We start from the raw sequence: 72,089 nt of genomic DNA, 5'->3' as shown, positions 1-72,089 counted from the left end.
ATAAGGAATAATAATATTGTTATTTGATTAATATAAGTCATAAATTAATTAGGAATTAATTTGGTGACTTCAAGAGGTTAATTGAATAAAGGGGCATAAACTGTCAAATGTGTGATAGTTATATTTTGGGCTATGAATCTTTATAGATATGAGGGTGGACGATTTTAGGGTTTGGAGAAACCTAGAAATCGTCCAAGGCCTAGTCTATAGGGATTACTGGATTGCTTAGGGCCTAAGTTATTCAATTAGGGTTTAAGATGTAACCCTAGTAGCCAATAATATATATAGACCCTTTGGGTGGAGGAAATCGGCACTTTTGCTTTTCAAGAAACCCTAGAGTCGGTTTTCTCACCCTCTTCTCTCTCTATTATCATCCTCTTGCTAGTTGGTGTTTGTAAGCCATTAGAGGAGTGACAATTGTGACTCTAAGCTCCAAAGACAAGAAGATTTAAGCAAGCAATTCAAGGTATTCCTTTAGATCTGATTTCATATGTTATGATTTGAATGTTTACACTAGATCTATCAATAAAAGTCTTGGATACATTGGATGTTCAATTATAGAAACCTAGATCCAAGCATTAGGGTTTGCATGTGCACATAGGAAAATTCTTATGGCTCAAACCCATCAGTGGTATCAGAGTCTTGATTGGTTTCTATTGAATTGATGCATTGGTTGAATGCTTGTTGATTGCAAAATTCGATTTTTTCCATCTGCATGATGAACTCGGCGAGTTCCATAGTGGACTCGGCGAGTAGGCCTCAACTCGGCGAGTCCATTGTGGTACTCGGCGAGTTCGAGCGTCAGATGGAGCTAGTTTCGGGATTTCTTGCTGTTTTTCTTATGGAAACTTGCCTTAATCGTTATGGGTCAATAAAATTTGAATTTTAACATATATGGGAGTATATTCTTGACCTAACAAAAGATATTTACCAATTAGTTGAATAATAATTTCCTTATATGATATTAATTGATTATTTTAATTAAATTGGTGAATTGTTTTGCAAGAAACATTTAAATAAATCAAATATGGATAATTATGAGATTAAATGGTTAATTTAAATTATTTGTTATTTGATCCCTTATGTTTTGAAAAGTTTAAAACTTGTCTTCAAGTTTTTAAATTTAAGTTTTGTGATTAAAAGTTTAATTTGGACAATTTAAATTTCAAACCCTAGAATTTTACAAGTTTAAAATTCAACCCTATACTACTATATGATTACAAGCTTAATATATATATATATATATATATATATATATATATATATATATATATATATATATATATGTATAATTAAAATGCTAGTCTTACCGTTAGTAGGCCTCATTCACGAAGCCGGTCTATAAGGTGGGTATAAGGTTGATGCCTATAAAATGACGCTTAATGGGTGTACACTCACACCCACCGCTTGCTTGATCGGTGGAGGGTCGTTAGCCGAACGGGTAGGATAGGGCAACCCTATCTCCTCATTAAAAGTATAATATTAAAATAACAAAGTAACTACATGGTTTTCAAATTCCCAATCCTAGTTACTTTAGGAAAAGTGAATTGATGCAAACCCATGAAATTACATTTTGCACCCTTGCTAAGAAGTTAGTGGAGCGTGTGTGGTTTACCGGCACACTAATTGGTTCTAAGCAAAGGTGGCAAAGGGTGATTCATTGTTTATCATAGTTCGGTGGAGTGTGTGTGGTTTACCGGCACATCGAATAGGTGATTGTAACAATGAAGGCACCATGTAGATTTGCATGGTTATTCACACCCACTTTGTGATCCTCGGCATCCCAGTCACAAACGAGAGGGGCATGTCGAGATTTAAACATGCCATTGAAAAGTTCAATGAATCTCACCGAAATCTAGGAATTCTAAATGCATTTAAAACTTAAGGTTATGTTTTCATGGTGGAGAATTAGTGAATCGTCATTCACTTACCTTCAAATTGTTTGCATATTGGATTACGACATCCCTTTTCTAATATGTAAATAATGTTGTTGGATCCTAGCCCTAATTTTTCATATTGGGTGATAATTAGGGATTCAATTCTAATCAAACTTTGTCTTTTCTTCTTGTAAATGTCGAACGCAAACAACGCTGCTGCTAGCTCATTCACGTTAATGAGCCTTTGCCAAAAGGTGACTTTCGATGGAATGAAATTTAGCGAATGGATAAGATACATTTGCACGATTGCTCGCTACGAGGACAAGGAGTATGTCCTTGACGAGAAGCTCGAAAAGATCAATCCAGAAATCACTACTCCAGCTGAAATCACTGCTTTTGAGACTCATGAGCGTGATGCAACGAGGGTTCATTGCATCATGATAGCCACAATGAACGCCGAATTCCAAAAGTCCTATGAGGACATGTATCCGTATGAGATGCATCAAGACTTATTGGAAAGATACCATCAAAACGCAAGGCAAGAACGTTACGAGATCTTCACTAACATGATCACTACTAAAATGGGTAATGGAGAATCTCTAACCGTTCACTTGCAAAAGATGCAAAGGTATGTCGATCGTCTTCGCAAGTTGAATGTCGACTTTAGGGAAGACTTGACTATCGACATGGTCCTTCACTCCTTGCCTCCGTGTTACAACCAATTTAGGATGACCTACCACATGAACAAGGAAGAGGTCACCCTAAGCAAGCTCCAAGGGCTCCTAAGGGTTGCTGAGAGCAACCTTAAGGACAAGTCTGTTGCACAAACTCCCAATCCATCCGATGCTCCTGTTTTGGCTATAGGGCAGGGAAGGGGCAAAAAGAGGAAGGCTCCATCAAAAAGCCACCGCAAGGGAAAGTCCCGAGATGGTTCCTCTTCTAGCGGGACCAAGGTTGATCCTGCTAAACCCAATCCTAACCCGAAGGAGGCATAGTGCTACCATTGCCACAAAATAAGGCATTGGAAGAGAAGCTGTCCAGAATATCTGCAAGCCATCAAGGATGGAAAGATCAAGCTGTCTTTCGTAGGTATTTACACGATTAAATCTAATGATTCATCTCATGCTATTTCTTGGGTTCTTGATACCGAGTGTGGTTACCACATTTGTTCTGAATTGCAGGGACTAAGAAGAAATAGGGATGTGGAGCATGGAAGAATAAACCTAATCATGGGAAACAGAAGATCGTCGCCTGTCACCAAGATTGGAGTGTATTCTTTAGTGTTTAGTAATGGATTAAGTTTAGATTTGAATAATTGTTTCTACTCGCCAGATATGGCAAGAAACATCATTTCATTTCATGGTTTGTTTAGACAAGGATTTAGATATTCGTTTAATAATGAGAATGGTTCGATTTATGCTTATCTAAATGGTGTTTTATATTTTAAAGCAATGCCTTGTAATGGAATTTATGAGACTGCTATGATTGTAGATAACTTAGGAAATGATGTTTTATGCATGGATTCTTCCAATGGTATGGATAAAGCATGTTTGTGGCATTGTCGTCTTGGACATGTCAACAAGAAGCGCATAGCCCAACTCCAAAAGGATGGAGTGTTGGAGTCATTCGACCTTAGGGAAGATGACAAGTGTGAATCTTGTTTGCTTGGAAAGATGACCAAGTCACCCTTCACTGGTACTTGTGAGAGGGGTGAGGGTTTATTGGATCTCATACATACCGATGTATGTGGACCCTTTAGATCCACCACAAAGGATGCGAACGCTTCTATGTGACTTTCACCGATGATTATAGTAGATATGGGTATATTTACTTAATCAAGCACAAGTCAGAAACATTTGAAAAGTGCAAAGAATTCAAACATGAAGTGGAGAATCAATTGGGCAGGAAAATCAAGATGCTTCAATCCGATCGAGGAGGAGAGTACCTAAGTCTTGAATTCCACGACTATCTCAAAGAATACGGAATAGTTTCGCAATTGACGCCGCCTAGGACACCGCAGTTGAATGGTGTGGCAGAAAGGCGTAATCAAACCTTGTTAGACATGGTTCGTTCTATGATGAGTCGTGCTTCACTACCTATCTCATTCTGGGGGTATGCCTTAGAGACTGCCACCCACATTCTTAACCGAGTCCCTACTAAGAAGGTTGCCAAAACACCTCACAAGATGTGGACAGGGAAAGCTCCCTCGTTGGCACATATCAAGGTTTGGGGTTGCGAGGCTTTCGTAAGACGAGATACTCATGAAAAGCTCGAACCTCGTAGTGAGCGATGTATTTTCATCGGCTACCCGCAGAAATCCTTTGGATATCTCTTCTATAGACCGAATGACAATGTTTTCTTCGTTGCGAGGATAGGGGTTTTCCGAGAGCGAGAACTCATAAGCCAAGGAGACAGTGGGAGGCAGATCGAACTTGAAGAGATTCAAGAATTGAGTGATGAAGGAGCCTCTACCGCTGGCACTCAACCCGAGGAGGAAACTCCAGTTAAACCAATTGACGAGTCCTTACCTCTTAGACGTTCCGAAAGAGTTAGAGTTCAACCCCAGTTTTATTGTTTTCATATTACTATCGAAGGGGACACGTATATTAGTGATGGTACACTAATAAATCTAGATGAACCTAATAGCTATAAGGAAGCCATGGCAGGCCCAAAGCCTGCAAAATGGAAAGAGGCAATGGACAGCGAGATTCAATCCATGTATGATAACCAAGTTTGGAATTTGGTTGATAATGTGCTCATATGTAAGACCGTTGGGTGCAAATGGATCTTCAAGAAGTAGACCGACCTGGATGGGAATGTACACACATATAAGGTGCGATTGGTTGCGAAGGGCTTTACTCAAACTCCCGGAGTTAACTATGATGAGACCTTCTCACCAGTTGCGAAAATAAAGTCTATTAGGGTGATGCTAGCCATAGCTGCATTTCATGATTATGAGATATGGCAGATGGATGTCAAGACCGCTTTACTTAATGGGAAGTTGGCTGAGGATGTTTACATGGCTCAGCTAAAGGGTTTTGTCGATACGAAGCATCCAAATAGAGTGTGCAAGCTTGAGAAGTCCATTTACGGGCTTAAGCAAGCGTCTCGCAGATGGAATCTTTGCTTCGATGAGAAAGTCAAAGAGTTTGGATTTGTACGAAGCGAAGATGAATCATGTGTATATGTCAAAGCCAGTGGGAGTATAGTCAGCTTCCTCGTTTTGTATGTCGATGACATACTACTCATAGGAAAAGACGTCCCGACACTGCAGGAGGTTTAAGTCCTAGCTCAGAAAGTGCTTCGCTATGAAGGACCTCGAAGAGGCTTTCTATATCTTGGGAATAAGGATAGTGAGAGAACGAAGTAAGAGACTAATAGGACTTAGTCAGAACACTTACTTAGATAAAGTACTAAAACGTTTTAGTATGGAAAATTCAAAGAAGGGAGAATTACCGATACAAAGTAATGTCAAGTTGAGTAAGACTCAAAGTCCGAGTACCGAAGCCGTGATAGCAGAGATGAGACGTGTACCTTATGCTTCCGCAGTTGGCTCAATCATGTATGCTATGACTTGTACTCGCCCTGATGTAGCTTTTGCTTTGCGCATGGTCAGTAGATATCAAGGGAACCCTGGCAGAGCCCATTGGATTGCGGTCAAGAATATCCTTAAGTACCTTCGGAGGACCAAGGAATGGTTTTTAGTCCTCGGAGGGAGTGATGACTTAAAGGTGCGAGGGTATAGTGACGCCAACTTTCAGACCGACAGGGACAACTACCGTTCGCAGTCGGGCTGGGTCTTTACCCTTAATGGAGGAGCAGTAACTTGGAAAAGTTCCAAGCAGGAAACCGTAGCTAATTCAACGTGTGAATCAGAGTACATTGCAGCAAGCGAAGCATCGAAGGAGGCAATATGGTTGAAGAACTTCATTGGTGATCTTGGATTTGTACCTGCCATAAAAGAGCCTATGGAAAATTTCTGTGATAATGAAGGAGCGGTTGCCTTGACCAAGGAACCAAGGGATCATGGTAGATCTCGTCATATCGACAGAAAATATCACTTTATTAGACATCGAGTAGAAGAAGGACATCTCGTGGTTAAGAGGATATCATCAGAAGATAACCCAACAGATCCGCTTACGAAGGGATTGAGTAGGGTTAAGCACATGCAGCATGCTAGGAGTATTGGGCTGAAGGATGATATTAGTTTTGATTAGATAGTTTTAGAAACTTATAATAGATAAATATAATTGACATTTGATGATTAAATAAAGGATTATTATTTATAAGTAAAGTTACTGTCTTATGTTAATTATTTAACTATTGTTTCACTTTGCATGTTTTGACTTCCTGAATAATTGAGTTATTAAGAATAATCGAATTATTCGAATGGTCCACAATCGTTCATATGTTGGAAGTAGATATGAAAGAAGATTGTCATGAATTGGTATGTAGATTTTCTAAATGGCATTAGACATAGCAAAGGTTTGCTACAACGTTCATGAGTGCTTATGAATTAGTTTTGAGCATTGGAACAAACCCGCGTTTTGCTGGAATCACTTTAAGGTATATATATATATATATATATATATATATATATATATATATATATATATATATATATATATATATATTATAAGTGATCGCAATATGATAATATCATATGGTCTTAAAACCTAGATATATGGCTTGTTATTTGTTAATTGGTTGTACATTGATGATGCGAAACCGCATCAGTAAATTGATGTTATAAAACGCATTGTTGTGTATGATTGATTGGCGAATAAGTAAATGCATATAAGTCGAATTTTATCTGTTACTTTTATCCTAAGAGGGTAAAAGCGATATCTTGGCCGCTCGATGATTTGATCTGACTTAAGTGTCGGGCCCGGTCAGAATTGAATTGATGTGTTCGATTAAGTTCTATGTCGAATAAATATGAGATCGAGAAACTAAACGCTGGACTATGATTGTGTCCGCATGATTTCTGAACAGAGGACTGTACGATCCCTTATCTAAAGGACAGAACTGATAAGATCAGAGTTTGACAGCGTCTTTGAGAGCTACGATTGCTAATCGGATTGTGCTTGTGTATATAGTTACCGGACTTATCCAAGTGGGAGACTGTAGGAATAGTGTCTAAGGCTGTAACTATATTTGGCAAGTATTTGACCCGGTTGAGCATGGTCCTTTTGGGTTGCCTTCACCATAGCAACTTGGCAGGATGATTTATAATGATAGAAGAAATATTATTAATATATTATGAGAATAATATAAGGAATAATAATATTGTTATTTGATTAATATAAGTCATAAATTAATTAGGAATTAATTTGGTGACTTTAAGAGGTTAATTGAATAAAGGGGCATAAACTGTCAAATGTGTGATAGTTATATTTTGGGCTATGAATCTTTATAGATATGAGGGTGGACGATTTTAGGGTTTAGAGAAACCTAGAAATCGTCCAAGGCCTAGTCTATAGGGATTATTGGATTGCTTAGGGCCTAAGTTATTCAATTAGGGTTTAAGATGTAACCCTAGTAGCCAATAACATATATAGACCCTTTGGGTGGAGGAAATCGGCACTCTTGCTTTTCAAGAAAACCTAGAGCCACTTTTCTCATCCTCCTCTCTCTTTATTATCATCCTCTTGCTAGTTGGTGTTTGTAAGCCATTAGAGGAGTGACAATTGTGACTCTAAGCTCCAAAGACAAGAAGATTCAAGCAAGCAATTCAAAGTATTCCTTTAGACCTGATTTCATATGTTATGATTTGAATGTTTACACTAGATCTATCAATAAAAGTCTTGGATACATTGCATGTTCAATTAGAGAAACCTAGATCCAAGCATTAGGGTTTGCATGTGCACATAGGAAAGTTCTTATGGCTCAAACCCATCAAAAGGAACCCTAGGGAAGAGAATGAGACGTTTAAATATGGTACCAAGTCTCGAATTTAGGGTTTCCCAATCCAGACCGGACTCGCCGAGTCCACTCTCCGACTCGTCGAGTCAGTCACTTACTCTCCGACCCGGATCCCGCTTCGACTCGTTGAGTTCACCTATAGACTCGACGAGTTGACCCCTCCTAGACTTAGGGTTTCCTTTCCTTTCTTAGTCTTTTTTATTCTGGGTGTTACATTGAGGATTTTGGGATGTTGTTTGAGGCTTGATCCATGTTTGTTGTATAGGTGATTCATACAACCGATATTTGGATATGTGATCAGTTCAGCTATCTTCTAGACTTCGAAGTGAATTTTCTCACTATACTCGTGGGCCGAAGGCACCAACAACGGCCTACTAGATTGTGTTATGTACCCTTATGTATAGGATGTTGTTGTGATGTAGTGATTTGTTAGATTGGTAGATCTGTATGATTACATGTACTTGCTGGTTATTAATTATTGTTTACATATGTCGACATAGTGCCGTTGGGTGAGGCGGTACTGCGTTGTGCGGTACTCCAACAAACCCGGGAGCGGTCTAGCTGTATATTATAGGCTCGGTAGCGGTCCGACTTTATGTTACACGCTCAGGGGTGGTCCAATATTGTGTTGTAGGCCTGGGGGCGGTCCAATCTTATGTTGTATGTAATAGACTAAAATTTAAGACTAGGCTATTAAATTAATAAAGTAAATAAATGAAAAATGATTTATATAGATAATTCACTAAGAAATAATTATATCATAAATTGATATGAAGTTTAGAAAGCTAGAAGTGAAAATAATAACATTTTAAAGTTCAAGGGTCAAAAGTGTCAAGTTGGCAAAGTGAGTTGACTCAGTTACTGGAAGGGACTACCAAAGTTATGAAATGGATGGATAGGGACATACTATGTCCTTTCTTAAAGAAAAGTCATACATATTGGAAGAGGGGACCATTTTTGCCAAAAATGCAAAATTAAAGGGTAGGAGTTGTAAAATCGGAAAATAAGAACACAATCTCTTCTCACTTCAGAACTTGGATCGATTAGATAGGAATAACATGGAGGAAATGGCGATTTTCATAAAGATCACCTCCTAGATTCGATTCCAAGTTTGCTAGGATTCATTTTGTAACATCCCGACAATGAGGTATTTCCAAAATTAACTCTTAAGTATGAAGGTTTATGATTTTAGCCCTTGTGTATGAGAAGCTTACAAAAGGCCCATAGTGGCATTTTCGTAAAATCAGGCTAAGGTTGCATACGCTAGGCATACGTTGTGTATATTGGGCGTACATGTGTGAGCCTTGGTACGTTGGGCGTACACCGCATACGCATGGCATACGTGAAGGATCCTCAAACCCTAAATTTTAGGGTTTGGTACATATATGATTAATCATTATTAACTCCTCATTTGTCACTCCCTCTTCAGCCTCCACTTTTCATTTCGTCCATTTAGAACTGTAATCCACCTTGAGAGTGTTCTTGAGTTTTTGTGGGCACTTTTGGTGATTAAGAAGGAAGGAGAAGAAGAGAGGGCCACCTTGGAAGAGTGAAGCACCTTAGATCCAAAATCTCATCACCATTTGGCATCATTTTAAGGTAAAAAGCTCTAAACTTGATGATGATTTGTTTAAGATCTTGTTAGCCTTCAAGTTGTGAAAATTTTGGTCCCATTAGCTTGGCATTTTGAGTATGGGTTACTCTAAGTCATTTGAGCCATCCTTTTAGACATTTCATAGTGTTGTTCTGCATAAAAATATGATCTTGAGTGTTGTATGTAACCCATACGTGTGTTAGACGGTCTTATTGGGTTAAGAACATAGGGTATTGGACACTAAGAACTTTATATCCATGCAAAGTCATAAAGTTGGAAACTTTATGACTTAGGACATCATTTTAGGATTGGATATGAGTTTTGGACGGAATGTCTTAATGGAATAAGCTCTTAATGAAATTTTGGGGCTGGGCAGCGTATGTTGGGCGTACCTGGAGATACGTTGCGTGTACGCGGTCAACGCCCTTTTTTTGGTCAACATCAGAGTACGATGGTTGGTACACAAGGCATACTCCGTTGGGAAGAAATATTGACTTTTGGACCTTGATTGTTGACTTTGAATTTGATCATGGTTGACCAAGTTTGACTTAAGGGTATTTTTGAGTATTTTCAGCTATAGTTAAGCCTTGGTCTCTATCTGTTGAATATGTGACCTGTAGAGCCGGTATTCGAAGCAGTGTATTGTTCAGCTATTCGTCAAACTGCGAGGTGAGTTTCTTCTCATTGTACCATGGGTTGAAGGCACCAATGTCGTCCCACTAGATTATTTATCCTGGTTAGGATAACATTATGCTAGTTGTGGTTGATTTGTAGATAAGGATGAGTATATGTATTTGTTGGTTCTATGTTTATATTTATCTATTACATATGTTGACATATTGTGTTGGGTTGAGGTTGTACTGCTTTGTGCGGTAGCCAACAAAACCGGGAGCATTCCAGATATGAGATGAGGGTCCAAATACTGAGGGCTCGGGAGCAATCCATATATGAGATGAGGGCCCGATTGGCATGCCTAGACTCATACTGTTGGCTTGGGGGTAATCCAGTTTTTCTAGATGTGGACCCGATATATGTTGTTATATGTGTGTGTTGGTACTGTGGGGGAACTCACTAAGCTTTGGCTTACAATTTTTAGTTTAACGTTTTAGTTACTTCATAGGATCGTGGAAAGGCAAAGATGTGATCATATACAACTTCCTGTTTTATGTCACTGGATCTTGGGAAAACTCTGATTTGAAATAATGCTTTTGAAATAATGAAGATTTTTATAAACAATGTTGATTAATAGTTGATTTTGAAAATTTCAAATTTATTGTGATTTTTTAGTGTTACACATTTGGCATCAAGTGTGAAGTAAACTATGATTCTAAGGTATAACTCTACCCCTTTATACCTTGATTTCGGGTTCCATGTTGGACGTATAGTCTAAAACCGATTTTTTATGTTGAAGTGATAGTTAGGGTTTGATTCAAGTGGAGTTTTGAATCATTCAAGCAAGAAGGGATGTAATCAAAGCCTAAGAAGCTATAAATCCTTCCCCTCTAACTCTATTTTCGAGTTTGTGGAATTGTTTTTATAGAAATAAAAAAATTTATCATGGTTTTTGGGATGTTACACACGAACACCACTTTAAGTTAGGTGTAATCGTTATGTGGAATGGGTAGCTTCACGAACATCTACAAGGGAGATAAAATAACTTTTTCTTTATCCCTCTTATTCGATCCCCATTTCTCTCTCCTCCTCCACGTGTGAACCCCATCTCCAAATGTTGTTGGAGTGATGTTGGTGACGAGGTGCCGTAAAAAATGCGTTGAACATTGTGGATAGCCTTAACGATCAAAAGTACAAAAAAACCCTTTGTATCTTAATGCTTGCATATTAGCATTATGCATAATTTAATTTAAACTAATCGGTTCCAACCGGTTCTGATTATGGTTTGTTTTTTTGGTTAAAAAATTAGTTCATGTTTAGACTCTATTTTTTTATTTTTTTATTTCTTTTTTATAGTTGTTTGAATTTATATGGCAAAAACAAATTCAAAGCTAATAACATCCTCATGCCTGTGTATATATTAAATTTGTATCAAAAATTTTATACTTGTTTATATATATATATATATATATATATATATATATATATATATATATATATAGAGAGAGAGAGAGAGAGAGAGAGAGAGGTTCATTTGAGGCTATACTGATTTTGTTAGACATGAGGACGCGATCCTAGCCACTTATAAGAGAAAAAAAAATTAAAAAAAAGTTTAAAATGCAAAACAAAAAGAAAAATCTAAAAACTCTTTTTTTATAAATATTATTTTCGTTATTTAATCTATCCAAAAAAATAATAAAATAATAATAAAATTTAAAAACATCTTCGTTTTTTTTTTTGAAATATAAGTGAAATATTCTTATAGAATATTACACTGTAAATAATCAAATCAAATTTTAAAATGTTAGAATATTCTAATATTCTACTAAAATTGGTAGATATGTTAAAATATTTTAACATTCTACTTGAATTTTTAGATTTGTTAGAATATGTTAATATTCTAATTGAATTTTTATATTTATTAGAATATTCTAATATTCTACTTGAATTTATAGATTTGTTAGAATATTCTAATATTCTATTAGAATTTTTTGAATATTTAAAGTTTAATATTGTAGTAGAATATTGTAACATTCTAAAAATTCTATTTGAATATTTACAGTATAATATTTTATTAGAATATTTCATGTTATTTTGAAAAAATCGATAATTTATTTATTTTATTTGTTTTGGATAGAAAATGACGAAAATAATATTTTAATTTTTTTTTCAAAAATTTTAATTTATTTTACATTCTAAAAGTATTTTTTTATCTCCAAAATAAATGGTTAGGATTGTGTCTGTATGTCTCACAAAATATGATGGTTTGACATGAAACTAACTTTTATATATATATATATATATATATATATATATATATATATATATATATATATATATATTAAAATTGTATAAAAATTTTATTCGATATATATTTTATTTGTATTCTCAAACTATTTGTATTTAGATTTATTTCTAAGTTAAGTCCAATTGCTTTGAACCTAATTCGATATCATTTTTGACATATATATAATATAATTCTGATATTCCAAATAAGATTATTTAATTATCCTAAAATTTCCAAAGAATATCCCCGTACCCGTTATATCATGGAATAAGGCAAAGGGTAATGATTGTAAATTTACGGAGCATAAAATATTAGTGGGAGAAAATAAAGAAAGAAAATTCGCGATGTGTTACACGCGTCGGCATACAAAAGTCGTGGGGTACGTATGTGAGGTTGAGTCAAGCCCAGTTTTCAAATCAAGAGAGAGAAACAAATTACATACATTCTCTCTCTCTCTCTCTCTCTCTCTCTCTCTCTCTCTACAATTCGCACTCCTCTCTCTCTAAAACATTTTTCTCCCTTCTAGATTTACAGCTGAATTCTCTCCGATTCATCGCCCCAATTCTAGGGTTTTTACTTTTCGCGCTCGATACTGGTAATTTTTTCTAAATCGTACTTGTACGTTTACTGTTTCCCAATATATCTTTTCGTCCGCATATGCATGTTGAATTTGTCGATTGTTTTCAGTCGTTTTGATTTGCAATTTCCGTTTTGTGATAGTTTCTTTGTATAATCTTGTTAATCATAATTGAATTGGGGGTGGGAGATTTTAATTTGTGGTTGGTGTTCCAATTTGGTACTTTTGATAAATTTGAGGTACACAGTTCGTTTTATGTATTTTACCTAATTTCTAATCCTCCTTGCCTGAAAATCATTGTCTTAATTCGTTGAATTTGAGACATTCTGTTAAAGTTTTTGAGTTGGTGATGGCCTGTAAAATAGAAAACAGAACGGTTATGTTCGTCTCACAGGTTTTGAGATTGATATCCTTCATGCATACTATTAATATATGCTGTTATTAATAAATTGAGGGCAGGATGTGCTTCTAAATTGGATTCGTTGTTCTAAATATTGATATTTGTATGGGGTTTTTTTTGCTTGTTATATGAGGTTTGACATTGGTACACCTCATGCATGAGAAAAGTAGTATATGATGCAGAGTGTCACGAATGGATTCTTTCTAGCGTGCTATGATACAATGGCTGTATACTGATTAATGTATATTGTTCTACATTGATGGTCATCTTAAATAGTGTTGCATAAGCTCCATGTCCTATACTGCCATGCGGGAAAATTCATCTGATTCATCTTCACAAGAACAATCACAAGACAAGGAATCGCAGTCTGAAGAAGTTCTAAGTGAGGAAGAAGATGATGTTAGCAAAGAAACACAAAATGCTCAATCTTTTCCTTCAGGTGCTTCCAAAATCCAACTTACTATGCTAATGTATCACAGTCCATTGAATTGAATTATAATTATAGGCACTTTACTTTATTTCAATACTGATGATGAAATCAACTTCTTGAGGTCAGATAGCTATGGACAAGAGCAGCACAATTATCATCAGGGAGTACCAAATGTCCTTCCAAGTAATCCAGAAACCTTAGGGCAAGTCCCACAACTTGAACTTGTTGGCCACTCAATTGTAAGCTTCATCCAGCTTCTTTTATATATATATATATATATATATATATATATATATATATATATATATATATATATATATATATATATATATTGTGATATTCTTTTTTTCAAATTCATGAATGTGTTCTTGGTGTTTGTGTTTTGCAGGCATGTGCCCCAAATCCATATTGTGATCCATACTATAGTGGAATGATGGCAGCTTATGGTCAGCCTATGGTAAGATATCTTATCTCAAATATCTTTGTTACCCTCATGTATGTATGTATGTATGTAAGTGGTTTGACCAAGTCAATGATGTGTGTTTTGTAGGTTCATCCACAATTTCTTGATATGCACCAAGCGAGGATGCCTTTACCCCTAGAAATGGCACAAGAGCCTGTTTATGTGAATGCCAAACAATACCATGCAATATTGAGGCGAAGACAATCACGTGCAAAAGCAGAGCTTGAAAAGAAGCTGATAAAGGACAGAAAGGTCATTTATGTGTTAATTATTGTGTCTTGCTAATCATGAAAAAAAAATATATAATACCCATGAAACATGACAGAGAAATTTGTTTTAATGGGCTTAATGAGTTAAGCAGTTAATCTGGAAAATCTATACATGACTGTTTCCTTTTGACTTAATATGGAGAGAATGACTTCAAAAAACCTGGCTTAATGTATCAAGACACTAATCCTTTACCTATTGTCCCTTGTTTTTTCCTCCCAACTTGATTAATTTTGTGAAATTTGTTTTTTGGAATGTAGAAAGTAAAATGGTCGGTCATATAGTGATTCAGATGAAATAAACCCTGTTTATACAGACAGACATGATTACCCATACAGTACTTGATAGGAAAAAAGAAGAAACAAAACCGTATGTCTTTAAAGCAAGCCTTGTATGTGTTTGGTTAAATTACTGATGTACCCCTGTCGCATGATGGGGTAAAGTAGTATATGGTTGATGAGTAACTTGTTATATTTGGAAATCTACAGCCTTATCTTCATGAATCGCGACATCAGCATGCAATGAGAAGGGTGAGGGGTAGTGGTGGTCGTTTTGCAAAAAAGACTCAGGTTGACTCTTCTTCAAAGCATGGAGGAGATGAAGATAATAATAATAACACAACAGGTTCAGGTTCAGGCATGTCATCATCCCAGTCTGTGAATGTGAATATGAATTCAACGGGTATGAAGCGTGTGCGATCTAATGAATCTGATGAAAGTTTGGAGGCCCATAATGAAAAGAGAAGGGGCGAATTGGTAAATTCACTGAATGCTCGCAGCACATATCATTTGCATTCTTCGGATAGAGGTGATGGGGGTTCTTTAGGCCAGCAGTGGATAAGCATATCATCCAACCAGGCTTCACAGAGGGCTGTTGCCATGAAGTGATGTCAGGAGATCTAAGGCTTATTTTGAAGCTGGCCGGCAAATCATTCTTGGCTTTTGTCTTATGCACAAGGAAGAGGGCAAAATGGTAAATGTACCTTTCGTTTGCCTCTTTCAGTTTTTTTTTTTTCTTTTTTTCATGATCAACGTTGTGTACAAAGTATGTTTCTGGGTTAGAAAGAATTGATGATGGATTTGTGTTTTGCTTTGTGAAAATTTGTTTTTTGGAGGGGGTTGGTTGAAGCATTAATTTTAGGAATTATTCGTAAGTTACTGTTTATGCTTTTGGGTGAAATGTTGTGCCTGTTGTTGAAATTTACAGCTGCTGCTGCATATGTGCAATGTTTGCGTATTGCTGAGCTTTTGGCAATTGTAAATCAATGCTTATCTTACGGATTATTGTCATAAAAACCCAACAAGGTTTTGTGTTTTGTTATAAAAGGTCCTTAAACTAATTTTGGTCCTTAAAAAGTCCTTAAACTCAAAAATGACATGTGTTATTAGAGGGAATATAACCTCTATTTCCCGGTTAACATATGAATTCAGCCAAAAGTTAGATGAAATGGATAATCTCTATTTCCTTTTCATCCCTCCTGCCGTGTCCTCCTCTTCTTCAGTCACCCTTCTCTGTTTCACCGCCTCTATGCTCCTCTAAATCGGCGATCTTCTTTGTGTTTTTACCACCATCACAAACTAACAGAAAATTTGAAGCTTGATGTCACAATGCACAAATCCATTCTGGTGAATGCCCTCTTCATATTCTTTTGGAGCTCTTCATTACTCATCGATTTCATCCATGGATATGTGTTTCAAGTTCGTATATCATTATTGATTTCAGACACCATTGATTTTCCTGGACTAAATAGTTGAGGAATTTGATTCTAGGTTTTTTTGGTGTTCTTCATTTTGATCTCATACTCTAGATTTTGCTCAAATTAATGATTAACAATATATACTGAAGTTGGATTATGGGTTAGGTATATTAATCAATTGTTATTGGTGATTTAACCGGTTCAAGTGGGCAGAGGTACCGGATTATATACCCATTTGGATGAAGGTCGGGGGGTGGAGCACATGTGGGGGATATCCCAGTTAATGTGTGGAGCCTCTCAAAGGGAAACCGGTTGCAAAGACTGGCTGTGGTTATTCTTCTTGGAGAGGTTTTGATATCGGGACTTCGTGACTAAGTGTCATGGTGGCACGGAAATACTCCGTTACACCACTAACAAGAAGTTTGATTATGGAAACAATTTTTTGGAAATCGGTTGTTGATGTTCTTTCACTGGTGTGTTCTTAACCATTTTGCATCTGGGTCTTGATTGTATTTTTGGGTTTTGATGCAAGCTTCGAATATTTGAGTTTCAATGGTTGATATTTTCAGCATCATATAACTTGATCTGGTTTGAACAAATGAGGGTGAAGAATGGTTCATTTGATGCTTCACTAATTTTGTAATGTAGATGGAGTGAAATGAATCGATCATTGATGTTCTTTTATTGAGGTGTTCTTGATCATTTTGCATCTGGGTCTCAATTATATTTCTGGGTTTCGATACCGGCTTCGAATATTTGAGTTTCAATGGTTGATATTTTCAACATCATGTAACTTGATCTAGTTTGAAGGAATGAGGGTGAAGAATGGTTCATTTGATTAATCGCTAATTTTGTGATGCGCGAAAATGGGTCGTCATTGGCTATTAATAAGGAATGATAATTGAATTTTCTATGGGAGCACTAAGCTTTTGATTCAATTTGAAAGAATGGTGAATTGGTTGAAACTTCTATTGCATCTTCATCGCACAATAAAAATGACGAACTTAGTTTAAGAGGCCTTGTGCAACTTGAGAATGATGAGGAGATGAATAAAAGAGAGGAAAAAACAAATGATCACCGCTCAACTGAAAACAGATTCATGTGGATATGTCCACATGGATATGGGAAACTTTAACTATCAAAAGTCATTGTACACATAAACAATTTAGCAAGTAAACCGCTAACTTTAAACAAAATGATATGTTTGACAAATTTCTAGTTTAATGGTTTAATGGGTCCAAAAAAATGTTAGATGGTCATTTAAAGGCAATCATGAAATTTATTCATATATCTTATAATTAAAGGAGTTACTATATATATGAACTATACCAATTGTTTAAAAAACATAAAACATTAGAAATTGTTTTTGTTCTATCTTTTTCTTTAGAGTATCAGTATTCATATTTATAATTATTTGTGCTGAAAACTTAAAATTGTGGCTAATAACGTAAATACATAGATCTAATTAAAGTTATATTAGAAATGTATACTTATTTTTTTTTTCATACTTATAATTGTTTGTGCTGAAAATTTGAAGTTGTTAATACATAAATACATAGATCTAATTAAAATTCTATTAGAATTTAGAAGTGACAATATTATAGTTATTTTTTCGTATTTATAATCGTTTGTGCTGAAAATTTGAAGTTGTGTAAATACAATTTACATGGATCTAATTAAAATTCTGGAAGTGACAAATTTTACATGGATCTAATTAAAATTCTGGAAGTGACAAATTTTACTTATTTTGAAATAACTTAAATCAAAATAATAAGTATAGTATAATTTATTTTTGAAGAAGAAGACCCTAGTTCCCTTTTATCTAAATCCGTTGGAAACCGATTGCCGCTAGCAAAATCTCCCGAAGAGCATCCAGTTTGATCCGCCATCCCAGTAGCTGCCATGAAAGGCGATCATCGATCGCTTCTACTTGCTACAGTCCTAATTTCATCACTACTACTTTCGGCTTTCATACACGATACAAGAGCTGAAGTCATAACCCTAACTGAAAGTACCTTCTCCGACAAGGTAATTTATGATCTCTTAGTTTATCCCCTATTGTTAGTTTCTGATGTTCGATTATGATTTTTTTGCTCTAAGATCTCGGATTATCCGGTATCTTCTGTGGTATCAATGCCTTAGTTCATACTTCATTATCGTTTTGGATAAAATTTATTTTTGAATGTGGATGTATTTTTAATATGATCACGCATAGTAGTAATCTTCAATGGCAATGTTAACTGGATTTCCAAACCTTTGTATTACGTTTTATTTATCAAATATCATTTCTAGATTCTTATAAGCTACTGATGAAATTAAGTAGTCCGATTGACCTAAATCTGTCTCTCTATCGACAGTAGAGCTAGCATTAGTTTGTAGACTTGTCATCTTAATCTCTACATGTTCTTTTGCTTTGTGTGTGATTAGTTTCTTTCCTTTTTCTTATGCTTCTTCATATAGGTAAAAGAGAAAGACACTGCTTGGTTTGTGAAATTCTGTGTTCCTTGGTGCAAGCATTGGTGAGAATCATTTCCATCCATCCTTGTGTCACATAATTCATTTTGGTAATTAGTTTGAGATTGATGTTTGAGTTGTTGTAATTTGCTGCAACATTACAGTAAGAAGTTGGGTTCTTTATGGGAGGATCTTGGAAAGACAATGGAAGGGGAGGATGAAATAGAGGTTGGTGAAGTGGACTGTGGTACTAATAAACCTCTTTGTTCAAAAGTTAAAATCGGATCGTATCCCTCATTCAAGCTTTTCTATAATGGAGAAGAAGTTGCCAGATATCGAGGTACACTTTTGCTTTAATCTTTTCTTTGACACAAAGTTTTGCCATTTTTTTAAACATGCAATTAGATATCTATTTCTTCACATCACAAAAGTTTCTGCAACCTCATTGAATGAAACTTATGGGTTCCATTGAATCAAGATTCGTTTTCTAAAGGCCTTCAATTTAATTAGCAAAATAAGACGATGAAATAATGAATCGAGTTAATTCTGTGAATAAGAACCTTCTATAAACCATGACCTTCAAAGGTTGAAATTGTAATCCAAAGGTTTGTATGCTATGTTGTCATCTATTTTAGATGGTGCAAAGGTTTAAAGATGAGTAAAGTAAGTCTATAAAAGAGAAATGAAGTGTAGAAACCTTCATAGAGGGGGATTCATTAGTGGATCATGAAGTATGTTCTACTAAGAATTGTTTTATAACCTACTTTTTCTTTAACAACTATAATATGTGAGCATATAAGCTAGCTATTTAAAAAGCCATTTGATATAGTTTGTTGATAAGCTCATGGGGCTTTTTTTACAAGCTTTCCACATACACCATTAGTATATTTCTAAAAAATAACCAAAATATATATATTTTATTTTATTAAAAGTATTTTAGATTTCTAGCAGTTTAACCAACAGTTGTATTACATTATATTTCAGTTACTTGTTGCGTTCTTCTCAAACTCAAAATAAAAAAGAAGGAATATACTTAGTGAAAATTCATTTTGTTATTTTTTTACTCTTGGCATGTGTCTTATCTGGAGATGTAGTTTTGTACAAGAGTATTGAAATTTTAAAAATTATGTATCAAATCATTGTGTTTCTAAACTTATTTACTTAAACCTGATTGTTGATTATCAGAAATTTGGTTGTGTATTTACTATGTAATGTGGTGAACACAAATGAAATGTTTAGGTGCAAAGGATGTTGAGTCGATGAAAACATTTGTTTTAGAAGAGACAGAAAAAGCAACACTGAATGCACAGCTAGAGGACGATAAAGATTTATGATCTACCTTACACTTTCAGTTTCAGGTATTATTAATTATTATTTCCAGATACCTTTTGTATTAAACTTTTTTTTATATCTTTAATTTTTCAATTTTTTATATTTGTGCCAATATATGAAACAGGAGGTCTATCTGAAAATTATCCGAGTAGACATACACTAGTTTCATGACATTATTTTATAGTTGTACAACATTATTGGCGATCACGCAGCTAATATTTAAATATTCTGATAGAAACTTTTTTGGGGATGAACTATTATGCATTTTCTTTGTTCCCCATCTTTTTTTTTTGTATTGTTGTCATTGTAGACCTTGCAAGCAGAGTTTTGTGATGAGGCATTAGTTTTCTATTATGCGAATTAGATCACCTCTTTGTTTACCAATTTTAAGTTGTGGATGATAGATCATATATGGTATGGGAGCCACGAAAATTAAATTATGATTGGTTGCTCAAGATAGAATCTGGAGAAAAAGTATATAAACCGATAGGTCTTTGTATTTTTTTTTTCTGCGAGTGTATACGTTGAACTTGACCTTAAAATCCATGAATCGGACACTTATTGACATGAAAAATACAAAACATTTCGATAATAATAAAGTTGTATATCTATTCTTCACAATTAAAACAAATATTATAATCCACAATGTGAAAACCATTCTTATTTAAGATAACAATTGTAAATCAAATATTATAATGCACAATGTGAAAACCATTCTTATGTAAGATAACAGTTGTAAAATTTTGTTTTTCCAATTCCAAACTACTGTTTTTGTTCATCTCCTTCAACGTCAACTACATATCCTTCAACACCGTGTGCATTTCAAGAATCTATTTTTAGTAGCTTTTGTAGAGTTGGTTCTTTGTCTATCGATCTGAAATATTTTTGGTCATTCCTCCTATTATGTCAAAACACCACATTAAACATGGCTAAAATTGAGATTTTGACTTCTTCGTTACACTTTGTATCTATATGTTATAAACACAAACCTTGAAGTATATATTATTGATTCATTAAACATGGAATGAACTGTTACAAAAAAAACCCGTAAGCTAACAGGTAGTGGAAAACACTTGGGAGACTGTAAAAACACACGTGTCACTGTCTCCTGTACATAAACTAGTACACTGATATAGGCGGTGCCTTAATCATCCTATTCTAAACATTAAAACTGCCTGAAATATTTTGGTATTTTGTGTCAGTGTTACGTTGTTAATTTTGTAGATGATCTCATCGAAACATGGAAAATAATGGTTATTGAAGAACGTTCTCTTTAATCTTGGTTACTACTCTCTTGTAGTTCATAGACACTAATTTGTACTCCAACCAGAGACATTAATTTTTTATAAGTAGCCTTTTTGCATTCTCGCACATCAACATGAATTAATTAAGAGCTTACTAACAGCTTCAACACAATCTGTTCTTTGATCAAAATGGGCTTCTCCAAGCTTTTCATTGTTCTTCTCACTCTACAATCTCTTTTAGCAATGGCATCGACACAACCTACTGCACCAAAATCAAACCTATTTCATGAATATATAGGAGCAGAAGATAACAATTTAATCACATTTTCAGATGTACCCATCAACCCAAACAAGGAATTCCATTACATACTTGCATTTGCAATTTTGATTATACCAATTCATCTTCTCCCTCACCAACAAATGGTTAATGGTGAATTCAAAATGTTCTGGGATACTGATAATCTCACCCATTCTCAAGTTTCTTCAATCAAGAGTCAACATGGTAATGTCAAAGTAGCTTTAAGCTAGAAGAGGACGCTGTGAGAGGACAAACCTGTAATTTTAGCGCTTCATGGGTTTGGCATGATTCCTACATAATCTTTATGGTCCATTGCCATCATACAAGTTTCTATAATTGACTTGAAGTTCATATTCAAGCTTCCTGTAAGCAGACCGATCCACCAACCTTTTCTCCTGCAATTCCCTAAGCAAATTCACAGCATCTCCACACCTCTGTTGTCTGCATAACTCATCAACCACAGTCCTATACGTAATGTAATCACCCAACCTTTCGTTTCCAATCATCTCCCACAAGTAACTCACAGATTCATCGATCTCTCCCTCAAGTGCAAACGAACTCACAAGCGAGTTATAGGATTTACTGCTTGGAACAAAACCCTTCGCCTTCATCTCATCACAGATCTTCCTAGCATTACATGTTCTTCCTTGAGAACATAAACCATGGATCAAGTAATCAAAAGTAAACGAATTCGGTACACAATCATAAACCACGCCCATCTGATGGTATAATCTAAGCGCGTCATTGACATGAAGGGAGAGAACGTACCCTTTGATCATGGAATTCAAAGCAAAGATGTCAGGATCAATCCCATCATCAACCATCTGCTTGAACAACATGCTCATGGTATCCATATACATATGATTTATGTAGGTATTGCTTCTCCTGCTCAAAAACGAAGTGAATAGAAGATTATACGTTCTGATCGAAGGTTTACAATCCAATTTCTTCAGGCTTCTCATGTGTTTATACACGTTAACAGCTCTACTCAACTTCCTTGCTTCTGTGAAGAAGTATATCATCGTGTTGTAAAGAGCTTCGGAACCAAAAGAAGGAATCGCCAACGCCTCGTTGACGATTAGATCCATTTCATCGTACATTTTTGCAGCGCCGAGCTTCTTAATCGTAACATGGAATGTGGATACATCGTGTGTAAATCTAGGTTGTTGAGACGCCCAATTGAACAACTCCAAACATACCAATGGATCTTCTTGTCGATTTATTAAGTTATGGAGATCTTCAGGTTTGAATCGAGGCAGAAGCTGTGAAACGGCTCGACGAAATTGGAATTCGTCTAGGGTTGGCTTTGACGCAGCTAAATTTCGTCTGTTGACTCTCTGCCAGTATGATGTTGATGAAAAAAGGGAAGCTAATATGTATCTGCTGATTAAATAATTAGAGTTCTGGGGAGCTTTGACATTGATGCAGATTTGCTTCAAACATCGTAGGGATTTCAATGCGATACTCATTGTATCTAGAATATAAATAGCAATGAACCAGATTACAAGGGTTGACGAGCTGAAGGCGAGCGCCGAGGGGGGTTCCTTCACGACGGTATTCGGTGGAAACGAGGGAGGGAGGCCATGGAGGAAGGGGTGGTGCCGTGGTGGTATGGGGCGGCACGGATGGGAGGAGCCGACAACAAGGATTGAATGTGTATTGTACAGTACTACAAGTTATTGCTACAGGTGCTAACGGTTTTACGTTTAGAGAGAGAAAGAAGAAAGTAAAACTCTCATCCCTTGAGTATGAACCGTCTACAACATATGTACAAGTATGGATTTGCTTCCGGTCGGAACCGACTCGAACTCAAATAATCGGAAACCCGAATTGGATGTAAAGTGGAAACCGAAACCTGAACCGATTATATTAATATGGGACCGGTTCGGTTATTAACCAAAAATTACCGAAATAACCAAAATAAACATTTACACTATGCTTTGGAATCGAATAACCAAAATAAACCGAAATAACCCGAATAATCCAAATAAGGAAATTTTATATCCAGTTCAAGAAAAAACTATTAATTTAATATTATTTTTTTGAACTAGATATAGAATTTCCTTATTTGGGTCATTTCGGTTTATTTGGGTTATTCGGTTTAAGTAATTATTCACTTTCCGGGTCAGTCTTTTTGGCACGATTAAACCTTTATTCGGGTAACCCGAACCGAATAACCCGAAATCCGAATTGGACAAAAATAGATACCCAATAACCGACCCAAATAACTTATTCGGTCTTAATTCGGGTCGGTCAGGGTATTCAGTCCAAACACACATCCCTATGTATAAGAAAACAAGTGGTTACAGCTTATATTTACCAAATTACTAAACTACCCTTCTATGAATTTATAATATCAAACTGCCTAATATTCCCCCTCAAGCTTTATCTGAAGAATATATGTTTTTGAGAGAAAGCTTGGACATGAAAGGTATCAGCTTTAAAGTTGGTAGTGGTTTAGTAAACATATTAGCAAATTGTGAATCAGAACGTACAAGCATGAGTTTGACTAAGTTGTCCTCTATTTTTTCTCGTATGAAATGACAGTCTATGTCAATGTGTTTTATACACTCGTGAAAGGTTGGACTGGAAGCAATTTTCGTTATCACAAAACATTAATGCTGGCATAGAGTGAGTAATACCAAAATCCATAAGAAGTCGTTTTAACCAAACTAATTCACAACATGCTGATGCAATTGCCATGTACTCTGCTTCTGCAGATGATCTGGACATTGTTGGTTACCTTTTAGATCTCCAAGATATGAGTGAATTATCCAAAAAAAATACAAAAACCAGTTGTAGATCGCTTGGTATCCGGACATTTAGCCTAGTTGGAATCACAAAACGTCTTCAATCTAAAGGAATATGTTTTTGGAAAAAAAAAATGTTTGGCCTGGAGTAGTTTTTAAGTATCGTAAAAGATGATTAGCGACATTAAGATGGTCGGAAATTTGAACAACGTGGTCAAAAATTTGACAATTATTCCCATAAGGACTTCAATTTCATGAAATACACTCCAATGGAGTCTTGATTTTGAATTAGATTGACTAATTCCTTACGAATCTGAAATATACGAGGTCCATTGGATTGTTCAAAACATTCTTTTAAATCATTCCAGATTGCAAAAGTTGTCTCTGCAAACATGATACCTGCAGAGATTTCCTTGGATATAGAATTTAAAATCCAAGATATCACCAGATTGTTGTTACGTATCCATGAATTATACATGAGAGAATATGATATAGAAGGTTTAGGCAGAGATCCATTAATAAAACCAGTTTTGTTCTTTACAGACAATGCAACACGAAGAGTAATTATCTCCCGTAAGTGGCAGAGATAAAAGAACGTAACCTGGATTATCTGAATGATGAAGATAATATGGATGCAATTGATCGCCAATTGGATACAAAACTGCTGCAGACGAAGTTGAATTGTTTGCACTGTTGACATGCTTGATTTTTTTTGAAGAGATTAAAAAAGAATCTTCAAATCGGAACTGATTTAGAAGATGAATGAAGCCTGAATCGAAATTCAGATGAGCAAGGCTTGAAACGGAAGCATATGCTCTAATACCATTTTACGTTTAGAGAGAGAAAGAAGAAAGTAAAACTCTCATTACTTGAATATGATAACCGTATACAACATATGTACAAGAAAACAAGTGGTTACAACTTATATTTACAAAATTACTAAACTTCTATGTATTTACAATCTCAAACTGCCTAATAAACGGGTCGACGGGTTGGGCTCGGGTTATTTCTTACATAGTTAAAAAAAACAACATAAATATTGTTTGATATATTTTTTTTCTTTCATTTTATATGTTTGATATAACTTTTATTAGAGTCTTGGGTCTAACTTATAAGATCCATACTTTTTGAATTTAAAATTATATGTTTGTCATATATTCGGTCAGATTTTAACTTTATCAGATCTGAGTCTATAATGTTTGTACCCCGGTATGTACCTTATGACCCTTATATATTGGAATTGTGCATTTTAGTCCCTAAAGTAGTACGCAGGGAGTACCACTTGGTATGCTTAGCCTACTAGTTGTAAAGCCAGTACGTGGGGAGTACCACTTGGTATGCTTAGCGTACTAAGTTGATGGTGAGTCGGGACCCAGGCCACGTACGTTGGGCGTACATATGTGTATGTTGGGCGTATGTGGATTTTAATGAGTATTGGGTCCAGAATCTCCCATCTGCGGAAATGTTTGGTTGATGATTCCGTAGTGGTTCTATTGGAGGATATTTAGGTGGATGATCACTTGAATTATATCAGGAGACTGGTGGCGATTCTTGATCGGAAGACAAAAACCTTGAGGAACAAGGTTGTTGAGTTGGTAAAGGCAAAGTGGCAGCACCACAAGGGTTCAGAATGGACGTGGGAACCGGAAGACGAGATGAGGGAGAATTACCTCGAATTATTTGATGTGGCGGGACTTCGAGGATGAAGTCTAATTCAAGTCGGGGAGAATTGTAACATCTGGAACCCTAAGGTACTAAATTCATTCATTTATTGCATTTTTGGGGGGTCCTCATGATGTGAGACTTGGGGGTAACGTCGTGAGTGACCGTTGACCCATGTTTTGGAATCTCACGACGTGAGACATAAGGTCTCACGACGTGAGCGCAGCTTAATGACCCCAAACCCTAATTTTCGGGTATTTAAGGGAATGAGAGGTTGGGGTTACCCATCCTCAGCCTCTCTCACCCTCTAAACCTCTGGAAACCCTAGATTTCGATTCCCATTGAGATATTTGGTATTTTGCTTGTGGAAAAAAAGGAAAATGAGAGACAAAGAAGAAGCATCATTGTGAAGGAAGTTGTTTGGGATTGCCATCTTCGTCGCCTATTGTCTTGTTTGGACCATTATAAGTGTCAAGACTCAATCTTTATTGCATTTCATGGCTAGATCTAGATTTTTGGCCCATTTTCTTATGTTTTGGCTTGATTGGAGTGTAGTAGATTGATATGTGCATATTTAGTCATATAATTCATGCATTGTCTTAATATTTTATGTTGCATTTGTGTCAATTATTGAACAAAAGGTACTTAATTGGTTGAAAATTTATTTTGCAGCAGCTAAGACATGCTCGGAAAGAAAAGGAAGCGGAATTGGTGAATAGAAGCTATGATCTTGGATTTTCAAGAAGAATAAGAAATTTAAGAAGAACACGACGTGTTAGCATCAAACACGGCGTGGTGTATTGAAGATTCGTGATGGATTCTTGCCTTTCCAAATACACGTTTTTTAAGAAGAACATGGCGTGTTGGTGATTAACCATGCCGGGTTTCGCCGTTTTTCAGAATCTATTTATAGATTGTTAAATTCCTCAACCCTAACTTATGCTGGAAGTTTTTTATCTACTTTTGGAGGCCAGAGACATCCCTTAGGACCTGTGGATTGCAGAATTCGATTACAAGCTTGATTTTGAAGAGATCTAAGGCAAATCATCTTTACTTTACTTAATTCCTTTGTTTTCATCATGTTTGCAAGAGTGAATTTCATTTCTATGCTTGTATCTGCTGAAGTCATGGGGTAAAAACCTTACCTTCGTTTAGAGTAGAGGATCTTACAACTATGTGTTGATTTTGTGGTTTTCGAATATGTTGATTTGATTATTTATCATGCTAGCTTGTTAAAAAAAAAAACCTTATATGTTAATGATAGTTATTTTTCTGTTATTTACTAAGTTAATTGAGATTGTATGAATATCTTTCTTGATTGCTTGAATCTTATATGTTAACGATAGTTATTTTTCTGTTAATTACTAAGTTAATTGTGATTGTATGAATATCTTTCTTGATGGCTTGAATCTTATAGTTTGTGACCATCAAGATTGTAAGACTAGTGTTTTGAACAAAACCTAGGAATAATAAGAAAAATAAGTAAATTGATGTATGAGTTAAATATGACGAACAACCATATATGAAATTAATTTAATCAACAAATTGAATTAATCACCATTACAAGTCTTGCATGATTCGAACTTAATAGTGGTGAACTTATTAGTTCAATCAATTGATCACTATTTGAATTAACTTGTTTACTAAAGGATTTTTTACTGAACATTAATCTAATCACATTATAAATCGGTAATTGATGACATATTAATCCATTTCACATTCCACGAAATCAACCATAAGAGTACGTGAATCGTATCTAAACAGAAGTCTCTTTTATATTCTTGATTCAAATCGTCTTGTGTTCCTTAATTTGTTGTTAATTGATTCCTTGTTAAGTGTTTGATTATTTACATAAGTTTCTTGTCTTGTAAAACTAGAGAAATACCCCCCTTTTTAATCATTTTTTAAATTAGTTAACATTAGTAGTAATTTTAATTATCATTATTGTTACATGTGTTCTATACCCTACTTACCTGCACTAAACTGCTATTTGATTAGGTACACTGCTTATCGTGTGTTAGTTTTTGTCTAGATTAGTTGGATTAAAACTAGTATATATTTCACGTATCATAGATTCATAAAGTTAGCAACTTTATAGATTCAAATGGTCTTTTGAGTCTTATATCATTCAGATATGGGATTTGGTGGACTAATAGAGCTTACATGAGAACTTGAGGCCATATTTGCACTTTGACCTAAAATGGTGAAGGGACATGCATGGTGCATGCAATTCTATAAAGCAAGCATTTTTATGGACCATTAGGCTTCCTTTAAGCCTCTATAGGAGTCGAAATTGAGGGCTGAACTTATTAAGATCATTGGAACGTTAGTTTTGCTTCAAACCGTCCTCACGACATGAAACATAAGGTCTCACGATGTGAGCATGAGTCGTCATCCCCGTTGAGTCGTCTGAATCAAAAGTGGGTCCCATAATCCGAACGGACACATCTCACGACGTGACCAAGGACTGGGCACGACGTGAGACGCTATTTTGGGCTTTTGAGCCTTAATGGGCCACTAGTTTTCTGACTTTAGGCCTTATTGTGCTTGGGCCCATTTGGAGCTTTGGATGCTACTTAGGTTTTGGGCCTTCTTGGAAGTAGGCCCATGATGGGTTTTAGGCCCAATTAGGAAGTTGGGTCATATTGGGCTTTTTGTGCTAGTGGATTGGGCCTTGGATTGTGGGCCAAGGGAGGAAAGCGTAAAATGGACTTTTACCCTGAGGGTTGGACATCGGACCAGGGTTCCAGTCATGGATTGTAGACGAATCATTAACTAGATATTATTTGATGGTCTTAGCGCGGGGATTTCCTTCCGGATCAGCACTCTGAGATTTTATCTGAGAGATTCAGCTGCTTAAGGTGAGTTTTCTCACTGTGTTTGGTGGGTCGAAGGCACCAATGTCGGCCCATGGTTTATTATGATTAAAATGCTAGTTGTATGTGTTACTTTGCATGTATGTTTTCTGATATGTTTATCGAGCGAGGCCTGATGATTATATTGTATGTTATTTATTTTTGTGATTCTTGCATGTGTTTATGTGTTTCTATGTATACCAGGCGGGGTCGATGACTGGCATATCTATTCCGAGTGGGGCCCGATGACGAGTGGGACCCACTATATGTTTAATATGTATAGTATGTAGTATTTTGGGAACTCACTAAACTTTGTGTTTACGGTTTTCAGTTTATGTTTTAGGTACTTCTGGTTCGAAGGGGAAGAGTTCAAGATGACTGCATTGCACACACCACATTGTTCTGCATTTTACATGACTCTGATGTTTTTGGATGTTATTTGATATACTATGGTTTTTGGATGTTATTTGATATAATATAAAAATCAAAATTTTTGGTGACAAGATTGGGGATAGGACAGTGGGAGTGGGTTTTTGGTGGCGATGATATGGCTAGTTACGGAGAGTTCGGTCGGTGTCTCTAGTGGCCGGTAACAGTATGCGGAAGGGAGGTGCTAAGAGGGGGATACGACGCCTGGATTGATCGATTGTAGGGTATGGAGCGTGGGCCTATAGGGGTATATTTTGTGGTGGGATAGGTTTCATTTTCAAGAATTATTGTATAATAAATATAAAAGTAAGGATAGATATGTCTTTTCACCATTGTTTAACGGCAAAATAGACGGAAAGTTAATTTAGGGACTAGGTGGGTAACAAATTTAAGTTTTGAGGATGGTCTGTGTTAAAAAAAAACTTTTTATGGACAAAACGTGAAAATAACCCTTAACCACAGGACCGTCCGTTTAATTTACTCCCTCCACCTTAAGAAGAGAGTCCTTCCCTATGTTAAGATTATGAGCTTTTTAAACCAGAAAAATCTTTTAAACCTGAAAATATGTCTATTAAACGGGACCTTAATATAATAATAATTATTATCATTATGTGAAATTAAATATCCTTCTACATTTATTTTCACATTCCTACCCAGGTGACAAGAGTATTTATAAAAAAAAAAATAGGTTCTTTATTTAAAACTTGGTGTTTCTCTCGTTAATGACATGCCAACTGCTTCATTAATATAACTAAGTTCCAACTTTTGATACATAGTGGTGGTATCCTCCTTCTTTGAGGTCGAGGGTTCAAGTCTTATCGTGGGCATAGGTGAAATAGGTGTTGTTAACTTAGCAGTAAATTAGATTTGTTGGTTCAAAAAAAAAAGTTATACTTTGATACTACCTATAATAAATGCTATAATAGATACGTAGTTGTTTATATATTGTATTATAAATTTTGGTTAACTGGTTTGATTAAAAATTTGACAAATGACAAAACAAGTATGTCATTTTCAAATATTTTGTATTAAGTAACTGCAAAGGTGCACAAGATAAGTTTGTATGTTTTGCTTCAAATTAAATTTTAATATAAATAGATCAAATGAATATAAATTTTCAATCTTGTGTAGTTAAAAAAGTTAACAAAAATATATCATTTGATTATAACAAAATTTATATCACATAATATAAATCGATTTGTCCATTTATTTTAAGTTAATTGAATCGTTAGTGTACCTGAGATTTTCATTTATCAAACAAATTGTTAAGTAAATCATGTATACCTTTCACCTTATATCATAAAAACCTTAACATAAAATATTGAAATTCTTCGACAACTGAACTTGACATATACAATAAAAAATAAAGTGCATGACCAAGTTTATCATGTTAAGTGTACGTCGTCGTTTGTACTTTGTATCAATGAGATGGTGATTAGTTACGTTAATATCTCACATTCAAAGTATCATCTTGGGGCTGCAACCCCACATGCATATTGTATACAATACAAGTGTTTAAATGTCATATTAACCAATAGAGATTAATAGCTTACGGTCTTAATTAAATTACAAGTGCAAATTTCCACAAGAGAATTCATACTTAAAAACCCCAAAAAAATATCAAAAACCACTAATCAACTCAAACAATGAGTTGATTGGAAATCTTAGCCTTTGATGATGAACTTATCTTGGGTGATACTGCCCTCTACACATCTTGGACTCCTTAAATTTTGACCTTAACTCAAGTCAAACCCACTTATGCGTGTGTACTCGAACCAATACCATTCCACATCACCCAAAATATCATCTCTCCTTTGTAATGGTGAGTAAGTCGACTTACACAGCTACACATATAGCTTTAGAAAACATGCCCGAGAACCTAATTGACTGTAAAATCTGTTTTCCAATTTGGTTTCGACCAACCTTTGCGTCCTTGGCTAAAAAATTATGGTTTAAAGGGGATATCTCCTATATATATCTTATTAAAACATCCCAATCATCAAATACTCCATTTTTTCTTATATTACAAAGACGTCACATGTGAGTTGTGGGTAACGCGACTAAGGATGTTTTCTCAACATAAGCACTTTTGCCTATGTATTGACAACTTAAAAGTTTACCAACATAAACACTTTCGCACATACATTGTAGCAACAAATTTTGAAACCAAAATAATACAAGATAAAATAGTAAAAAAAAAAAACAATCATTATTATTTTCTTAATGACATAATATTGCTGATATTTTTAATTTTATATTTATGTTTTATGTATTCATGTTTAGATATATAACAGAAAATGCTTCCCACTTTCCTTCTTCGTTGGATTTTTTAATGGATTTGCGAATATCACTTTTAACAGCTGGATGCCATCACCGTCCTTCCAGTCAACAATTCTCATCTATATAACGCCATCATATCCACTTTCGACTGATCCTCTTGGAAGGTGTTGTCTCTTGCTACAAAAAATTTGAGCTTCGTAGTTGTAGGAGAGCTGCATTGTAAATCCCTTTCCCTCCCCATATATAATCACATCTTTTTTTCGTTGATGAAATTTTTGTTAGGCAACAGATTCGAAACAGAATATCAAACCGTTTCAAATGAATAAACAAGATTAAAATTTCCAGGAGATGATAAAATGTTGAAAATAGATTTAAATGTTTTTAAAAACCAACTCATGCCATAGACCACTATAGATTTAAACCACAACAAAAGTCTTCAAACCTGGGAAAGTTTCCAACATAACGAAACTTCCCAGATCCAATACCAAAAACTCTTCAACAAAATATAAGATTGTCCAAAACTAGTAATCCAAACAGACAGAAAATAAAAAGACTCGATCACCAAAACACAACACCTATCATATCACTTGACACCCTTCTTGGCTGCGGCCTTGGTCACCTTAGCTCCAGTCGGGTCCTTCTTGTCAACACTCTTGATCACACCAACAGCAACAGTCTGACGCATGTCCCTCACAGCAAACCTTCCAAGAGGTGGGTACTCTGCGAAAGTCTCCACCACCATAGGCTTGGTCGGCATCATCTTAACCATACCTGCATCACCATTCTTCAAAAACTTGGGCTCCTTCTCAAGCTCCTTTCCTGATCGTCTGTCAATCTTGGTCAACAGCTCTTGGAACTTAACAGCAATGTGAGAAGTGTGGCAATCCAACACTGGAGCATAACCATTTCCGATCTGACCAGGGTGGTTCATGATGATAACCTGAGAAGTGAAACTGGCAGCACCCTTAGCAGGATCATCCTTGGAGTTTGAGGCAACATACCCACGCTTGATATCCTTCACAGCAACATTCTTAACATTGAACCCAACATTGTCACCAGGAAGAGCTTCGGTCAAAGCTTCATGATGCATCTCAACAGACTTGACTTCAGTGGTCAACCCTGTTGGTCCGAAGGTCACAACCATACCAGGCTTGATGATACCTGTCTCAACACGTCCCACTGGCACAGTTCCAATACCACCGATCTTGTAAACATCCTGAAGTGGTAGACGGAGTGGCTTGTCTGTGGGTCTCTTTGGCTCGTTGATCTGGTCAAGAGCTTCAAGAAGGGTTGGTCCCTTGTACCAGTCAAGGTTGGTTGACCTCTCAATCATGTTGTCACCTTCGAATCCAGAGATTGGGACGAATGGGATTTTGTCTGGGTTGTATCCGACCTTCTTCAAGTATGAAGACACTTCCTTCACGATTTCCTCGTACCTACCCTTGGAGTACTTAGGGGTGGTAGCATCCATCTACAAAAATACCATCATACCAGTAAGCATCATAGATAAAAATATATTGAATAACAAAACAACCAAGAATAATTATTAATTCAATACCTTGTTACAACAGCAGATCATTTGCTTCACACCAAGAGTGAAAGCGAGAAGAGCGTGCTCACGGGTCTGTCCATCCTTGGAAATACCAGCTTCGAAACCTCCAGTGGTGGAGTCAATGATGAGAACGGCACAATCGGCCTGGGAAGTACCAGTAATCATGTTCTTGATGAAATCACGATGTCCGGGGGCATCGATGACTGTGCAGTAGTACTTGGTGGTTTCAAACTTCCAGAGGGCAATATCGATGGTAATACCACGTTCACGCTCGGCCTTAAGTTTGTCGAGCACCCATGCGTATTTGAAAGAACGTTTGTTCATCTCAGCAGCTTCCTTCTCGAACCTCTCGATCACACGCTTGTCGATTCCTCCAAGCTTGTAGATCAAGTGACCAGTGGTTGTAGACTTGCCGGAGTCGACATGTCCGATGACGACAATGCTGATATGAATCTTTTCCTTACCCATCCTGATACAACAAATCAAACTGTTAATTGAAACTCACAACGATATTAGAAATACAAAAGAAGCAGATAGCAGAAAGAACACACAAGGAAAACAGCAAATCGATGTGACTAAACCAAAAAACGTTTCTAACTAGTAAAGTTTAATGGGTAACTTTGTATGTGTTTCATCAGACAACAAAATCGAAGAGTTGAGACAATAAACGTTTATAAAAATGAATTGGAACAATAACAGCATATAATTACTTATGTTGACGATAAATAAAACGATTTACTCAAAAAACAGAAATAAGAAGATCGAAATACGATTTCAACTTCATCGGTTAGAAAGTAGAGTAAAATTTGATGTTTAGCTGCTTTGAACTTCACAGATCTGTTACAATTCTTTTCAAATCGAGTAGCTCAAGACCATGATAAGATAAAACATGGAAAATAAAATAATTCTACGAGGATTCATCAATAGATTACAAAATCCATCGGTAATTAAAAGATCCTAAAGGATTTATTAATAAATACAAGTAGTTTTGTTGTAAAATCAAAACCAGTTGTGTTAACTCAATCGAAAACTCAAACTTAAATACAAGATCCAAGCGAATCAATCAACAAGGAGTTTGTTTCGTATACACATAATTAAGAGCAAAAACATGTAAAGAAAAAAGGCTCATCGGACAACAAACCAGGTCTAATTGATCAGAATCAAAACAGATCTAAATAAACAAAGAAGCATACAGACGATATCTATTAGATTTAAGGGAAAGAAAACGGAAGAATCGGTCTGACCTTAATGAATTATCTGCAGACTAGCTCTCTCAATAGATGGAGGAAAATGAAGAATGGAAGGAGTGTGCTGCAAAGAGAGTTTTTATAAGTGGAGTAAAGAAGGTATGAGATTAGGGTTTTTTTAGAGCCGTTGGATGAAGTGATCTGACGGTTGTGCGGGTGAGGGTTTGGGATCAGCCGTGGATTCCATATTGTGATGCCCTAGCCAGCCTCCATCTCTTTTTGGTTTACTATTATTAGATTTAGGTATAGAGGAGTTATTTAATTACGATATTATCCTTGTCAAGTCTCATTAATAACAATTCATGCCCTCAAACCTCAGTCGTATTTTTGTGTTTTGGGCCAATAAGAGGTTCCATTCTTGCCACATTGATCCATGAAAAAAGTCTCCTGTATATATAAAAATAATAATAATTGAGACTTATGACTTATAATTATTAGATATATCGACATTGACATGTTAAAGGTTCAAACTGAACCATTAGGAATTAATTTAGGAGAAAATTCATCAAATGACCATAAGGAATAGTGTTTGTAGCAAATGACCATAAAAAACATAATTTTATTAAATGACCACAACTTCTATAAAGAGAGACTCTGCAAAGTCTTTACACTTTGAGAATGGAAAATTGCTTTGAGGAATCACACATGTGAGGAAAAAGACGGAAAAAAATGTTTTTACACAATTCCGCAAAGAGGGGCTTGCAGAAATGAGTACGCCTTTGCGGAACGCATGTACACCTTTGAGGAGGAAATCATCAAGTTTGCAAGTATGTTGGTGGAACAAAATCAAAGAAGTGAAATGGATAGGGACATTGATGAATGTATGGATAAATTGGCAAAAATAGGATGGGGAGAAGAAGATGAAAGACACAAGACCGCTCTCTTGCTATTTGTTGAAAGTGTCGATGTTAGGAAAAAAGTTTGGTTACAACTTACGCCTACTATTTGTGACTCGTGGGTGAGGAGTGCAGGAATGAAGTTTGGCTACCTTCGGTGACCTTTTAAATGTTACGTTTGATGATTTTTACTAATTATTTGTTGCATGACTTTTGGATGTTAGGTTTGATGACTTTTTGTATGACTTTTGTTATGTTACGTTTGATGGCATCTATATGTATAACTTTTGTTATTGGATCATTTTTTGTGCATGACTTTTGTTATTGGATAAAAAAAAATTGTTGTTATTTATTTTACATTTGACATGTTATATGTAATTGTTTTTTATATGTCAATTATGATTGCTAATGTTGAGCTTTAGCTTTTCTTGTACTCGTGTTTGTATTGTTCGAGGTTAAATCGGACAAGGCTAAACAAAAGATTGTAGAATAAGAGATAACGATTCGAGTGGGTATGTGTATACGCAAGATTTGATACACAAATGTCCGATACAATGTTACGATATGATGCATCTTACGCAATAAACATTTGTATTATTATGCAATTACTTTACGCAAAGAAGTTGGTTGCAAGCTAGTAGGATAATAAGCATTGAAGAGAATATGACTATTTTTTACATACTATGGGACATAATAAACATTTTTCGAGCGGTTAAAGGAATATTTCATCACTCCACACAAATCATTTATCAATATTTTACGAGGTCCTAACTGCAATGACGTGTTTTGCAATAGAAATTAGAGTACCAACAACTCCTAATCCAACAAGACATGTCTCAAAACAACCTAGACGGTTTAAAGCCATATTTTTTAGAGCAATGTGTGTATTAAATAGAACTCTTGTACATGTAGTTGTGTTCGTTGATCAACAAACACGATATCAGGAATTTGATATTTTAATATGATATTCACCTTTGTATGGGTATAGCACATGATTCAAGCATTTTGAAAGAAGTTGTATTCAATCCGACTTTCAGATTTTCATTCCCTCCACCAGGTTTATGATTTTTATATAAGTTTTATTATCTATATTATTTATATAATAAATGTCATTCACATACAAATAAATATTACCTTTGTGACGCTGAATATACCAACACTCGCGGGTTAATGGCGCTCGCGGGCTCACGTACAACTTAGAAATGTTATTAAGCGTGCTTAAGGTTTATTGAAGGTGAGATTCTCAATCTTATAACAAATGGCTCCTTATCATTTTTCCGATACAAACAAACATAGTAATTGTTTGTGTCGCGGTCCATAATTTTATACGGAGATACAATATCCAAGATGAATTATTTGCAAATTTTGAAGAGAATGTTATGGTTAATCCTGATGTGCAAGGTGAAGGAATTGAGGCGAAAACACACAAAGCATAGAATGAGGTTCAGAAGTTGTCGAATACATAGCTACTTTGCGTGAGCAAATTACTAATCAACTACTTTCACTTGGTTCACTTTAGAGTTGTATTTGTGCACAATATAAAGTTTGAAAAGCGCAAATTAGTATGTTATTTTCAATTTTAGTATGCTTCTATTTGGATTTTAATTGATTTATGTTTAATTAATTTGTATGAGAATTAGTATCTGGATTTTTAAATGGTTATCGTGTAATTTTGATTTTGTATGACAATTTGAATGTTTTTATAATTATTCACCAACTTCATCCATCACAGTATAGAACAAAATGGTGATATGGTATTTTTTCAGCATTCAACACAGTCAGTCAGATATACAATCAAACAACATAATTTCTTTCTCGATCATAAAATTTTCTCAGACCGCATTTTCCCATACAACAATTATCAAACGGAACCTAACCATTAAAGATAAAAAGTTGTAGAAAACATGGTTACCAAGACAGAAGGAAAGATAATGAATGGCGATTTGAAGCTTACGAAGGAAATTGGTAGTGTATAATGCACTTTAGAATTTGCTTGTTTTTTTTAAGAGAAACACTTAGTGATTATTTCTGTTTGTGTAGTGCATGATACATGCAACATTTGATCTTTTGCAATTGTCTACTTTTAAAAGATTTTATTAAAAAAGCATAAGATGTTTTAAATAAGCAATCACAAACACTCCTAATTTGATATTTATAAGTCATACATGATCTAAAAAAATCTATCATTTGTTAGTACTTATGATATTTGATCTAATGGAACTTTTCAAATTTACTTATGGCTTCATGGAGTTCTTCAAGCTTATTTTCATGGTTTAAGTTAGTTAGTAAATCATTACAACTCAATGAATTTTGTAGATATTAATTTATTGGGTAAATATCACAAAAGACACTAAGGTCCCGTTTGATAGTTGCTGACTTAGAAAAATATGTCTAGGTATGAAATCATGACTGAGTAAAAACCATGTTGTTTGATTGCATATCTGAATGAATATGTTGATTGATGGAAAATGACCATTTTACCTTACTACTTCATGTAAAAATATTTTTAGAAATTTATAAATACCAAAATCATAAGTAGATTTAATTAGAACACTATATATATATATATATATATATATATATATATATATATATATATATATATATATATATATTATATATATATATATATATATAGGGTTAGGTTTATTTGAGACCACCTATATTTTGTGAGACCGTGAGACGCATTTTTTTTATTTTATTTATTTATTTATTAATTTTTTTTAGTTAATTCAAGTTCCGAAAATAATATTTAAAAAAAGAATTTTTAGATTTTTCCATTTATTTTGCATTTTAAAATTATTTTTAAGAATATGTACAGTGTAATATTCTATTAGAATATTTCATGTATTTTTCAAAAAAAATAGAATTTATTTTTATTTTTTATTTTATTTTTTTTAGTTAATTAAAGTTCCGAAAATAATATTTAAAAAAAGAATTTTTAGATTTTTCCATTTATTCTGCATTTTAAAATTATTTTTTAGAATATGTCAGTGTAATATTTTATTAGAATATTTCACGTATTTTTCAAAAAAATAGAATTTATTTATTATTTATTATTTATTTTAGTTAATTCAAGTTCCGAAAATAATATTTAAAAAAAGAATTTTTAGATTTTTCTATTTATTCTGCATTTTAAAATTATATTTTATAATATGTCAGTGTAATATTCTATCAGAATATTTCACGTATTTTTCAAAAAAAACGGATTTTTTTTAAATTTTTTTTATTTTTTTTAGTTAATTCAAGTTTCGAAAATAATATTTAAAAAAAGAATTTTTGGATTTTTCCATTTATTTTGCATTTTAAAATTATTTTTAGATTTGCTCTTACGGTCTTATAAAATTAGAATGGTATCAAATGAACCTGAACATATATATATATATATATATATATATATATATATATATATATATATATATATATATATATATGACGTGAAAAAAAAAAAAAGTTGTTAAAAGCATCTTTAAATCCATATTATCATATACAATCCAATGTAACCTTATATGATGATTAAATTAAGGGAAAATGACTATTGAGGGTAATTAACTTTTGCGTTTGTACTCATCTGGTCCCTTTTTTTTTGTATTCAATATACCATCGAACTTGTTGTTGGTGTTTATCATAGCCCTTTTGATCGGCTTTTGACCTGTGATAGCCGGTCAAAGGGTTATGGTGAACACAAACAACAAGTTCGATGGTATATTGAGTACAAAAAAAAAAGGACCAAATGAGAACAAACGCAACAGTTGGTTACCCTCCTGATTCATTTTCCCTTTATTCATTTACAACAAATCCCACATCATCTCCTATTGATATTAATGACTTTATGAGATTTATTCTTGCTTATCTTCAAAACATAACCTACCAAAGGACATTATTCACACATATACAACTTTATAATGCACTTGAATATTTATTAGGGAAATCTTGACTAAGCAGACGCATTTCATGACTACATTACATTTCCAATCAAATGATTTATCGTATCATGGATTCTATACAAGTCTACAAACGAGTGGATTCACAAGTGCTGTGATTTTTGAGTTTACTTAGCTTTAAGATCGAACTCATGGGATAAGATACAACATCAATATGTACAATATTATGGTGATGTGTTTACAAAAGCAGCATTATATTGTACATATTGATGATGTATCTTATCCAATGAGTTCGATCTTAAATCTAAGTAAACTCAAAAATCACAACACTTGTGATTCCACTCGTTTGTAGACTTGTCTAGAATCCATGATACGATAAATCATTTGATTGCAAATGTAAATGTAGTCATGAAATGCGTCTGCTTAGTCAAGATTCCTCTAATAAATATTCAAGTGCATTACAAAGTTGTACATGCATGAATAATGTCCTTTCGTGAGTTATGTTTTGAAGAGAAGCAATAATGAATCTCATAGTCATTAATTTTAGTAAGAGATGACGTGTGATTTGTTGTAAATGAGTAAAAAGAAAATGAATCAGGAGGGTAACCAACTGTTGCGTTTGTTCTCATTTGGTCCCTTTTTTTGTACTCAATATACCATCGAACTTGTTGTTTGTGTTCACCATAACCCTTTGACCGGCTATCACAGATCAAAAGTCGGTCAAAAGGGCTATGATAAACACCAACAACAAGTTCGATGGTATATTGAATACAAAAAAAAAAAAAAAAGACCAAATGAGTAAAAACGCAAAAATTAATTACCCTCGAGTCATTTTCCTTTAAATTAAACAACAAAATTATAAAGAAAACAACGGACATGGTATTGTTGTGAAATTGACACCTTCTCCATGGTAGAATATGTCCAACCAATTGCTCCCCTCCACCAATGTTTAGAATCCAATACTTTTATATCTAATTATTTAAACTGAGCATAGTTAGTAAACCCCTTATCAATAATAATGTAAACTAACATATTTTATAATAATGTAAACTATCATATTTTATAATATTCAAAAGATCGTATTTAAATTAATAGAAATATTTGTCAACGAGCAGTAAAATCATTGTCTCTATAATTAAACAATTCGATTTTTTACAAAAGTTAAATTAAATATCAAAATGTTGACAACGTAAACATCTTTCATAACAAAACAATTCGTTTAAATTTTAAAATATTAAAAAAAAAAAAAAAAAAAAAAAAAAAAAAAAAAAAAAAACCTAAAAGTGGGAAAGCCTACACAAAAAGCAAGAAATTGAGCTATAAAGTTGGATATACGAGTAAACAATGGGAACATATATAACTATGGGTTTGTTTTCGATTAATTTAAGGGATGGTATAATAGTATATTATTATAGGCGTTTACCTAAAATCCTAAATTACAAGAAAATATAACGATTTTTTTTTTAAACAAGTGAAAATCCAACGGTCATTCTCAGAGTCTTCATTGCCCCCGCATGTTTCAACAACAAATATATACAATTAACCTTATAAATTATAAGGCAACATTTAATTAATTGACACCCGTTTAAATGATTAACAATCATCCATTGTGAATGAAGGACCTAATGGGTATAAGTACAATAGGATTTTTGTATCAAGTGGGGCTGTGTGTAAACAAGAGCTCTAACATGTATAAAAACATACAATATGTATCTTATATTTTATATTCCCAATTAAAATGCAATATAAATACACAATGTATCTTATATTTAATATTCCTAACTACTAATATAAAATAAATATTTACCATTTTAAAATAAATAATTGGAAATAATAACTTGGATGAGATGGTTTTAGCACTTAGATTAGATTGACTATAATTGATCGACTAGGTAATTAAACGATTATAAAATATATGACTTTGTGATTGGTGGGAAAAAAAACATGGTTTTATATAAGCTAGATATAATTGTTGTTGTTGCATGCTTCGTAATAAAAAGTATATTATCAATATTTATTTCATAAATATAATACTAGTTGTATATGTATATATGTGATTCGTAAGGCATTATCTTGATATTTATGTATATATGCGATAGGCAATCAATACATGAACAAAATCATCTAGAGAGAAATTTCATAACAGCAATGGTTCTAGATCAAGAAGAGAGCATGTGGTCTTGGATCATAAGAGAATAAACATTGTAAAATTTGTCTCGATTCTTCTTGATTAATTTAAGAATTATGAAGTGGTGAGTTGAATAAGTTATTCTGAAGTCGAAGGTGGTACATTAGTTTTCAGTGCACACATATCAAATCAAATAATTTCGAGTCTAATTTTATCTATTTGTATTTATGTGGTCATGTGAGTTTATATATATATATATATATATATATATATATATATATATATATATACTAGGATTGTTATGTTGTGTGCTTTTATATGATAATGATGGAGCATTCTGATGCTATTTTACTTTCTTAGAGTTGTTATTAGTTGTAGAGGTTAACTATATATCGGGTTGAAGGTGGAATGTTTTTGTATGGTCTGAATTGTGTTATAAGAGGTCGTGTTTTGTGGAAAAGGGTTGTGCGGTGTGAAGAGAGTTGTGATTTCTAATAAGGGTCGAGCTTTGTGAAAATAGTATTTGCTTTGCGATGAGGATTGTGCTTTGCGAAAATGGTTTGTGTTTTGTGAGAATGTTTTGTGCTTCATAATGAGGGTTGTAGTTTGTGAAATGAGTTTTGCTTTGTTTTGAGGGTTTTGTACGATCCGATTAGGATAAAGAGGTAATGGGGTAGCAAAGATTACTTGGGTGGGATTGCGAGGCACATATCACACATTGTATTGTTTATGTTGCTACAAGGGTTATCAGTCAATCTTGTGTTTTATTGATATTGACGAAACCATAAATAAACTCCGTAAAAATGATTCTATATAGTTGATGTTTGTTAAGTCTTTTACATTTTGTTTTCGTTTTTTTTAAGTAATGAAATGAAAGGAGATGTCTTCTTAAGTTTCATCCAAATATACTTATTTTTCATGAAATATTTCCTTCTATGTTTGGGCAACTGGAAGAAAAAGGAAGAGAAGATACAATTTCCTTCTTTCCATTATTTCCTTCATTTCCTTCATTAAAAACCTCGATAACAAACTTTTTAAGTTTCATCCAAATATACTTATTTTTCATGAAATATTTCCTTCTATTTTTGGGCAACCGGAAGAAAAAGGAAGAGAAGATACAATTTCCTTCTTTCCATTATTTCCTTCATTTCCTTCATTAAAAACCTCAATAACAAATTTTTTCTTGAAAAAAAAAAAACTCAAGAACATGAAATTAGTTTGTTTATGTGATGTTATATTACATCAAAAATGGTATTGAAAATTTTATTTTTTATTGTAGATACTCTCGGTAGGGCATCAAGGTGATTTGCAAGTTGCAACTTCATATCTCACATGTCAAAAATAAAATACATATGGTTTATTGTATGCTAGAAAATGTGGATTTAGTAATTTACATTTTGAAATGATTATACAATAAATACATAAATCAATCGTAGTGAAAACAAGTTATAAAATATAGTATTTTGTTGTATTTATGTTGACTAAATTGTGATAAAATTAGTGTTTTAAATATTTTGTAGATTATGACTATTTAAGAAAGTAATATAGTACAAATGATTTGAAAAAGTTATTCTCTGAAAAAAAAAAGATTCTATATTTAAATAATAAAAGAGGATTTTTTTTTTGTTCCAGAAAATACAACTTAGTTTTCATTTCTCTTATTCTAAAATAAGTTTATCACATTCTCACCTTTTATTTTTCATATAAAACTTTTATTGTCTTAATATATAAAAGTTTTATTAATCATCTATATTCACTCACCTTTTATTATTAGTTTTCATTTATCTCTTATCCTGAAAGAAGTTTATCACATTCATAGGGTTTGTTTTTTCATATAAAACTTTGATATACAAACGTTTTATTAATCATTTATATTCGCTCATCTTTTATTATGATTACCATTACTTTTATAACTACATACATTCACACATGACATTACTTTACTATCCTTTCTAATAAATAAGAGTTTTTTTTTTTTTTTTTGTCACTTGTCATACTCTCATTTAATTTGTCAAATGTCATTTTGTGGTTATTTTGAATTAGATTTATTTCCATATGTACTTTTCTGTTTTATTAAATTCCACATAATATTTTAAGGGAGTTGATTCGTACACAATAATTTTTCTCCGTACACAACAATTGGTGCTTTAAAATGTTGTACTGTACAACTATATAATGCATGAATTGTTGTGTACGACAAAAAACTGTTGTGTACGAATCACTTCCCATATTTTAATATAATAACTATAATAAATATAACAATAAATGAATATTAATTTAATTAATAAACTTATCTTTTAATTTCAAAATTACTACAATTAAAGTTCATTAGTTTATTTTTTTTATTTAAATTACTTGTTTAAATTTAAAAGATAAAAAACATTTTCATTATAGCAATTCATTATTTTTCTTATTTTCTTATAAATTCAAAGTTTTCAAATATTTTGACCTTTATATTTAATTTTTTTCTTTTTTTAAATTAACATTGCATGAGTCTAGTAATCATATATATCCGAGTAGATAATTGACTTTACAAGAGCCTTGATAAGTACTAAAATGCAAAATTTAGACTCCTAGCAACATATATTCTTATATATAAAATTAGTTAGATTAATGTATACTTTACATGATTGAATTTTTAAAGATAAACTAAGGAACACGTCAAGTTTAACACAAGATATTGTCATGACATAATTAATCAATCAATTGGAGTATGTTTGACGAAGGTATTAAAAAGTTAAATTAAATAGAAGTGGATATAGATCGAGTATAATCCATGTTCCATCAACGAAAATGAATTAATAACATGTATAATATACAAACAAAATAATGTCGAAGAAGAATAGATATACCGTAAGTAGGAAGTGTGATAATGCCCTTGAAGATCTCTTCCATGGTGCTTGGGCTCCTTGATCTTGTACTCATTTCATACGTAGTAATCGAGAAATGTTGTCAGGTCTAAATCCCAAAAAAAGGATCGATAAAGAGAAATTAGAGATGGACGGGTGATTGTAATTGTTCCACCATTAATGGATTTGGAGGTCTGATGGAAAGGGATGAGAATCGTGGGATAATTTTTTAATCGATTGATGTTAGGCAAAATTGGGAAAGTGTGATCATATTTGATCGCCATCATCTGGTGATAGAAATTTGAGAAAGATGTAAGAGATGATAGTTATTTCATAAATTGGAGTTGGGGAAGATATGGCCTTGATATGGGGAGAAAGAACAGGGCAACGCTGAGGAAGATGGTATTCGGTTGGCTTGGGAAGTTGGGATACTATTTCCGTAGGAACAAAAAAAAACAATATTTTAATATGTAATTTAATAAACATAAAATAATAAAACTATTGGTTCACTTATTCATTTTAACTATTTGATATTTTACTCTTGTTTGTATAATTGTAAACAAATGAGAAAAAAATTGATAACATCGTTACGATATTATTAGTGTACTTTAATTATGATTAGAATAACAAGATTTGTCACATGTTTCTTGATCTTTATGTGAAGTTCTAATAAAATCTACACATTTTGGCAAAATAAAACATATATGTTCAACAAAACTTCAACCAGGTTAAAAAAATTTACAAACACAATTACGTATCCAAATATCAATTAAGCCTCCATGTTTGATTGTGAACCAAACTATATATATATATATATATATATATATATATATATATATATATATATATATATATATATATATATATATATATATATATATATATATAAACCTGTTAAATGATAAACACCCAAAGTTTGTTTGTACTCTGAGAATAAGTAGCATTGACATTAAAATGCAGTCATTTAAATTGTTCATTTTCAAATGATATAAATGTAATGTGTTGTAAGATGTTGCTACTAAAAAGTTTTTGATAGAATCACCGTGTACTTTCACATGTTTCATGTGATTGTTGATGAACTCAATTTGATATTGAGAGTATAATCTTTACTCATTGAACGGTGTTAGTGATTTTTGTTTCACACCATAATTTATCAATTTCTTTTATATCAATTTAATTGGTTGATCAGGGACGAGAGTGGTTTAGTAACAATCTTTTTTATACTATTTCTTAGACCAGATCGAACTAGATGGTTTTTTCAAAAACAGTTGTGATAAAACTAGTAAAAACGAAATCGTTGTAATGGTTTTCAATTTCTGATATAACACACCCATACACTCAAATCTGAAGAAGCTCTCAAGAACGCCATGAACAAACTCTGATGAACCAAACAAAGATTTGAAGAACACAACAAACAAACCCATCAGAAAAAAAAAAAACCTAGATTTCAAGTTTATTTCAAACGAACCCACCTAATGTAACATCTCAAAAATCATAATCAATTTAAACTTTTCAAAACAACTATTTACTAATAAAAGGGTTTACGAAACCATTGTTTCCAAAAATATTATTTAAAATCAGAGTCTATCAAGATCAACAACATAAAATCAAGATGTATACGGTCACACATTCACCTTGTCACGGTCATTTGAAATACCTGGAACCATAACCAAAAACTGTCAGCCAAAACTTAGTGAGTTCCCCCAAAGTACCACCACACAATACACATATCATATACAAACAAGTATGTTAGGTTCAATCGGTCATCAGACTGGAATACCCACGGGTCCACAGCCATCGGTCTGGATTACCCCTGGCCCAATTAGTCGAACCGGAATGCCAACATACAACAAGTCCACTTAGTCATCAGACTAGAATACCAATATAATCGGGCCCATTCCGTTATCGGACTGGAATACCCTCGGGTCCACTCAGTCATCAGACTGGAATACCCCCGGTCTGTTGACTCACGCACAATGTAGTAAAGTCTCAACCCACCACAATGTGTCGATATATAACATATAACAAACATATTCAACAAACAAACAATCATGCAACCATAAATCACAGATAGTCCTAAAGATCTATCGGTCTACACATACACGTAACTATCATATAACCATACTGATTTATCCCATTCTCAGCATATCATAAATCAATGTATAAAAGAATATCAATCCAATGAGCTGGACTTGGTGCCTTTGACCTGTAAGTACAGTGAGGAAAACTCACCTCATAATCTACCAAATAGTTGATCAATACTATGCTCCAAAGTACCGGCTCAACCTAAATCCTAAATGTCAAAACATTATCCATTAATAATATTTTCCCCAATGTAACGTCCCCAAAATTTAGACTAAAATTTTTGATTTATAAATTAATAAAACCATTGTCCAAAACAATATCATAAAAACCATAGTGAATTAGAGTGTATAATAAACATCCAAGTGCATCAGAGTCATGTAATATACAGAACAATGTGGTGTGTGTAATGCAGTCATCCCGAACTCTTCCCGTTCAAAACAGAAGTACCTGAAAACATAAACTGAAAATTGTAAGCACAAAGCTTAATGAGCTTCCCCAATATACCACATACTAAACATGCATACTGCCAAGCATATTTGGGTGCTCACCTACCCCTTTCGGTCTATTTCAACCGTATACTATCACGCATATCTAGGTGCTTGAAATCCCCTTCGGTCTATTTAAACCGGATAATATCAAGCATATTTGGGTGCTTGCAATCCCCTTCGGTCTATTTCAACTGAATACTATCAAGCATATCTGAGTGCTTGTAATCCCATGCGGTCTATTTCCACCGGATACCGAGTCTATTTCACCCCTACCACTACCACTACCACATAATATCATAGTCAAATAACCACATAAACATCAACAAATACTAGCATACCATATAATTATCACAAAGACAATCATCTTACTATAAACATCAACTAATGGGCCAACATTGGTGCCTTCGAACCATGGATACAGTGAAGGTAACTCACTTAGCCGACAAAATCCACAACACACAACCATCGAACGAGTGTCATACACCTCCTAACAAACCACACAAGGTAAACCATTAGTCCACATTCTAAACTAGTAATTTGACCAAAAGTCAACTCCACCAAAAGTCAACACTCAAAGTCAACGGTCAACATTTCCATCAGTTGACACTCACGTCGTGACTAGTCCTTGGTCACATCGTGAGAACGCACTCGGCCAAATTCCAGCTCAACTCGCTTCAACTCAGTCAAATTGATCCCAGATGATCCACTCAGCAAACCTCACGACGTGAACCTTCCTTGGTTATGTCGTGAGCTCGGACAGCAGAAACATTCGCATAAAAACCACTCTCACGTCGTGACACTCCCTGTGTCACGACGTAAGCCACGTCTGATGTTACATCCTAATGTCTTAAGTCCTTAATCCATTAAGTCATCCATTCTAACTTTCCAGAGGGCTTTCATACATCAAAAGCAACATAAAAAATTTTATTTTATGGACATGCATGTCAAGTGCATGTCTTGAACTTGATTAGGTCAAAATGGTGAAAATGAGATCCAAATCTCATTTATGGGACCAAAACTCAACCAACTCGTAGATCTAGCACACCAAACCTCAAATGGACCTCATGGATCCATAAAGTTGCCAACATTATGGAATCTAACCACTCAAACCACCTCCAACATGAAGAAAAGGGCATAAAAGTCTAGATCTTCGAAGAACAATTCAGAAAGGTTGGAACTTGAGGATTTACCATGGTCTAAGGTATGATCTTTAAGGTGGTGAGGGAACTTGCTTGCTAGATCTAAGCACCAATAATATATTTTTCTTCTCCAAAGCACCAAAATCTCCATAAATGGATGGAAGAGGAGAGTGCAATGGCGGAGCCTCTTGAGGGCCAGGAAGGGCCATGGCCCCCCCGGTTTTAGGCTTGCTAATATATATATATATATATATATATATATATATATATATATATATATATATATATATATATATATATATGTTCCAAACATGTAGTTTATATGTCTGATTAAGTAAGAGACTAAATAATCAATTAACAAAAAATTAGAAAATTGCTGAAAAATTAACAAAAACACTAGAAAATCGTTGATAGAATCAAAACAGCCAAACTTCGATTAGAAAAAGTAAACTAGAAAACTATATAGCTAAAATCTATAAAAAAATACCAAAATTCTAATTTAATTTACAAGTTTTTCAACTCAATGTTTGAGTTTTGGATAATAAAGTAAACCCCAAAAAATGTAGCCGTCAAAAAAGTAGTCACAAAACTTCATGGAAGAAAAATGCCACCGGTGGGCTGCTCACCTCCTCCCCGGCTCCACCGTCGTCGGATTTCTAGCATTTCCACTCTTTCTCTCTCACGCCTCTTCTCTTCGTCGGTATGCTGCTTACCTATGATCTCCATGAGCTTGTGTGACAACCCAAGTTGTCCCGTTACATTTCCCCGTTACCGTTAACGGAATATTTCACTGTATAAAAGTTCCGTTAATTAGAGGGCGTCAATTTAATAAACATTCCATTTGTTTACATATAACATGTCGTTAAGTCGTGATAAAAAGAAATTAAAACACATAACACCCATTTCCATTTATTTGGAAAATCTTAAGTTTTATTGTTACGACCACTAAATCGGGTGCGACCAAAAGCCCCGTTTAACGACAGTATCGGGTAAAATTCCACTGAGCCCCGACTCGGAACCCTATATAAGGGTGAGTGGAGTCCATTGGAGACTTTTTACACTCTCTCTCTATACTCTCTTTCTAGACCCGTTTTCGCCCCGAATCCGCAACCAAACGCTTCCAAATTGTAAGTTCGCTTACCCTAGCCTATTTTAAACATATTGATTCATATTTATGGCCCAAAATTCGGACTTAGAAGCAATGGAAAAGGAGTTCACAGCCTAAGATCCTCCTTAGGCCGTAAACACCCTATTTAAGGCCAAAATGACCCAAACTTGTCCCCAATGACTTGGAAATAAATAGAGGAATTAGCCTAGGAGTGTTTGCACATCTAAAACAATCATTTTGAGGCTTAAAAGAGAGTTTATGGCCCAAGCACTTGCTTAGGCCGTAAACACCTCTAAACTATGTCAAAATGCCTCCAAAACACTCCCAAACCACCCTAGGGCTTAACACATAAATTAGGGGCTTATTCTCTTGGGTTTAGATCACTTAAACATTAAGAATTGGTAGATTAATAGGAGTTTACGGCCCAGACATGTGTCAAGGCCGTAAACTCCCCAAATCAAGCCAAAATGTTGGTTTTTGTTCCCCAAATGACCTTAGATTATTTCTATAAAATGCTAGGAAGGATTTAAGGGCTTAAACACAAGAAATGGAGGGATTAAAAGGAGTTTACGGCCCAAGCAAGTGTCTAGGCCGTAAACTCCCCAAAACACATCCAAATGATAGTTTTAATCCCCCAAAATAGCATCACACTTCATTATAAATTGCTAGCAAGGTATTAGGGGCTTTAAACTTCACAAAACTCTAAGGACGAGAGTTTACGGCCGTAAACTCCCTTAGGAGTTGTTCCTAGGCCGTAAACTCCAATATAAAGCCCTTAGAAGCCTTAAAACCACTCATGCCTTTTAGGAAAAGTACTTAGAATAATTCCATGAGCAAGTAGAAGCCTTAAACCACCCTAGAACCCATCACCATGAGTTTACGACCGTAAAATCATGGTGAGTAGTCCCTGGGCCATAAACATGGTGTTAGGGGTTTACTCTTGGAGAGTAAACTCCATTCCTAAGCCATACGCACCTTTAGACGCTACCCAGGACACCCAAACGCTTAACCAAAGTGTTTTCCGCTCCTGTGAGCGCGTATATTTGTTTAATTAGTATTAAATATGCTAATTGTATGTGAACATATGTTATCATATGTTAAATAGGTCATTTTGTGTGTTCAAGTCCTTGCGTGACACCGAACGCCCAAACGGCACCTTCGTCGGACCTACTTACACCAGGTGAGTTCATACCCCTGAATGAACCTTTTAAATGTTTTTACATGTTTTATAGGGGGGGGGAATACAAGTTAAACATGTCAGTTATCATATCAATCACATGTGATTGATAACCCGCATGCACAAGATTTTACCACATTGTATGTTGTTTTACCGAGTAGGACACTATAAATGGTTTTCTAAAAGGTTTTTCACTTGTTCAAGTTCTTACTTTTACTGTTTTATCAAAGTTTCATTTCAAACTGGTTCATGAAAGATTTTCTATGGTTTTCAAACATATTTTACAAAAGAATACAAATTGTGATTTTCTCCGGACATAAAGGTTTTTCATCAGAGCTTCCCTCTTTCGACATATACTTCTACTTGTTTAATACTGCTGCTTCGCTTATACTTAACTTATACTCATACTCTGTAACGCTTTCACTTATACTTGAAGTCACTTATACCTGATGGACGTTCATGCTTATTCACACTCTTACTTAGTGATACGATTCTACTTCGCTTATACTTAATATCGACTCTACTTCACTTATACTCGATATGCTCTTACTTCACTTATTGTCGTCTCTACTTCATGATACGCTTATACTTGTTCGACACTCCTACTTTACTTGCGACTGCTCCTACTTCACTTATTAGACACTCCTTCTTCACAAGAATCAATTCTACTTAATACACACTCAGTCGTGGTTAGATGTATGTCTGTGCTTGTATAGATGCATATAGATAATGAATGAAGGACTTAGGAAGGCTCATCCGCCCTATTTCCTTTTCTTCGTTGAGATGTGGTCTGGTGGGATCAGATATCCATCCGAAGGTCGTTTAATTCATTACTTATATATTATGTATACAAACATAGACATACGGGCTTACTTCAGTCAATTCAGTTAAGAGTCTCTACCTCTAGTTCACCACTTACATTAGAAACCCACTAGTTGGAAGTCTCTACCCACTATTTGGGATGCATCTTCAGGACACGGCCTTTTCCGTCGTCTAGTTGGTTACCAGAGTCTCCTGTAGGGAGAGCGGACATTGTGTGTATAGATCTATACGGGATTGACAACCCCACACCCCGACTGCTAGCTACAGTCCCGGCCTACCAAGCCAATGGGTGACAAATGTCACATCTTATAGACGCTTGTAGGGCGTCTGGAACTCTAGTCGGTATGGTTACGAGTATCTCGGGTTACCTTATAATTCATGGCTTTAAGGTAACGGTGCTTCGCCAGCAATTTACACTGTATGCTGGTAACTCATTCTCAGAGTCACACTATTTTGACCTTACAAGACGTATCTTTCATTTGATATTGTCTAGGGTTTGTCTCCTCTGTTTTGACCTTACAAGACGTATCTTTCATTTGATGTTGTCTGTATTCACTGTGTTCACTGTTTTAGACCTTGCTAGACGTATCTTTCATTTAATATCGTCTGCGGTCTGTATTCACTGTGTTAGACCTTACTAGTTGTACCTTTCATTTGGTACCTTCTGGGGTCTGTGTCTCCACTTGTTAGACTGAACCAGGCGTGTCGTTCGTTTGATACTTTCCTGGAGTCTATGGTTTCTGGCCTTAGTCAGCAGTCCTCACTGCTGAGGCATATGATATTCCCTGATGTCGTTTGCTTTCCTCAATAATCAAATCCAGTACTTTGATAATGATAGCAACTTAGGGAAAACTACTTTTTACCACATAACACTGACCAGTCTTGGTAGAAGGTTGCTTTTATTAAAGAAAATATAGGATTTTCTGGAAAGAACTCTAATGCACTGTAAACACTTAAACTATTACTTCATAACGTTATTTGACTAAATGACACTAAATGCTTATGAACTCACCAGCATTTGTAAAAATGCTGATACTCGCTTTTCAAATAACTTGTATTCTCAGGTCAGCATTAGACAGGTACATCCCCGGAGCTGTTGATGAAGATGGCTTAGTGCCTCGTTGTGCTTATATATATGTGTCTGTATTACTTGTATTACTTTGGTGTATTGTAACGTAACCATGTAAAAATTATTACTATTAATGCAATGTTTTGTTGTACTTTGATTACTATATGCATGTGTTGTGATACTTGACATGACGTCATCCACCCCAGAACGTTTCCGCCGTTCCGGTTTTGGGGTGTGACAGCTTGGCCGGCTGCGGCTATCGCTCTCGTCGACTAAGCCGTAAGTTTCCTCTCTTCTCTCTCTCTGTCTCTCTCTCTTTCTCTCTCTCTCTCTCTCTCTCTCTCTCTATATATATATATATATATATATATATATATATATATATATATATATATATATATTCTCTCACTATCTGATATCTTGAAGAAAAAGGGTAAAACTTAAACTAAAGGGCCACCGTTACGCTCCATCAGTTGAAGACGAAAGCGCTGCTGGCCGGCGGTTAACGTTGCTTCGGTCCACGATGGCCTCCTCATCATTCTCATGGTGCTATTTCTCAATCGCGACCTCCGTATGGCTCAAGTATGTCGCTCCGGTCATCGTTTGCCACCCCGAGGTGTTGTGTTCGTAGGTTTGGGCCTCTGTCGAGTAAAAGCCATGGAGAACCACCATGGCAGCCAGCCATGGTGGTTGTCATCGTAAATACCACCACCTACCGCTAGGTTTTCTACTTTTTTCCGTCGCTGCCTTGGCTCTTCACCATCAGCCACCGTGGGAGTTGGCTATGAGTTGTGTGGGTGTATGATTTTGCTTTTATGTGGGTGTTGTGTACGTTTTGTCTAGCCGGAAAGTCGGGAATAGCCACTGCCACCGCGTGCCACCGCCGGCCACCACAAGGGTGGTTGCGCGTGTATGTTTATTTAGTATAGTGTGTGTGTGTGTATGTTTATTTCATGAGTTCATTGTAATTGTAAAAACTGGAATAATGAACGGAAAAATTAAACCACCGCCGTTAGGTGGTGGTTGCCGCCTCGTGCCGCCACTGGCCGCCGTGTCGGGTGGCAGTGTGCTTGCCTCGTTAAGTATGATTCGTTTGGGGTGCTTGAAACCCTAATGGGCCCAATAAGGCCCAAAGTGACCTGAAAGCCCAACCAATGGACTAATGAGCTAGTATTAGGTTGGAAAACCCTAAGGGCGTAAAACCTTAATTGTGGGAATTGTTTGGGACACATACGAGAATTATTTAATAAATTTAAATATTAAATAATAATAATTGGCAGAAATTAATCTAAGCAATATTGGACTTAATGGATTAAGTCCTTAGTGGATTAAGTCGTTAATGGGTTAAGTAGGAAACTTAACCCTAATCGACATTTTCTATGAAACCCTGACTTCACTTGGGTTTATTGTTGGGCCTTGATGATTGGATTATTAATGGGCCATCCAAGAATAACCATATGGACTAAAATAATTTAATGGGCCTAGGGTAAGGCCCATGTAAGGGGTTGGGCCCAATTTAGAAAATTGAGCCATAGTTTGGGCCTTAATGATTATATGGTGTTGGGCCGTATAATAAGACCATGTATAGGCGTGGGCCCAATTTGGAAAATTGGGCCATATGTTGGGCTTTGAGCCATAATTGGACTTTTGGGCCTTTGGATTGGGCCTCGGACTTCAGCAGTGTTAGGTGAGTTACCTTCCAGTAGCGGTGGGTCTACGGCCGCAATGCCGGCCCACCAGTAGGAGTTATATGTTAGATAATTGTCTTTGTGATATTCATCTAGGTTTGCTACTACTTGATATGTTTATGTGCTAGTATGTTATGATGTTATGTGATAGTGGTAGTAGGGGTGAAATAGTCCTCGATTACCGGTCGATAGGACCGAAGGGGTAGTTTAGTACCCAACCATGCTAGCCAGATTATGATATATGTGATATGATATTATGTGGTAGTAGTAGGGGGTGAAATAGCCCCCATTTATCGGTCGACAGGACCGAAGGGGTAGGCCAACACCCAGATATGCTAGGCAGTATGTGATTCATGTTTATATGTTGGGGTTTTATGTGGTAGTGGTAGGGGTGAAATAGTCCTTAGTATCCGGTCGAGAGAACCGAATGGGAGACTAGCACCCATATATGCTAGTTAGTATTCGGTCGAGAGGACCGAAGGGGAGGCTAGCACCCATGTATGCTAGGCAGTATCCGGTTGAGAGGACCGAAGGGGCAGGTCGGGAACCCAGATATGCCTGACAGTATATGTATGTTATGTGAATGTCTGGTATGTGGTACGATGGGGGAACTCACTAAGCTTCGTGCTTACGGTTTTCGGTTTTGGTTTCAGGTACTTCATTTTCAAAGGAAAGGAGTCGGCTTGATCACAGCGCATCACACTATGTTTTCCGCACAAGAGATCTTTGGGATTATACTCTGATATGATTTTATGACGACATGTCTTGATTATTGACGTACTGGTTTTGACATGATATGCTATTATGGATGTTTTCTTATACTGTTGGTTTTATAATAACTTAATTAAAACAAAATTTTTGGGATGTTACCAAGATGGAGTGATTAAGTTGTGAAATTTATACCTCCTGGTGGTTGCTAACAAGAAGGTAATCTCAGATCCAAGATGCTTTTAAGCTCCAAGCTCTTGTCACAGTATTCTTCTTCTTCTTCAAGAACACCTCTAAAACACTCCAATGGGATCAAAATACACTTTTCACACTTAGGGTTGGTTTAGGGTCGTTTATCACAAAGGGAGGCTGATGAAGTAATGAGAAGTGAGGCTATAATGGTGTTTATATATGGACCAAACCCTAAAAATTAGGGTTTGCACTTTCTTCACGTACGCCTCGCGTACAAGTTATACGCCCAATGTACTAGCGTAGCGTGCTTTAGTACGCATAGCGTACACAACGTATGCTCGGCGTACAAAGCCTAGTCAAAATTACTATATTGCCACTTTGGACCAATCTAGCAACCGTCCTCAAACCTAAGGGTCATAACACAATATTATTCAAACATATGGTTGAAATTGAAATTACTTGACATCAGGATGTTACAACTGAAAGTCAAATTCTTTCCAAACATGCTCACAAATCTCACAAACTCAGACCTATGGGTAAGTTGTTTTTTCAGAAATTGATTAAACAAAACCCACCTGAAACCCAAGATTCCGAGTTCACTTTCAGAGGTTGAAATAGATTTAGTGGTTTTTAATTTCGAGCACAGAAGAAGATGAACACATACACACACGATGAACACATATAAACATACCTTCGATCTGTTTGAACACGAACTTGAGGGTTTCCATAACGGGATTTGAACCTAGATCTTGAAATTTCGTTTTAGAGATTTTTGTTTCTTCACCACAGAACAATAGCATATCAAAAACTGAACTCATTGAATGCCATACTTCTCATGCAAATTTAAAATCTTAAAACCTTTGTTGAAAAATCCATGTTTGCCTAGAGAAGACAACCGAAAATTCGCTGGAGGTGCAAAGAACACTAGAAACCGGCCAAACCCTCAACAACCGGTTATAAGGACGGAGTGTATACAATATAACAAATTTAATGGAAAAATATGAACGAGAAAAAATTAATGACCAAATATGTATAAAACAATAAATAAATTACCCTTTTAAACATGGTTTTTTGTCATAGAAACCCATCTAACTTTTACTTCTGGTTTTAAAAGACCAATATTGTTTTTTTGGTCTTTATGGACCCTCAAACACGAAAATTACCTGTCTCTTATACCCTTATTGATTTCGTAATTTATTTAGCTGGTTAAAAAGTTGATGTGGTCGTTGACTTAGGTGGTCAATCAGTAATTGTGCCAAATGTGTAATTCCACAGTGGAAAAAACTTGTAAATAATCTTAATTCATTTTCCATAGTCGTTTTATAAGAAGAGGAATGAAGATTTGAACTAGGGTTTTTAACCATCGTATCCACTACTGAGATTACACTGCTACCATCGTATCCACTACTGAGATTACACTGCTACTGTCGAAGGTATTTTACTCTTTGAATATTGTTTCACTGTTGCATGGCTGAGAACGATAACGTACTTGTATATCTGAGAGTTCATCTACACTAGAATGGTGTATTTGTTCGACGTCCTTCTGGGTATGTTGGTGGGAATAAGTTCCTCTTCGCTGATGTTGATTGGGCAGGTATGGATGTAAGGGAATTTTTTGATTTTATCGATAGAGCTATCGGGGAAGAGTTTCAAAACGTCTACTACTGCTTACCTAACATCCCTTTATCTAGACGGATTCGTCCCATTGTAGATGATTTGGATTTTGTCCAGTTTATAGATAGCGGGTATGAATACGAGGAAATTTTAGTTTATGTTGATCATAATGGGAATGGGTTGGAGGAATGGTGGGATGATGACATGAATCTGGTTGTTAGTGAAGATAATGAAAGTGGCCTTGAAGATGATGGTGTACCTAGAAAAGAAGAAAACACTGCCCTTGATGAAACTCATCCCAATGTAGGTCTTGAAGATGAAGTAATTGACATTGACAAAGTACCTTTGAACAAGACGTCTGGGGATAAGTTTCTTAGTAAGTTATGTCCTCCAGAAGGTGATACTGGTGACAATGAAGTTGAAGAAGAAGATGTTGAGATCCTTTCCATTTTCAACCCTGATATGCAATTGAAGAGGCAAGTACCTGTTCTTGGGATGAAATTTGAAAGTCCAAAGCAGCTGAAAAATATGTTATGTAACTATGCTGTGGCAAATGGATACCAACTATGCTTCAAGAAGAATGATAGTAAAAGGTTGTTGGTGGTGTGTTGCAAAGGAGCTTGCCCATTCAGGTTATGGGCTACATGGATGAGGCAGGAGGTGTCATTTCAAATCAAGTCATTGAAGATTGAGCATAATTGTGCTAGAAACTACAAACTAGGATCAATTGTCACATACTCTTGGATAGGAGAGCATTATACAAATGAAATTTTGCATAGACAGAAGTTAACAATTAGACAATTGAGATTGGAGGTCATCAGGAAGTTTGGAATACAAGCTAGTTTAAGTCAATGCAGAAGAGCAGAGGCACATGCCATGAATCTTATCGAGGGGACTCTTTTTGAGCATTATGCAAAATTGTAGTCTTATGGGGAGGAAATTAGAAGAAGCAATCCAGGTTCAACAGTCAAAATGGATGTCCAATTCATGCCTGATGGTTTGATTTACTTCAGTGAGTTCTACGTATGTTTTGCTAATGTGAAATCTGGTTGGTTAGAAGGTTGTAGAAAGGTGTTAGGTATGGATGGATGTTTCCTTAAGGGTGTATGCAATGGGTAATTATTGTGTGCTGTGGGTAGAGATGCTAACAACCACATATTTCCAGTTGCATGGGCAATAGTGTGTGTTGAGAATAAGGATAACTAGATGTGGTTTATGGAGCTGCTCAGATATGATCTTGAACTAGGTATGGGCACTGGATTTACCTTAATGTCTGACCAACACAAGGTTCTTATGGAGGCAGTTAAGGATGTGCTTCCTTGTGTTGAGCATCGACAATGTGCAAGGCACATTGTTGCAAATTTTAAGAAGATGTTTGCAGGGGCTATTTTTGAGAACCTTTTTTTGGAAGGCTTGTAATGCAACAACACCACAATCTTTTAATGAATTCATGCAAAAAATTTAAAGGTTAAGTCCGGAAGCCCATAAGTACTCGATGGAGAAGGAACCAAAGACCTGGTGAAGAGCATTTTATGAGGCAGGGAGGGCATGTGCTGTAGTGGAGAATGGTATTTCTGAGAGCTTTAATGCAGTAATTGTTGAGGCCAGAAGGAAACCAATAATCACTATGTTGGAGGAGTTGAGGTTATATATCATGGAGAGGATGTTTAGCTTAAAACACAGGAAATGGACAAAGGATGTAACACCTGCAATAAGGCAGTTACTAAATGGTTTAAAGATTGAAGCTAGGTACTGGAAAGTGCTCCCAAGTGGACTAAACAAGTTTGAGACAAGAAATAAAGGTCAAGATTATGATGTGGATCTGGACAACAGGACATGCTCTTGTAGGTTATGGCAACTAAATGGATATGGGTGTGCCCATTCAGTTGCTACAATCTTATTTCTGAATAGGGATGTGGACACATATATGGATCCTATTTTCTACAGAGCAAACTACAATATAACATACTTGAACAATATCTTGCCTATGAATGGTAGTAACATGTGGCCAGAGACATCATTCACCCCACCCTTACCTCCCCAAAGAAGAAGGATGCCTGGAAGACCTGCAACAAAAAGGAAGAGAGATGTGACGGAGAAAATAGGGAAGCATAAGGTATCAAAAAAGGGTAAACCCATTATGTGCAGTGCTTGTCATATGCCTGGCCACAACAAGGTTACTTGCCCCACAACAAATAATCCAGTTAAGCTCAGGGTGAAAAGACCAAAGATAACCAAGACTACACAGGTATATTGAAATGATGTTGTCATTTTAGCAAAACAAATTTGTAAATCTCAAATATTGACATCTTACCTTATACAGGAATCTGTAGTTGAAGGGTCCACAAATGTACACTCCTCCCAAAATGTTGTCATTTTAATCCGGATGTGGATCCCATGTGTGGTCCTCATTTTACCCAATGCCTTTTACCTGTATTGGTCCACAAACTCAATCACTTTCACTTGTCTGTTGTACCCATGTGATATGTATTATATTCAATTGTTTTGGTCCACAATAACCAATGCCTTTTATCAGTATTCAATTGCACTTAACAAGACCAATCAATGGAACAAAATTATAGTAAAATAAAGATGCATGTTTCCATTAGATACAAAAGTACATGGGGCATACAAAAGTTGATTAAATTACAGGGGCATTTACCATACAAGGGCATTTACATCCATACATATACTAATCTATATCCTACCCACCAAAAACCATAGAAGATCTTCATATCCCAAACCCCAAGTTTACAAAAAAGGAGAGCATTTATACCACCAAAAACCATTAACTACACCCAATCGCTTAGCCCCAACCATATCTATCCCACCACCTTTGCTTTCTGCATCATCAACACAACAACAAGAAGCACAAGAAATATCATAGCAATCTTGAACTTCAACCTCATGAACTTCAACTCACCCCTCAGTTGTTTCTTTTCTTCAACAACCATGACTAGCTCACCATCAACAATTTTTTTAGCAGCAATGGCTTCAACATTCAGGTTCTCCAGCAAAGCTACCATTCTCTTTAGTCTTGCAGCGTAACTAGTGTCTTTCATTAGTTTCAACTCATACTTGAGATTGTTGAAAGCATTCTTGTAGTGTGGTGTCGGCTCATCATCGATCCACTTGAAGTATTTACACTTCTCAGCTGCCATCTCCACCTACAAACAAACATACCAACGAAATATTCAGTCACACACACCAGATGCTCGTTCCACTATCCACTTAATCGAGAACAGTAAACCCTAAACTCAAAATTATCCCCATTGTTTGCTAAACCCTAATTCCACAATCTTGACAACAGATTTAAAGAAGATGATGCTTACCAAAGAGTCAACGCAGTTGCGAAATCTACGAGCTGGATTCTTATCTGACATCGACATCATTTCTACGCTTAACTTTGGATGACGACAAACGCACAGGTCGTTGTCAGGATTCCTAGCAGCGAGAACAATGTGGTTATCAGATGATGATCTAGATGAGTATGCCATCGAAGGAGAAGCTAATCGATTCTTAAGGATTCGTGACCTGAAAAGTAAATGTTATAAACTGAAAATGATCTTGAATATCTTGTCTTCATCTAGGGCACTCTAAATAGCGTATTAATGAAGCCGATCTGTCACTTGCCAACTGTGTATCTACGTGGACAACATTGTCCACCTATGCAGTAACTTAATGGATAACCAGCAATTGTGTGTAAATTTTAGGGTAAAAGGTATAAGAGACAAGTAATTTTCGAGTTTGAGGATCCATAAAAACCAAAAAAAACAATATTGATATTTTTAAAACATAAAATAAAAATTAGATAAGTCACTATAACAAAAACCCTTAAATATTATCTCTTGTATCAAAAATCTTACCATCAGGAAGAAAAAAAAGTACCGTTGTTTTCTTGGGGTTTGCGGAGATGTTGCTAGTTGATACTTGCTTAACCCAAATTTAAAACGTTTGCATCGCAGCACCCTATTTGAACCTCGAAGCTTTCATCAATGGCGGAATAGTAGAAACCCTATCGCACCAAATCGCAAATTAACAGGAAGTCTTCTACCTATGGAGGGAGGAGGAAGAAAAGACACATCTAATCCCGTTACAAAGTTCGCGGTGTATCAGAACCCAGCTCTCTCCGCCGCCCTAACCAAAAACAGTCTCCGCCCCTCCAAGTCTACTTTCCTCTTCATTCTCACTCTCGCATCCGCTTCTGCTTTCTCTCTGGTCTCCTTCGTCCTCAGGTACCATACATATCCCCAGTTCTATCTCCATCGCTCTCTCCACTATTTCAATAAGTTCCATGTCTCTTTCCTGCTTGCATTCGATATAACAAATATTGCGCTTATAGTCTGTTTCTGGCATTTCGTATACTTGTATTTGAATGAATCATTTATTTGTCGGTATATGTGTTTTTTGTATATGCTTGTTTCTATAGAGAATTGTTAGTACATCTAAATTGATGCGTAGATTGTAATTTTAAAAGTTGGATTCAGGTGAACATTGTTTAAACAAATGGTTGTTTTGTTTCTATCTATTGTAAAAAATGATCTGAATACTGAAACACTTACATCTTTGCTATGAGCGACTAACAAAATTATTTACTCTGTTCTATTCAAGGGAAAACGACATCGTCGACAGTTCCAAGCTCAGATATCTCACACAAGATGTTGCTCGTGAGTAATATCATTCATTTCGATTTCATGTTGTTAAATTCTTCCAAACTTTCCAAGTGTTATCCCCTTAAATCTCTTCTGTTTGTGCACAGATATCTTTCTAAAAGTAATGGAAGCTATCATGACTCTGGTTTTGATTGGATCCTTATTTGCCCTTCTCAAAGCCATCTCCTTATGGAAAACAAAACCTGCTACACCTTCATCTCCATCTAATCCCACCAAAGAGCAGCTAAATCTGACTAGCCAGCAACTAAAACTGATGGGAATCAAGCCACAGTTTGAGCAGACTGAATCAAAATCATCAAAAGATCCACCCAAATCTAAACCTAACACATCACCTTTCAACACACTTGTCCCCCTTCACCAAACTCGTATAAACAATGACAAATCAACCACTAGTAGTGCAAACAAGATGCATTCCTTCAGCACTCCATCTAAACCACCAGTTTCACCATCAGTCTATCTCATCCCCTCACAATCACCAAACATGAAGACGCCACCTGGCATTGAACAACACGTTTCCACTCCATGGTCAAGCAAACGATCATCTTCCACCAGAGAAATATCAACAGAACAACAACTTGAATCATTCTTAGCAGATTTTGATGAAAAATTCTCCATGTCAGCTGGTAAAATGACCACCCCACCCCCCACAACAACTGGATTCAATATATCTAGCCCTAATTCCAATAGCACAACAAGAAGCACACCTTTAAGACCTGTACGCATGTCCCCTGGTTCTCAAAAGTTCAGTACCCCACCAAAGAAAGGTGAAGGTGACCTCCCTCCACCCATGTCCATGGAAGAGTCAATTGACGCTTTTGCCCGCCTAGGCATCTACCCACAGATTGAAGAGTGGCGTGACCATTTAAGACAATGGTTCTCTTCAGTTCTCTTAAATCCCCTTCTTGCAAAAATCGAAACCAGTCACATAAAAGTCATGGAGGCTGCTGCTAAAATCGGTATTACAATCACAGTTAGCAAAATTGGAAGTGATTCATCAACAGGAGCTACTGCAACTGTTTCAAATGAAAGAAACAACGAATGGCAGCCTGCATATACCCTTGATGAGGAAGGGCTTATTGGTCAATTACGCACTACTCTTCTACAACAAATACAGAACACTTCAATCCCTGTTATACAAGATTGTATAGATGCCATATCAGAACACCAAAAGCTTCTTGCTTTGATGAAAGGGGAATGGGCAAAGGGGTTGTTACCTCAGACCAGTATACGGGCGGATTATACTGTACAAAGAATCCGAGGTATTTGAGTATTTCTTTTTTTCTTGAATCTTGATAGCTTTTTATAATCGAAATAATATTAAAAATAGATTCTTTATGTGTTGATATTTTGCAGAGCTTGGTGTAGGAACGTGTGTTAAGAACTATGAGTATATAACAAATGGAGAGAAGTTTAATAAGAAAAAATGGAGTGAAGTTCCTAGTGACTCTCATTTACTGTTGTATCTATTTTGTGCTTTTTTGGAACACCCGAAATGGATGCTTCACGTGGACCCCACATCACATGTGGGATCACAATCTAGTAGAAACCCTTTATTTATAGGGGTACTTCCGTCAAAAGAACGGTTTCCTGAGAAGTATTTGGGGGTGATTTGTGGGGTACCCTCTGTGCTCCATCCTGGAGGTTGTGTATTGGCTTTTGACAAAAAAAGCCCTCCAATTTTCGCATTGTATTGGGATAAAAAGCCACAGCTCTCTTTTGAGGTATGTGAAATAAAAGTAATGGGATTTGAATTTTGGAATGATTGTAAGAAGCTGAGTTTGTTGAGTTTGAATTGCAGGGAAGAACAGCACTTTGGGACTCTGTTTTGGTTCTATGCCATAAGATTAAGAGTGATTATGGTGGAATTGTTAGAGGAATGCATCTGGGTTCTTCAGCTTTGGGGGTTCTTCAGATTCTTGATGATGAAAATAGTGAGTGAGATTATTGATGAGGAAAAAGGTTAGTTAGATGACTGGAGTTTGGTTCATTTTGTGTATAACATTTCTATCAAATGTTTGGAATATGGGGATTTTGATGATTTTAAAGAGTATTTGATGGAATTTTTTTGTTAGAAAAAGGCATTCATCAACATTTTAAGTGGCTATTTGTGTTGGGAAGATGGTAATTAACATTTTGAACATTTATATGTATTGGGCCTGGGCCTCTTAAAAATCCTTGTTATATAGAGTCCGGTTATGGTTAAGAAAAGTACGACTGATTATTAGGCTATGGGTCGGGTTATTAACCCGAGGAAGTCTTTTTTTCATTGGGAAATTGAGTAATCTAACCATAGTGTATTTGAAGAAAATAAAAAAAAATTTGTTTTTGGCAAAAATAGTCACTTAGTCAAGGACTAAGGAATGAGCATTCTGGACTAAAAAAATATTTTTTTTGAAAAAAAATACATTTTGGAATTTCGGACCCGCAGTTTCAAAAACAAGTTCGAAACTAATAAATAATTCTGGAGTTTTGAAAAAAAAAATTACTTTTTACTTAAATATAATAAAAAGATAAACAAACATAGTAAATGTAAACTATATAATATATATGATATTAGAGTATTAAACCAATCATTTCAAATATAATAAAAAGATAAACAAACATGGTAAATGTAAACTATATAATATATATGATGTAAACTATATAATATATATGATATTAGAGTATTAAACCAATCATTTCAAATATAATAAAAAGATAAACAAACATGGTAAATGTAAACTATATAATATATATGATATTAGAGTATTAAACCAATCATTTGATAGAAAAATGTTGACATTAAACATTTCACACATAAACACACAGATTTTTTTGGAAAAAAACAAAAAAGAATTTCGAAATTTGAAGATCAAATCTAGAATTATATGATTTATAAAATTCATTTATAATGGTCAGTTTATTTAATATCCTAGTTTTATTAGAGACGGTTAATGTATAAATCGCACAAACCGCCCACACCGCACTAAACCGCACCGCATAATGCGGTTTAGATTTTTGCGATGCGGTTTGCGGTTCGTAATCTTGTCAAACCGCACTATGCGGTTTGGTTTGCAGTTTATAGTTACCAAATCGCGGTTCAAACTGCACCATGTCGTATTAGCATATATATATATATATATATATATATATATATATATATATATATATATATATATATATCAAAGTTTCCAATCACCAAATACTTCATACTGTCCAATAACTTTATTTTATATCACAATGGTTAAATATGATAATTAATGACTTAAAAGACTAGGATATCAAATTTCATAAGTCATAACAACTTAGCAGAACATTATGTGGTTTTTTTGTTTGCAATATCTATGCATTTTAAATGGTATGCAATATAATTAATAAATTTTGGCAGTGTTTAAATGTAACTAATAACAACCAAAGTTATAAATTGAAACAACTTATCAAAACGCATAAATCGCCCGCATGAAACCATACCGCATAATGCGGTTTAGAGCTTTTGTGGTGCGGTTTGCGGTTTCAACTCTAAACCGTACCAAACCGCACCGCGAACACCCCTATAGTTTATTAGCAAAATTGGTTTAGGGCAAATTTACATCATTCAATTTTTATCTTAAGTGTTTTTTTTTTTTTTTTTTTTTTTTTTTTTTTTTTTTTATAAATAAGAAAAATCTTTGATAATTTGATTTTGTTTTACTTTGGCCATTATTTACTTATTAAAATCAATTACCACATTATCGAAATTCTAATTTGCGCTCTCCATCATCCAAGAAAGAAGAAATCAACTCTCTCAAAGAAGTTATCATACACTCCTTTTTCTTGGGTTTTTAGTTTGTTGCAAGAAATCCATAGATTTGTCCTTGTTCTTGAACATTAAAATTTCACAATACAAGGAGTGAGAATGCAAACATGTAACAAGTAACGCCATTAAATCTTTTTATATGATAAAACCAATTATTTTGAAGACTACGTTTATAGATTTAGGGGATATAATATTCATATGCATGACCCGTTGTATTCTAATAAGAAGCTCCACCGTATCCGGCCCGACGAAACTAAATGTATCAAATGCGAATGAGATGAACAATATTGATTTTTCATGCACGATTTCTCATCTTTGTGGAATATGGTTTTATATATATTCTTTGGTTGTATGCTTTATATATGGTTTTATATGTTTGTGTTGGGTGCATGCTTTTATATTTCTAAAGTATCGATTGCAGTTTGAAAATATTAACTTTATGAGTTTGGTTATGTATCGAATAATTTATTATATAATACATATGTAGTTTTAAATTGTGTCTACAAAAGAATAAAATTGGCAAATTTAAAATTAATAAATTAATGGAGTTAAAAGATTTGAAAATAATATTGTATATTCAATTCTATGTGAACTAAAAAAAAAAAGACAAACAATTTTAGTTGGGTTGACTCAGTCGGAACTGAGTTGCCCTTTCGGAAATACATATTTCGTATGGATTGATTAAGAAGCATGATATTGTATTAAAGATATTATCCACCAAAATTATATTTTAAGTTCTTTCTGGTCTCCTTATTTTATTATTTATAATTTATCAAGCGGATATTTTTTAAACGGCATCAAGCGGATGCGGGATGTAGGAATTCGCTTTTTCCAAGATGTTTAATTCGATGACAAAAGCAAATGTATATTGCAGATCCTATTTTATTGTGATAATTTTTGTTTTGATTAATTTTATACTCAATTTATCAATGGTCTTTATTTATATAAAAAATTATATTTAAGAGTATTTTTATTTTTCACACAAGCCCTTTAAAATCAACTAACCACCCTTTAAAATCAGCTAACCAACCCTGTTTATTTTAACATATTGAGATTTACTTTGTCTATAAATATAGTATCTTTTAATAAAATTTTAATAAAAAATAGAGTTATTCATTGACGCAGTGTGTATGGACAAACATGAAGATAATACTTAAAATTCTTTGATTTCGCAAAATGCCAAAGCAAAGATTGATAGACTTGAGGAAACTTCAATTTTAATTATTCTAAAAAACTATCCTTCAAAAAAACAGCACACGAGCACTTAAATTGTAAAACATTAAAATATTTCGAAAATGTCGAGTACCTAAAATAACCAAAAAAATCTCGAAAAAACTAATGAATTGTAAGATGAAAGAATTCGTCTAATATTTGATGGGCTCAGGCAAAGTCTTGAGTTCTTATCAGAATGTCGTTTTCTTTCTGAAAAACTTTACTCTTGCATCGCAATCTAATATTGTTCGAATTCTTTAAATGTTCTAATATCTACATATAATTTAACTTATTTGTGTTGCATCATTAAGACATCTTAATGATTATATTTGGAACACACATATCCCTTAAAAAAAACCTCTAATCACCATGGACTAATATCAATAAAGTCCCATGTTTTTTGCACTAAATTTGAAAAAGCCCTTAATTTAATTTTTCATTTACTGTGACCACGATATTTTCATGGAATTATGGCAAAATGGTACAATACTGGTTTCACCAGTTTCGGCAGGTTGCATAGCTTAGTCGAACGTTGGAGGTAGTTGTTAGCTAGGTTTTGGGTCGATTCGTCTCTCCAACATCAAACCAAAAAGATGGTAAGCTCCTCCAACATGCACACACAAGGGTACAGAGATTGGGCCTTAAGGAATCATTGGTCTGAAGATTTGAGATGCGAATGTGATGAACCTGTGACATTCTCGATCTCCAAAACAGTCGATAATCCATGGAGGAAATTTAGGGGGTGTCCAAACTATCAGGTAATATTAACTTTCCTACTTTTTGTGGTGTTGTTGAACCAGTATGAAGAAGTGGTTGCTGTACAGGACTCCAAAAAAAATGCTAATTTTTTTTATGGCTTGATCCACCCCTGCCAAACACTTACTACAAGGAAACTATGTGGAGGTTCCATATGGATTTGGAGGAGGCTAAGAACAATAAAGCATTTGGAATGGAGATTTGAAGCTTTCAGAGGAGGCCAAGAACAACAAAGCAGTTCAAGTGGATATTTTAAACCTGTTGAAGGTGGAGCTAGTTATGATGGTCATACTTTTGGTGGTGGTGATTGTGATGGGGTTTATGGCTCACAATGTTGTGGTTAAAGCATTATGAAGTTGTGGGCATTATTTAGGTTCAGGTAGAATGGTAGTAGTAGTAGTTTAGGTGGAAGGGTATTTTAGTCAAGTTAGGCAGTAAGTAGATGCATATGTTATGTATGGTAATATTTTGGTTTTGTAAGAGATGACAATAACAACAACTTATTATGTCTTAATGATAACAATGTATTAAGTCCTTTAACACATATATATGTATAAAAATAACCAAATCATGGAAGGTGACAACAATTACAATTAAGTCCTTTAACACATATATATGTATTAACCTACTTACCAAGCTAACCAAAACGTGGAAGGTAACAAAAAATATAGTGATCAAGGCATATATATTGATAACTTAACAGTCATATCATGTCGTTTACAAAGCTTCCCATACATCAATGTCAGTTAACAACCCAACAAGGGGAATGTACTTTACGAAGCTTCCCATAAACCACTACCATACCGTGTAACCTAATTAGAACCAAACTTCCAATTCTACCAAACATTATGGACATGAATTGGAAGCTTGTTACCAAAAGACAAGTGTACCAAAATTAGAAGTTTACAAAAAGGGCAACCTATTTACTAATGCCCATTCTTAATCTAAAACACAAGGGGTTTTGGAAGAACCACCACCATCAACATCTTCAATCATTTTACTGAGCTTCAGGTTCCTAATTCTTTCAGAGGGTTTCCTCTTTTTCTCCCAATGGAAATTATAAGAACCATGACCCAAGGGTATCACTCTTGCTCCAACCTCTCTCTCTTCCACTCCTTTTTCCTCAACCATTCTGCCTTCAACTTCTTCTTCCTCAACCTCTCTGCCTTGAACTTCTTCTTCTTCAACCTCTCTTTCTTCAATATCTTGTTCCTCAACCTCTCTCTCTCTCTCTCTCTCTCTCTCTCTCTCTCTCTTTAACTTCTTCTTCCTCAGCCTTTTTGCCTTCAATCTTTTTTTCCTCAACCTCTCTCTCTCTCTTCAACTTCTTCTTCCTCAGCCTTTTTGCTTTCAATCTTTTTTTTCCTCAACCTCTCTCTCTCTCTCATTCTCTTTCTCTCTATCTCTCTTCAACTTCTTCTTCCTCAGCCTCTCTTTCTTTAATCTCTTTTTCCTCAACTTCTCCATAAACCTACAATATGGCAGGTTAGTTAGTAAAGCTACAGTATGGAAGCCAAAAATAGTGTAACAACACATACCTCTTTCATAGCAGCCACTGCATCAACATGTGTATATCTAGACAACAACAACTCCTTTAAAGTATGTCTTTCATTCACCTTCACCTCATTTCCATTCTCTTGTTCCTGAATATCCTCTTTTTCTTGAATCATAGATTGTTTACCATTAGGTGTATGGGTAAAAAGATCATCAAAATCCTCATCACAGGTTAGAGACACATCCTCCTTTGCTTGACCATGCCATTGTGAGTAGAGGCTTCTTCTTTATTTCTTTGAGCATGCCATTGAAGCATTCTTCCACCCCATTCTCTACTGCTTCATAAGCATATCCATGAGAAAAGAATGCTCTGCACCAAGTTTCAGGTTTCCTTGCCATAAGATAATTGTATCCTATTTCTGTAATCTTCTGTATCTTATCCATTGTAGCAAGAAAGTCCCTTCCACTGTGCTCATAGCAGCCTCCCAAAACAAATTCTTTAGCTCTAATCTTGTGTGTTTCTTCCTAAAGTTTGCAAAGATGTGTCTAGCACATTGTCTATGCTCAACATGGGGGAGTAGGTCTGCCACATCCTGTAGAAGTCCCTATAATTAACAAACAAACACAGCACATGTAAATATTAATGAGTGTAACATATATATATATATATATATATATATATATATATATATATATGGTATACTAGTGTATGTTGTGGTACCTTGTCTTGGTCTTAGATAACAACTAGTCCATTGCCAGAACCAAGATCCAAATCAACAACCAAATTCTCAATGAACCAGGTCCACTTGTCCTTATTCTCAACATTCACAACTGCCCATGCTATTGGGTAGACATGGTTGTCTGCATCCCTCCCAATAGCAGTTAAAATATCCCATTAACCTTCCCCTTTAAGAAACTACCATATAGTCCTATTACCCTTCTATATTCTCTGTTCCATCCATTTCTGAAAGCCTTGAAGCCAACATAAAACTTTTTGAAATAGTTACACCCCGAATTACTTTCTAACCCCACCAAGCAACTTGTACCTGGATTACTCAACCTAATTGCAGCTGCATAGTCCCAAACCCTGGCATAGTGGTCTTCTAACTTCCCTTCTATCATCCTCATTGCAGTTGCCTTGCTCTTTGGCATTGCCCAACAGATACACTCACTGAAAACCTTTGTAGCACATATGCTTGCATCTCTAGCAATGTCATCTTGGGCTTCATGATTACATCTTTCAGGTACTGTTTGGCTAACCAATTGCTAGTAACTAGGGAACTAAAATGATAATTCCTAGCACACAAATGAATTTCATTACAAAACTTAATCTAGAATGTCCTTTCATTGTACTTCCATCCATCTGCAACCCTAAATGGACATTGCATTTTTTTTTATTATCACTGCTTCCACTACCACACTTAGCTATACCGTCACTCTATCACTTTTTTCAAAATAAAGTTGGTACCTTCCATGGACTGCATAATTAGTTAAAGCAAACCTAAGTTGATCAGGGGATTCATTACAATATCCTAATCGGGGCCTCGTTTCTTTCCAGTTAACATTGGGATCATGCACCCTATACTCCACACCAACATCTTCATCGTCCTCATCTAAGTGGGCATGCTCATTTTGTCGGACACCAGGAATGTCTCCATCATCTACCATTCCATCAATACTCCTCCTTAATATGTTTTTGTCACACAATAAGTTAAGAAAATGATCATCACATAGTTTTGAGGGGGCTTTGAAAGTTTCTTCAAAAAAAACCCAAGAAGCTAAAGTCAAATGCATCATCATCGGATTCAGATTCTGGAAGGTATGTCTTCTCATGGAGCTTAGGCCCTTTACGCTTCTTAGTTCCAGAAGTATAAGCCATTTGTTTCATAAAAAAAAATAATAACTTGTTAATCCAAACTTGGAACTCCATACTTTATTGACGAAGATAACCACCCTCATAATCATCAATTTCTTGTTTCCATACACGTACCTTTCTACTCCACTTTACTTAGCCAACGATTTCAGAGCTTCAAATTGCGAAATTGGGGACTGTGAAACCCTTCTCGAATGCATGAAAACCTTTAGTAGTGATGCTTCGTGAAATGTGATGGATAGGGAATAACTTAGTGGTGAACGGATGGTACAGGTTACCTGCTGGTGACCAGGTATAATCTTTCAAACGATAATTCCATGAAAATATCGTGGTCACAGTAAATGAAAAATTAAATACAGGGCTTTTCTCAATTTAGTGCCAAAACATGGGACATTATTGATATTAGTCCAATCACCATTTATCAAGAAATAACCATTTTTTATAATTCAAATTCGTGAAGCGATCTCGACATGATCATTTTAATGAATAACTTCAATGCAAAAGTTACAAAAGTTGCAAAAATCCTTCACATACAACAACTGGATTGGTTGCATTGGCGAAACATGATCGAGAATTGAACATTTTGATATTGAAATTATATGAGGTAATAAGTAGGAGCGTATAATTTGGGATGATAAACAGAAATCGATGAATCGAAAGGAAACATATTTTTCTAGTTGGTGTGGTGGAAAAGGAAAAATATTTTCTAGTTGAACTAGAAGCACAAGATTTTCTTCGATCAATTTTGGAATGAGATTGTTGGAATCAATTTTGTTGTAAAATGAATGAAAGAAATAAAAAAAAGAGAATAGTGTGAGATTGAAGGTAAAAATTAGTTTTGTATTTATAGAGTGGTAAATAGTTAAAAAAATATATATTTAAAAATTTGACATTTAAGAAAAATAAAAAACAAAAGATTTGTAGTCGTTGGAGAAGGAAAGAAAGGAGAGAAATGTAGTATATCTTAATCGTGCGGTTCTTCATTGCGACTATACCTCACCGGCGGTATAGTGTCCCTATGTGCAGCGAAATGGCCAAATCCCCACGCACCATATGGTAAAGTTATTATTATTATTATTATTATTATTATTATTATTATTATTATTATTGTTGTTGTTGTTGTTGTTGTTGTTGTTTTCTCACATATGTTAAGAATAATCAAGTTGGAAAAACGGGTAATAAGTAGTTGTAAGAATGTCAAATTATATAATTGTCCTTACCTCCACGTAACTTTCCCATCAAGGTACTTTGTTTTATATGGCAAGCAAACCAGGATTGAATACCAACTTGAGTTGAACTAAAAAAATGGGGATATTTAATGGAGATCTAGTGTACAACTACGAGGAGGCGGTTGAGCATATTACCATTCACTGTCCATATGCAAAAACGGTATGGGAATGGATTCTTAGATGGTGTGATATATCCACACCCCAGTTTTCCTCGTTATAATAAATTACTAATTTTGCGGCTAATTGGAACAATTGCCAGAAAATGAGAAATACCTTCATCAACATATGTTATGGAACGTTATGGTGGATATGGAAAGCCAAGTGTGATAAAATGTTTAAGAGTCTTCGTGTCTCTCCAACAAAAATGACGCACAACATTAAGTCCCAAGTTTTTACATGGATAAAATATAAAAGGAAAATGTGTAAGTATAAGTGTGTTGAATGGACTGTTTTCCCTTTTATTTGATTGTAGAAACTATTAACACATAGCACCCATCATATACACATATTTACATATGTTTTATTTATTAGTCAATTGTAAATATAGATAATTTTAGTTTTCCTTATTTGTTGTAACAGATTCTAATCTATCGGATCTTCCCCCGTATATGTACTGGTATTTCCTTCAATGAAATCACAACTTGAGTACCCTAAAAACCTCATTAAATGAAGAGTTTTTGCTATAAAAGACCATAATTTTACACAAATAAACCGGTTATGCCCAAAGTTAAATTTTTGGTGCATTAATGCCTTAACTACCGGAAAATATGTTCAGTTTTGCCCCCTAACCGTCTTTTACCTTCTAAGGCCAGTTACCCCTTTGTTGACTGGGAAACGATGTTGACTTGGAGCTGACGTGGCAAACCCACGTCAGCATTGCTTATTTCAGAAAAAATTAACGCACAAAAAGGGCTTGCAGGGATTCAAACCCACGTCTCCTCCCACAACAAATGCAACGCTCTTAACCACTAGGCTGAAATGAATTTTGATTATTATTGCCTAACATAAAGTACTTAATGTGTAACACACTGCAACAATTTAATAATATGCATTATTATT

The 72,089-nt window shown here is 34.9% G+C and overlaps 5 protein-coding genes, 1 long non-coding RNA gene and 1 pseudogene across 7 annotated transcripts; 4 read left to right on the top strand and 3 right to left on the bottom strand.

Annotated features, from left to right (window-relative positions):
- Positions 1–12,701: 12,701 nt before the first annotated feature.
- Positions 12,702–15,585, top strand: LOC145087956 (nuclear transcription factor Y subunit A-1-like). Its single transcript, XM_079026115.1, has 6 exons — positions 12,702–12,890; positions 13,549–13,711; positions 13,829–13,941; positions 14,091–14,159; positions 14,253–14,417; positions 14,921–15,585. The coding sequence occupies exons 2-6, from the start codon at positions 13,564–13,566 to the stop codon at positions 15,317–15,319; spliced, it is 894 nt and encodes a 297-aa protein (XP_078882241.1). The 5' UTR covers positions 12,702–12,890; positions 13,549–13,563; the 3' UTR covers positions 15,320–15,585.
- A 2,335-nt stretch (positions 15,586–17,920) lies between these two features.
- Positions 17,921–20,268, top strand: PDIL5-1 (PDI-like 5-1). The gene is made up of 5 exons (XM_079026114.1): positions 17,921–18,156; positions 18,589–18,647; positions 18,747–18,922; positions 19,822–19,940; positions 20,039–20,268. The coding sequence occupies exons 1-4, from the start codon at positions 18,031–18,033 to the stop codon at positions 19,914–19,916; spliced, it is 456 nt and encodes a 151-aa protein (XP_078882240.1). The 5' UTR covers positions 17,921–18,030; the 3' UTR covers positions 19,917–19,940; positions 20,039–20,268.
- Positions 20,269–20,904: 636 nt separating this feature from the next.
- On the bottom strand, positions 20,905–23,210 carry LOC145087954 (pentatricopeptide repeat-containing protein At2g27800, mitochondrial-like). Of its 2 annotated transcripts, none has more exons than XM_079026111.1 (2): positions 21,712–23,210; positions 20,905–21,420 (listed from the first exon to the last, which is right to left on the bottom strand). In XM_079026111.1, exon 1 carries the CDS (start codon positions 22,923–22,925, stop codon positions 21,759–21,761), a length of 1,167 nt encoding a protein of 388 aa, XP_078882237.1. In that variant the 5' UTR covers positions 22,926–23,210; the 3' UTR covers positions 20,905–21,420; positions 21,712–21,758. The 2 variants fall into 2 exon arrangements, with proteins under 2 accessions (XP_078882237.1, XP_078882238.1); XM_079026112.1 differs by having other exon boundaries at positions 20,905–21,417.
- LOC145089915 (chitinase 1 pseudogene) lies at positions 21,348–21,686 on the top strand (annotated as a pseudogene).
- Positions 23,211–31,781: 8,571 nt separating the features above from the next.
- On the bottom strand, positions 31,782–34,367 carry LOC145087953 (elongation factor 1-alpha-like). Its single transcript, XM_079026110.1, has 3 exons — positions 34,229–34,367; positions 32,991–33,453; positions 31,782–32,903 (listed from the first exon to the last, which is right to left on the bottom strand). Exons 2-3 carry the CDS (start codon positions 33,450–33,452, stop codon positions 32,016–32,018), a joined length of 1,350 nt encoding a protein of 449 aa, XP_078882236.1. The 5' UTR covers position 33,453; positions 34,229–34,367; the 3' UTR covers positions 31,782–32,015.
- Positions 34,368–38,521: 4,154 nt separating this feature from the next.
- LOC145090681 (uncharacterized) lies at positions 38,522–44,375 on the bottom strand. Its single transcript, XR_013701710.1, has 2 exons — positions 43,932–44,375; positions 38,522–39,922 (listed from the first exon to the last, which is right to left on the bottom strand). It is a non-coding gene; the product is annotated as an uncharacterized LOC145090681 (long non-coding RNA).
- Positions 44,376–59,910: 15,535 nt separating this feature from the next.
- LOC145087952 (cytochrome B561, amino-terminal protein) lies at positions 59,911–62,751 on the top strand. Its single transcript, XM_079026109.1, has 5 exons — positions 59,911–60,253; positions 60,630–60,685; positions 60,778–61,950; positions 62,045–62,412; positions 62,490–62,751. The coding sequence occupies exons 1-5, from the start codon at positions 60,075–60,077 to the stop codon at positions 62,628–62,630; spliced, it is 1,917 nt and encodes a 638-aa protein (XP_078882235.1). The 5' UTR covers positions 59,911–60,074; the 3' UTR covers positions 62,631–62,751.
- The last annotated feature ends 9,338 nt before the right edge of the window (positions 62,752–72,089 follow it).

Source organism: Lactuca serriola, chromosome 2 (genome assembly GCF_051521515.1).
Source record: "Lactuca serriola cultivar US96UC23 chromosome 2, Lser_US96UC23_V15, whole genome shotgun sequence".
Classification (NCBI taxonomy): Eukaryota; Viridiplantae; Streptophyta; class Magnoliopsida; order Asterales; family Asteraceae; genus Lactuca; species Lactuca serriola.
Note: the sequence above shows the minus strand (reverse complement) of the source record. Positions and strands in the feature narration are given on the sequence as shown.

Bases quoted from the DNA above. Each gene is read 5' to 3' on its own strand.
- PDIL5-1 (XM_079026114.1), top strand. From the start codon at position 18,031: ATGAAAGGCGATCATCGATCGCTTCTACTTGCTACAGTCCTAATTTCA. The intron at 18,648-18,746 runs GTGAGAATCATT...GCAACATTACAG, and splicing joins GTTCCTTGGTGCAAGCATTG to TAAGAAGTTGGGTTCTTTAT. The intron at 18,923-19,821 runs GTACACTTTTGC...TGAAATGTTTAG, and splicing joins AGAAGTTGCCAGATATCGAG to GTGCAAAGGATGTTGAGTCG.
- LOC145087952 (XM_079026109.1), top strand. From the start codon at position 60,075: ATGGAGGGAGGAGGAAGAAAAGACACATCTAATCCCGTTACAAAGTTC. The intron at 60,686-60,777 runs GTGAGTAATATC...GTTTGTGCACAG, and splicing joins TCTCACACAAGATGTTGCTC to ATATCTTTCTAAAAGTAATG. The intron at 62,413-62,489 runs GTATGTGAAATA...TTTGAATTGCAG, and splicing joins AGCCACAGCTCTCTTTTGAG to GGAAGAACAGCACTTTGGGA.
- LOC145087956 (XM_079026115.1), top strand. From the start codon at position 13,564: ATGTCCTATACTGCCATGCGGGAAAATTCATCTGATTCATCTTCACAA. The intron at 13,942-14,090 runs GTAAGCTTCATC...TGTGTTTTGCAG, and splicing joins AACTTGTTGGCCACTCAATT to GCATGTGCCCCAAATCCATA. The intron at 14,418-14,920 runs GTCATTTATGTG...GGAAATCTACAG, and splicing joins AGCTGATAAAGGACAGAAAG to CCTTATCTTCATGAATCGCG.
- LOC145087954 (XM_079026111.1), bottom strand. From the start codon at position 22,925: ATGAGTATCGCATTGAAATCCCTACGATGTTTGAAGCAAATCTGCATC.
- LOC145087953 (XM_079026110.1), bottom strand. From the start codon at position 33,452: ATGGGTAAGGAAAAGATTCATATCAGCATTGTCGTCATCGGACATGTC. The intron at 32,904-32,990 runs GTATTGAATTAA...GTATTTTTGTAG, and splicing joins TGATCTGCTGTTGTAACAAG to ATGGATGCTACCACCCCTAA.